At 38.1% G+C, this 71,590-nt stretch overlaps 5 protein-coding genes and 1 long non-coding RNA gene across 9 annotated transcripts in view; 1 reads left to right on the top strand and 5 right to left on the bottom strand.

Annotated features, from left to right (window-relative positions):
- celsr3 (cadherin, EGF LAG seven-pass G-type receptor 3) overlaps window positions 1–9,112 on the bottom strand; it is a 49,147-nt gene extending 40,035 nt beyond the window's left edge. For all 3 annotated transcript variants that reach the window (XM_082188598.1, XM_082188600.1, XM_082188599.1), the window contains exon 1: window positions 3,863–9,112. In XM_082188598.1, the coding sequence (XP_082044724.1) occupies window positions 3,863–8,789 (4,927 nt within the window). In that variant the 5' untranslated portion in view covers window positions 8,790–9,112. The remainder of the gene's footprint in view (window positions 1–3,862) is intronic.
- Window positions 9,113–18,676: 9,564 nt separating this feature from the next.
- Window positions 18,677–27,455, bottom strand: dalrd3 (DALR anticodon binding domain containing 3). Its single transcript, XM_082188625.1, has 13 exons — window positions 26,945–27,455; window positions 25,933–26,237; window positions 25,536–25,846; window positions 24,621–24,679; window positions 24,416–24,517; window positions 22,219–22,283; window positions 22,039–22,097; window positions 21,800–21,882; window positions 21,601–21,727; window positions 20,742–20,800; window positions 20,423–20,539; window positions 20,194–20,262; window positions 18,677–19,603 (listed from the first exon to the last, which is right to left on the bottom strand). Exons 1-13 carry the CDS (start codon window positions 27,143–27,145, stop codon window positions 19,484–19,486), a joined length of 1,677 nt encoding a protein of 558 aa, XP_082044751.1. The 5' UTR covers window positions 27,146–27,455; the 3' UTR covers window positions 18,677–19,483.
- A 2,986-nt stretch (window positions 27,456–30,441) lies between these two features.
- Window positions 30,442–43,654, bottom strand: impdh2 (IMP (inosine 5'-monophosphate) dehydrogenase 2). Of its 2 annotated transcripts, XM_082188626.1 has the most exons (14): window positions 43,321–43,653; window positions 42,061–42,109; window positions 41,875–41,976; window positions 41,229–41,303; window positions 40,749–40,955; window positions 40,583–40,670; window positions 37,916–38,115; window positions 37,722–37,812; window positions 37,547–37,642; window positions 33,558–33,701; window positions 32,489–32,633; window positions 32,050–32,193; window positions 31,661–31,744; window positions 30,442–31,115 (listed from the first exon to the last, which is right to left on the bottom strand). In XM_082188626.1, exons 1-14 carry the CDS (start codon window positions 43,416–43,418, stop codon window positions 31,094–31,096), a joined length of 1,545 nt encoding a protein of 514 aa, XP_082044752.1. In that variant the 5' UTR covers window positions 43,419–43,653; the 3' UTR covers window positions 30,442–31,093. The 2 variants fall into 2 exon arrangements, with proteins under 2 accessions (XP_082044752.1, XP_082044753.1); XM_082188627.1 differs by lacking the exon at window positions 32,050–32,193 and having other exon boundaries at window positions 43,321–43,654.
- Window positions 43,655–43,810: 156 nt separating this feature from the next.
- On the top strand, window positions 43,811–45,766 carry LOC309512918. Its single transcript, XR_014211216.1, has 2 exons — window positions 43,811–43,959; window positions 44,616–45,766. It is a non-coding gene; the product is annotated as an uncharacterized lncRNA (long non-coding RNA).
- arih2 (ariadne homolog 2) lies at window positions 45,363–56,373 on the bottom strand. Its single transcript, XM_082188628.1, has 15 exons — window positions 56,215–56,373; window positions 53,619–54,049; window positions 53,444–53,511; window positions 52,339–52,411; window positions 51,712–51,853; window positions 51,480–51,601; window positions 50,577–50,686; window positions 50,344–50,461; window positions 50,166–50,216; window positions 48,241–48,262; window positions 47,998–48,149; window positions 47,060–47,203; window positions 46,359–46,427; window positions 46,151–46,258; window positions 45,363–46,054 (listed from the first exon to the last, which is right to left on the bottom strand). Exons 2-15 carry the CDS (start codon window positions 53,841–53,843, stop codon window positions 45,983–45,985), a joined length of 1,476 nt encoding a protein of 491 aa, XP_082044754.1. The 5' UTR covers window positions 53,844–54,049; window positions 56,215–56,373; the 3' UTR covers window positions 45,363–45,982.
- Window positions 56,374–58,013: 1,640 nt separating this feature from the next.
- Window positions 58,014–71,227, bottom strand: xpc (xeroderma pigmentosum, complementation group C). The gene is made up of 14 exons (XM_082188613.1): window positions 70,935–71,227; window positions 69,858–70,088; window positions 69,599–69,707; window positions 69,346–69,430; window positions 66,076–66,233; window positions 64,932–65,052; window positions 64,306–64,398; window positions 63,426–64,208; window positions 62,649–62,809; window positions 60,949–61,030; window positions 60,727–60,858; window positions 60,452–60,621; window positions 58,743–58,836; window positions 58,014–58,580 (listed from the first exon to the last, which is right to left on the bottom strand). The coding sequence occupies exons 1-14, from the start codon at window positions 71,029–71,031 to the stop codon at window positions 58,266–58,268; spliced, it is 2,631 nt and encodes an 876-aa protein (XP_082044739.1). The 5' UTR covers window positions 71,032–71,227; the 3' UTR covers window positions 58,014–58,265.
- Between the last annotated feature and the right edge of the window lie 363 nt (window positions 71,228–71,590).

The raw sequence follows: 71,590 nt of genomic DNA, 5'->3' as shown, positions 1-71,590 counted from the left end.
AACATGTATGTTAGACCCTTTACCGACTAAGCTATTGAAAGAGATGCTTCCAGAGGTCATAGATCCTCTTCTTAATATCATTAATTCATCCTTGTCACTATATGTCCCGAAAACTTTTAAGCTGGCTATTATTAAACCTCTTATTAAAAAAATGCAACTTGATCCTACAGAATTAGTCAATTACAGGCCGATCTGGAATCTACCTCTTCTGTCAAAATTAATAGAAAAGGCAGTATCCTCACAACTATGTTCCTTTTTAGAAAGAAATGATATCTGTGAGGATTTCCAGTCAGGATTTAGACCATATCATAGTACGGAGACTGCTCTCATTAGAGTTACAAATGATTTGCTCTTATCATCCGATCATGGTTGTATCTCTCTATTAGTGTTACTGGATCTTAGTGCTGCATTTGATACCATCGACCACAACATTCTTTTGAATAGACTCGAAAATTATGTTGGCATTGGTGGAATTGCACTAGCATGGTTCAAATCATACTTATCTGACCGTTATCAGTTTGTAGCAGTAAATGAAGAGATGTCGTATCGATCAAAAGTTCAGTATGGAGTACCACAAGGCTCAGTACTAGGACCGTTGCTGTTCACCCTGTACATGCTACCCTTGGGAGATATCATTAGGAAGCATGGAATTCGTTTTTTTTACTGTTATGCTGTTATGTTATGCAGCTCTATATTTCTACGCGCCCTGACGAAACGCACCAATTCACAAAATTAACGTAATGCAAAGCTGATATAAAAATCTGGATGACTAGTAATTTCCTACAACTTAATTCTGAAAAACTGCACAAAACCTCTGCACTGCTTCGTCGTCGGTTAGGAACCTGGGTGTGCTCTTTGATACCAATCTTTCATTTGAAAGCCACGTTTCTAGCATCTCTAAAACCGCATTCTTCCATCTTAAAAATATATCTAAAATTACGACATATGCTTTCAATGAAAAATCCCGGAACAGTTAGTTCATGCGTTCATGACCTCAAGGCTAGAGGAATAAATCCCATCACATAGAGACTCTTTCACCTAGATATCATCACATAGAGACTGTGTCTGTTCCCCGAACTAGGAAATACAAAAAACTCCCAAACCCATTTAAGGGTAAAAATTTGATTGATGTTCAACAAATAAAAAACATTTCGATCCCTTTCTTCAAAAGCACTTATTGTTAATGATATAATTACAGACCATAACCTAGATGTGCTGTGTTTGACAGAAACTTGGGTAAAACCAGACAATTACATTACTTTAAATGAGTCCACCCCACAAGATTACTGCTATAACCACGAGGCTTGTTTAAAAGGAAAAGAGGGAGGTATTGCTGTAATTGATAGCAATATCTTCAGTATTACTCAGAAGTCTAGTTTCAAATATAATTCTTCTGAAGTGATAGTGCTTTCTGTAACATTATCCCGTTTGACATTTGTGCTGGCTACTGTATACAGGCCACCAGGGCACCATACAGATTTTATCAAAGAATTTGCTGATTTTCTATCAGAGTTAGTACTGATTATTATTGGCTAATAGATTTTTGTAGCTCTACTGGGTGGTTGCCCTGCATGCTTAATAAAAAAAGTCCAGTTGGTCCAAAACGCAGCAGCTAGAGTTCTCACTAGAACCAGAAAGTATGACCGTATTAGCCCCGTTCTGTCAACACTGCATTGGCTCCTTATTTAACAAAATGTATAAAACATCGTTCCTGAATCATAATCATACACTGTTCGCTCGTTGGTCAGAGGAGAACTGGCCACGACTGAGCCTGGTTTCACCCAAGGTTTTTCTCTCCATTCTGTCACCGGATGGAGTTTTGGTTCCTTGCCACTGTTGCCTTGGCTTTTGGCTTGCTTAGTTGGGGACATTTAATATTCCACAATATTATTGATCTGCCTTACTTAAGGTGGACGATGACGCAATTTTCTTCTAGAAACAAACTTTATTGTACTATTTTCATGTTATCACTGTGAAGCTGCTTTGATACAATCTGTATTGTAAAAAGTACTATATAAATGAAGGTGACTGACTTGACTTGACTTGAAATGCTGACAAATTCTCACAACAGCACCTCTCACATTTGACAAACTTCTGAACACTGAAATTACAAACCTAGCATGACCAAAACAGGCCCCAGGTGTGATGGGTCACTGTATGTGTGGTTTGCGCACAAAAATAAAGTGAAATGCTTAGATGTATTTGCCCTTCATAGTTGGAATTAGTCACATGGAAATATATTTCTGCCCCATCAGCCAAAAGGCACTCAACTACAAACACTTACACACTCAAAAACACATGTGTATAAACACACAAACTTAATATGCTCAAACAAACCCAGATGTAGGCATAAACAATATAGATGGCTGCATGAACGAATATTCAACCATCTGATTAAACAAACACACACAAAATCTTGGGCACTAGTTTGACAGCTGATTACTGTGCTCCGTTTGTTTCCAAAGCCAGGCTTCCCCTAAGGACGTCCTATTACACTCAAAGTAAAGTAGAACAGAGAGAGAGAGAGAGAGAGAGAGAGAGAGAGCATGCAAGATAAGAGGGCTGTATGTAATCCTCTATTAAACTACATTTACCAGTATGCACACACACACACACACATTTATTTTGAAATACATGCATTATCTCTGAGACCAATTTGATTTTGGCTACACCTCAAATGTGCATTTTGTATATCACATCATTAAAGGCATAGCAAAATAAACACTACAACTAATCACATCCATACAAGCCTTGCTAAGAGAATAACAAGATAAAAGCGACATTGAGCTTCAAACCATGTCATCTCATCTTACAGACAATGAGCTGTGCTCATTAGGAAACTGTAACTGCTGTTTCTCTGGGTGAATTGGAATACAAAGGAATTATTTCATAGGAAATACTATATTTCAAATTAACCTTCCGTTTCCCTTGGGACATCAAAACTCTGATAAAGTCAAACAATTCATAAGCTGCTCCGCTCATTTAGAAACACATATTTATACTATTTAACCCAACAGAAAAACAAAATGATGTGAGAAAAAAGGGATAGAAAGCAAGGAAGCAAAAAAAAATGAATGAGGAATGAAGAGCAAGAGGGGGATGGAAACGGAAGTGTGCTTTCCTCAGAGGAGAGAGTTAGAATTTTACCAGAGGGTAACTGAGCTGTCCAACACTGCAGTCTTACAAACTCCCCAACCTATATGCCTTACACACACACACACACGCACACAAACTGAAAGGTAAGGTAAATAAAAAAATCAGCAATATTTTTCAAGTCAAGTAGGACATTTTTTCTAAGTGATAAATAAACACAAAACAGCCACAAAAACCCACACATCTTGATAAATTTACCATTTAGTCACAATGTCTGTAAATAACAAATCACCATTTATAACCTTTCAAAAGCCATAATTATGTACACTTCCCAGCAATGCCATCAACAACATCAGCCGTTGCGGCCAAGCAATGCTCCTCTCAGCACTTACACTCTCTCATGTTACCACTGAGACTTCTGAAGGGTATTGTTACCTGCTAATATCAGTAAGAGATCGTGCCAGCATAAAGTAATTTACATTGATCGCTAAATGCCTTTAGAGGGAAAAATGCAAGTCAAGGGTCAGCTCTCTCCAAAGATATCTTCTATTCTTTCCATTTTGCCACTTACATAGACTCTGCACACTGACACATTGCCTTCAGCAATATTTCATAATAGAGCTCTGAAGAAAAGAGTTAGCAAAACCAATTTGACCTGATTTGATTTCATCCTCATGACCTTAATAGCCCTTGCTTCATTTCCCCATTTCTTCCTTTTCTTTCTCCCTCCCCCTCTCCCTCCCATCTTTCCCTCTTTCTTTGGTCTTACCAGTGACGGTGATGAGCATCGGGGCCACCAATGGTCGGTTGTTGTCCAGTTTCCGGCTGAGGCGGATCTCCCCACTTGTGTGGTTCAACAGCAGCAGGTGCAGCTCATTTCCACGATCTATAGTGTAGTAGAGACGATCTGAAACATCTGGGTCATGGGCAGGAACTCGTCCAATAACCCCACTTGGGAAGGTGTTGGATCGATTGGATACAAAGTTGTTAAAGATGATTTGAAAGTCTTGCATTTGAGGCCCATTATCGTTTTGGTCAACCAGTCGAATGCGCACAGTGGCACGACTGACTAGCGGTGCTGACGTGGCCTGGACAACGATTACATACTCGTTCCGTGTTTCATAGTCAAGGTCAATTAGAGAGGTGAGTTCTCCTGAAAAAATGTCCATCTGGAAGATTTCTGGAATATTGCCTTCCACAATCTGATACATAATCTGAGCGTTTTGGCCCTCATCTGGATCAGTCGCTGTTATTTGAGCTACGACGGACCCAACGGCGCTATTCTCCTTGACTAGAACCTCAAAATCGTCAGCAGGGAACACAGGAGCATTGTCGTTGACATCCATAACACTGACTTGAATGTGTACAGGTGTACGCTGAGGTGGAACACCGCGATCCACGGCAAATGCAGTCAGCTCGTAGAAGGGAACACTTTCACGGTCAAGCCTCCTGACAGTTCGGACTATCCCAGAGGTTGGTTCAATAGTGAAATCGCCATCACCATCCTCTCCATTTTGGAATGTATACTGGACACGGCCATTGGCATGAGCATCACGGTCAGTAGCAGAGATCTGTAGGACACTAGTGAAAGGTGGAGCATCCTCACTGACTCCACCCTGATACCTGGGGCTCTGGAACTGAGGTGCGTTGTCATTTACATCATTAACGTTGACCTCCACATATGTAGTGTCAGATTTCTGTGGGATTCCGTTGTCACGAGCAGTGATGGCAAGAGTGTAAGTCATCTGGTCTTCGTAGTCTAGTTCGGCTTGAAGTGTGATCGCTCCGGATGCAGGGTCGATACGAAACTGTGGAATATTGTCCTCCAGGTAGTAAGTGATACGTGCGTTTTCTCCAACATCATCATCTGTGGCACTTATGACCACCACGGTGCTGCCAGGAGGCCGGTCCTCATTCACACTTACTGAATAATGAGCGCTCTGGAACACGGGCCGGTGTGTATTGGCATCTGTAATGTTGACGTGCACCTGACAGGTGTCGTGGAGAGTTCTGTCAGAAGCAGTGACTGTTAGCACGTAGCGACGTTCCTGTTTGTAGTCCAAAGGCAGTGCTAGGGAGACAAGTCCTCCGCCACTGGCTGTGCTAATGGCAAAGCGATTACGTGTGTTTCCCCCGGTGATTTGATATGTGACGGCGCTATTCACATCACGGTCAACTGCGGTTACGCTGACCACACTTGTTCCAACAGTTGCGTCTTCATTTAGTCTAACGTAATACTCTTTTTGTAGAAATTCTGGTCGGTTATCATTAACATCCATTACTGTGATCGTAACACTAGCTGTGGCAGAAAGAGGTGGGGCGCCATAATCTCGAGCCTCAACACCGAAGAAGTAGTGCTCTACGGATTCACGGTCAAGCTCTGAGCTCACCGTCACCCAACCAGTGGCAGCGTTGATCACAAACGGTGTATCTGTGCCAGTCCCCGTCAAACGGTATTCCAGGCGTGCATTGTCACCATTATCTGTATCAATAGCTTGTATGTGGAGAATGGAGTGACCGATAGGAGCGCTCTCCAGCACTGAAGCCTGGAAAGGTGTGGATACAAAGATGGGTGGATTATCGTTGACATCGGTGACCTGCACACTCACAATTCCAGTGTTGTTGGAGAGAGGGGGGCGTCCGTTGTCCTGAGCCCGCAGTCGCAATGTGTACTCACGTTCTGTCTCAAAATCAAGCGGAGCGACCACCTGGATTTCTCCAGTAACACTGTCAATAGCAAACTGTCCTCGGCTGTTCCCACTGATTATGTTGTAGTGCACAGCAGCATTCCCATCTTTATCCTGGTCCGAAGCACTGACTTTGAGGATTTCGGAATGTGGTCGAACATCCTCTCTAACTGCAACCACGTACCGCTTTTGACTGAACTGTGGAACATTGTCATTCTCATCCAACACAGTGATATGGACGCTAACAGTGGCTGACCGTGGGCCCGGCTCTCTCCCCTGGTCGCTTGCTTCCACCAGCAATGTATAACGCTCATTTGCTTCTCTGTCAACAATACCTCGTGTTGTGATCAAGCCTGATCGTGGATCAATCTCAAAAGCAGAGCGTGCAACAGGTGCACTTTCTCCAATAAATCTGTAGCGTATATTGGCATTTGTCGGTGAGTCAAGATCTGTTGCTCGCAGCTGTAGAATAGGATATCCCTCTTCCACATTCTCTCGAATTGTTTCGCGGTACTCTGTTTGCTCAAACACAGGAGAGTGATCATTACGGTCAGCCACGGTGATGGTCACCATAGTTGTTCCAGAAAGGCGCGGTGAGCCGTGGTCTGTTACTGTAACTCTGAAGTAGTGCAAGTCCATGTGTTCACGATCCAGAATGTGTGTGGTGGCGAGAAGGCCAGTAATTGGGTCGATTTGGAAGTAATCCATGGACCTGCTGTTCATTAAAGGGGCCATGCTGTAACTGAGTCTGCCTGCCTCACCAGCATCAGGGTCCTCAGCTGTCATAGCTATGACTGAGGTACCAGGAGGCTGGTTCTCAGCAACCTGAACCTGGTAGTTATATTGGGGGAAATGGGGATGTCGATTAGCAGCTCTACGGGAGCGCCCAACAGGAGGGATACCTGTCTGCTCTTCATTGTACTCCTGCTCCTCTCCTCTCTGCACTTCATCCGCCTCGACAGCTTTTAGTTTCTCACTGTACTGCTTTTTTCGTGTGTTTCTCACCCCATCTACACTATATGAAAGCTCATTTTGTTCAGTATACATTTCCTCTTTGTTTTCATCACTCTCTCTTTCGGACTGAGAGGTGCCATTGCCATGACCTTTTTCTTTTTTTCTCAGTAAATTTGTCTCTTCTAGCACTGTCTCTTCCTTTGTGTCTTCTGCAATCACCCACTCTATGCTTTCCTCCCTTTCTCCCTCTACATGCTGTCTGTCACCCTCCCCCCTTCCCTCCCCTTTCACCCCGCCCTCTATCTGTGCCTCCCTCCTACCGCACTCAGCCGCGGCTTCCAGCTGCTCTTCTTGCTGGCTGACACCCTCAGCTTGTAATGACACCCGTTTACCGGACTTTAATTGCGGCCGCGTGGCTCCCCCATCGGCGCTTAAGCTGTCGTCGGCGCTGTAGTCACCACACTCTGCACGCGCACCGGAGCAAGGAGAAGGAGAGCGTGCGCTTTCCCCTTTTACAAAGTCGCGCTCTTCATTGCCAGGAACATTTTGAGTTTCAGTTGCATTTTGATCGCCAGGACTGCTGCTGTTGTTGTGGTTATTATTACGATTTTTGGCGCAGTTGTTGTTATTGTTACTGTTCCAATTCCTCAGCAACAAACTTTCAGTAAAGTCACTCGAGTAAGCGAGATCATGCACGGAGACTGGCGCTGTCCACTGAGCGGGTGCTGAATATTCTCTCGCGCGCTCTGTGTGATTGCCTCGCATGTGAATGTGTGAGTCACGAGAACGTTTAGGAAAGTTTAGCTCGATTAAGAGGTAGATATGTGATGCATTATGACCCCTGGGAGTGCCAGTAGCAGATGAGTCAGAGTTGTGTACATCACCGATATAAGACGGAGCAGCGCTGATCCCAGTTGATCTATTATAATGAGTCTTTCTGTCATCAAAGCAAGTCCCAGTTCTGACCCAGTCAGCCTGTGTCATTAAATCCCGAGCATCAGTTCGTTTGAGTGTACAAGAATACTTCAATGGACTATTTCGATCAGACTTTGCATGCACAAATTGTACTTTTGAGCTGTTATTTGAATATGTGGTGTTTGTATTTTCTCTTGCTTGCCTTTCACAAACAGCGTAGCGCCCCAGAGAAATGTTGAACCGGTGCCAGTTACTGCTGTGCCAGGCTGGATGCCTTTCAGAACAACCTGTGATCCGGTGTGACTCGAGACAGCTGCTTGCTTTGCTTCCAAGCCCTAGGGAGAGCTGCCGCGCGCACGGTTCCGAGCACCCGCGGGTATTTTCAAAGCCTGACCCGTTCCAGCCCTCTCTGGTGAGATCGATAACATTCAGGGTGCCTGAAAGGGGACGGTCCGCTGTCGCTTTGTGCAATTTATTGGCGTCCGAAACCACATTAGAATGAGAATGGGCTTTTAATAACGACCGAGCTGATGTCTTGGCAGCGGCAAACTCCCGTTTTGGGTGACATGGGCAGTGCTTAGGCCTGGATTTGCTATCTGCGGGTCTAGAGTTATCCAACAAGCTTTGTACAACAACCCTCCCCGTGTCGAGGCGCGTCTGTGGCCGCGAGCGCGTTCTAGTCCTTTGTATAGTCCTTTTTTTGCCATACTGAACCGGAGAGGCGAGAACACGAGAAACAACGCCCTTCTCTCCGCTGCCACCGTTACTCCAAAAATGCTGGGGATGACAGCGTCCGGTGTGCGCCGCCGGTTCTGATACCCATGTACTAGAATTCCGGTAATCCGTACTCAACGGACCTGAGGAGGTTCCCACTGCACTTGACCGTAAGCAATGCAATTCCCGTCTATGCGACCGTACCGTCCGTGCAGGGTGGATCTTCCAATCGCCCCCAGCCAAAGCCCCCGCTACCGTTCCATCGGGCAGGCTGGCGATTTGAGCGTCTCCGGGGGCTGGGTGGGTGCACAGAGAGCGGCAGCACGGCCCTGCTGCACTCCCCGGGATAACAGTGAACAAAGAGCTGAGGAAAAGGAGAAACAACAGCGGCGAAAGCGAGCCCAAGTCCAGTAGCAGTGCAGCCATTAGTCTGGTGAAATCCTTTCTCTCTCTCTCCCCTTTCTCCCCTCTCTCTGAACCGAAGTGTCTTTCTTTCTCTCTCCAAACGCCGGCTAAGTGGCCACCTCATTCACCACCGCCCGACTCCTTCCGCCGTGCTCCCCGGTCGCTCGGTGATCCCGGGAAGCTCGCATCTACTCTCGGTGTTTGGTAGAGCTCCGGCTAGCAGCGACACGAGCGCAGCATCTCTCATTCACATCCAACATGGCTCACAGCGAACCCGGTGCTACCCTCACTCCTCCCCCTCTCGCTTCTTTCTTTCTCTTGTCCCCTCTCTCCCTCTCTCTCTCTCTCTCTCTCTCTCTCTCTCATACGGGAATGGTTCGTTCCAGTGTGGGCAAGGCTGTTTCCTCTCAGATGACGCCATGTCCACCGCTGGAGAGGTAGCCTACTACAGGCGTGACAATATCAAAATGAAAAACGATATAATTAATTAGACGCGTGAAAACGGAAGAATGTATATCCATAAAAACTCAATAAATCTATAGATTATTTAAATTAAATAGGCCTACTGTTAATACCAACCTTTTATATCCACAAATATAAGCGACATCTTCCATATTAACACCTGTAACAGAAAGCAACACGATGATGTCTGTGGATAACGAGTGACTTTTTCCCTGATCAATGGCTAAGACAAAAATATATAAAACACAATGTAATGCAAAAAAAGAACTAAAAAACTTTAGCACAATACAATTTTACCATATACCAATTTAATCATCATACATATTTCTAAATATAGCCTATATGATGAATAGCCTATAGGCCTACATAAAAAATAAAAAAAATTCAGCAAAATGCCAAACATAGCCTATTCTATATTTTTAGGTTGCGAAAAAAACTGTAGCCAATATCAACGTATGGGGGGTTGTGCTGTAGCCATAAACTGCATAAAACAAGGTTGTAGCTGTAACAATCAATTGTTGTCCACCTGTGACGTCATGCCTTATTCAGTTTTCGATTTCCCAAGGCGTATTTTTTACATTCAATGCATTATATCACATTTTATTTTTATTTTCTGCCAGCTCTACCTCCTATTCAGACACGGTCTCGTTTTAAATGTATTGTTTGACATGGAGAAATTTTTTTAACTATGATTTTTGTTTTCCTGCTTTAAATCACACTGCATGTGGGTGAATTTCAGAGGCGCGTGTCACAGCCCTGTATGGCGGATGTGAAATGCACGCTTAGTCAGAAATAGACTTGCGCGTTACAAAAACCAATCTGTGTCTCGCAGTCTGCCTGCCACTGACACGGTTGGAACAAATCCACGAATGTTGAAAAATTCATACGGCTCAATTATACTGTGCGCGCGCACGCCCTCTCTCTCTCTCTCCATAAGCTGCCCTCGCGCCCCACTGTTTTCTCGTGCTGTTGTAGTCTGAGCTGAGCAGAGATGACTGTGGTAAAGGACTTGTGCTTTCTTTGTGCATTCACCAGTGATGTCTAAGCAGGAAAAAAATGATTTGCGAATTTTCCTCGTTGACTGTGGAGGATGAGATTCATGTCTCTTTCTGACTGCAGGCATGCCTTGTGTGTAGGCCTATGTCTAGACGCTTGATGGTATTATATCATACAGTCACGGCAGACCTAAATCACATTAAGTGATGAGGAGAGGGATTCCCATAACTGAGAGCTTCCTCTGTGAAACCTGAGTGATAGACTGATGGGTAACACGCCTGCAATTCAGCACTCGCCAAACACCCTCTGGGAAGTGCAATCATATTTAGAGTTACTCATCATTCCCAAAATAAAGCAGAGCCAATTCAAATCCTTGCATGTCATGAAAATGCATATTACCTGAATTTCAGCATTTCTCAATGCCCACACTGTTGAATGATAATTTTATAAGGATTTATATGAGCAATCCTGTAGCTCAAACAGTAACAAGGCCATGGGATTCGCATGGAATGCATGAAAGTCACTAGTAAAGAATGGAAAGCAAGACACTTTTAAGCATCTGCCAAATGCATAAATGCAAATGGGTCAAATGTGAGTGCAACAAAGATACTTCAAATTACTCCAGGAAAAACATTTAATAACAATAATCCCTAAACCAGTAATATGTTGGATCAAATGTGATCAATATTCATAAAATTACCCCAAGGTAAAAAAACATTTTTTAATAATTATTTTTTTTTTAAATCTAAGCCAGTTACAAATTGGTGATCTCATGAATATGCTGGATCTAATGTGAATGCAAAAATTACCCGGGGTAAAAAATCTTTGGAACCAGTGAACTTGGACTATATCTTGGAGTAAATGTGAACACACACATACACAAATGAAATTATCTCTACAATAATGTATTAAATCTTATCTGATGAATATCTTGGATCAAATGTGAATGCAACAATGTAAAGACTAAAAAAAAAAAAAAAATCACTGAACCATTTAAAAATGAGTGTACAGCACCTGATCTTTTCACAGACAGCGCTCATGTCCTGCTCAGTTGGTGTCCTGCTGACTGCTGAGATCCAGCTCAAGTCTCACAGGCGTTGATATCTGTAGATTTTGAAGTTGGAATTCAAAGTGAGTAAAAAAAAGAAAAAAAAAAAGAAGACAGTCTCACGTATTTCTGTGGGTCCAAAACTACAAGAACCAATATTACAGCGCTTTAATATCAAGCACAATCTTGTTATATTCATGCCTGCATCTACTTTGCACTAAACAGCGTTGCACAAAATTATTAATAAGACGCCTATCTGCATGAGACTAAAAAAAGACAGTCTATTCTATACAGCCTTTGTGTGTGCGGGTTTTGAGATGAGAAGAGTTCTAGCTCTAATGGGCTGATTTGTAATCCCCAAAAATCCAGCCTGCGGATTACAGGGGCGCACACTTCACAGAGCACACCTGGGGTCCTTTAACTCACATACACTCACACACATTCAGGTAAGCTGTCAGCTGCACGACCGCAGCTATTCTATGAGTTACCATGGGAACGGCAAGAGTAGGGGGTACGTTCCATCAAGAAGAGGGGTTTGTGTTCGTGTCTCACCAGCACTGTTGATCTGTAATTGTTTGCATCCGGCAGACCCCCTCCCTACACATAACCCTGTCCTCTCTGCTCACCCCACTAACCCCTCCCCTGTGGCCAGAGCAGCAGGTTTCCTCGGCCCAGTGAGCATCTGTCACGGCTGGGCCTGAACGGGCAGACGGCTATAATACATATTCACAAGAGAGAGTGACTGGCAGATAATCGCACACATACTGTGATGGCCATTTTTTATTCACTAGCCTATATAGATCTATATAAGCGTGGGTGCATGTAGAAAGTGAGGTTTAAATAATGCAGTCTCTTTGTATACAAATCTCAAGCATTATTTTTTTCTGACACCTACACACACTAATCTGTGTCTCAAAATGCAACCACCTCTTCAAGACACACAGAGCACTTGAGATACGGGTGAAGGCATATGGTGTCAATTGGGCGGAGTGTGCTGTGCTGAGCATGGCGAGACTGTTACCACACCAAGTCTGTGCATGGTGAGCGCGAATTAATTAAAATGATGCGCACGTGAGCTGGACCTGAATATTCAATATGGCTCCACCACACCCAGAATCCATAACAGCAAAGTAAACCACCTCACCACATGACCCGTCCACGGCTCGTGCCACTGTTGCATGGGGGCATATAGTGATGTCATTAGCAATTTTAGAGGATTATGGGATTAATACGAACACTGTATGTTCGTTATCTGCCGCCTGGTTATTGGATTTCGACATGGAGCTCTGGTAATTTAACTTCGAATGACTCTTGGAGCAGACCGTGCGCTCTCTCACTCGCTGTTTGCATGAAAAGTTGGAATTAGCCCATCCGTGCCCGCGCGCGCACCCTTCAAAAAGTGTTATCATCGCATTACTGACGCATCACTCCCATTTCATAAACAAACACAGCAATCTGCTGTTCGTGGTCTATTCCGACAAAATGGTGATTCATGGCAAAGAAATATAAGTGCAGAGGGCTGGAAAATGAACACACAAACACAGCTGGATGATAGAGTTAATAGGCCTAATGATAACATCACGATTGAATTACCGCATAATGATCAAGTAAAACAGGCCTATATTCCCACTTTTATGGGAAAAGGAAGGGTCATAACGGAATGTAAAATCAACTGAAAAATAAGGATAAAACAATTATTTATATTTATCAAATAGGCCTTATCTAAAGCACTTCTGACTCAAATGTTTTAATTATTTTATTTTAAACTGATTATTGATATTTACTGAATTATAGCCTACTGAGCTTCAAATACAGCAAATCATTCAAATTTAAATTGATTCAAGTGTCTGTGGCAGAGGGTTTGTGATTCTTTCAGGTTCTTGCTAATACCATCTTCATTTCTCTACATAAATCTTTATACTGCACTGCACTTCTAAGTCAAAACAGCACAGAAAATGTCTTGATATGAAAATACAAAAGATAAGAGAGTGGTCTCATTTTAAAAGACCCAGTAAACAAATAATGCCAAGTGAGAATGTGTGAGAGATTTGTGCCGCTGAGTGCTGGAGTGAGAGGAGATTGTGTGTGTGTGTGTGTGTGTGTGTGTGCGTGTGTGTGTGCGTGTGTGTGTGTGTGTGTGTGTGTGTGTGTGCGTGCGTGAGCTAATGCTGCTGAAAGGGGAAGGTTGTTTATAGGCCAGCTGTGAGTTGTGTCTTAGTCAGCCAGTGACCCAAATCAGCAAATAAAAAAATAGAGGGAATGAGAAAAAAATAGATGGAATGATAGAGGGAAAGAGAAAAGGCAGGGGAATGAGCAAGCAAGTTACAGTGTGAAAGTAAGAGGAAAATCGAAAGAGAGAGCGAGAGAGAGAGAGAGAGAGAGAGAGAGAGAGAGAGAGAGAGAGAGAGAGAGAGAGAGAGAGAGGGGTGACATTTAAAAAAAAAAAGCCAGAAAAGAAAGAGTTATTATAATGCAGCTATAAATATTTTCTTGCTTACCACCTTCCCAGACACAACTGTCACAGCGCCAACACTGTGATTCTGATTCTATAGATACATATACCAATATATATGAAACTACACTACCCATGCTAAACTAACACATAAAACCAAAATGGGACAATCCAGATGATTTAAAGCGATAAAACATAAAAGAGAAGCATAAATCTGTGCCTAAATCTAAGAAAAATGGCAAAACATTCATACATAAATATATAATTAAATTTTTAAATATTCATATCAATAACACCAGTAACATATAAAAACATCAATAAGAGTATACATGTATTAAAAAATCCGAACACTGAAAAAGAGCCTCATTCATGCCAAAAAGGGGAGTAAATTTAATGAAAAAGAATTGGCTATGCGCCTTTAATAGGACCCTAAAGATTATGCCATATTATATTAATGAGAACAAATCTTACTGGATCCTATTACATCTAAAGAGTAGGAGCACATTAATTTGCTCCAGCATGGGATATAATTAACTTTATTATGTTTTATCATGCAGCTATGTTTTAAACACACTTCAGTCATGGGCATCTGTCAGCGACTGAGTCTTCCTTCATATGAATCTGAACTAATCCTGTTTGAGTGTGAATAGAATGTTTGGACTGAAATCAGATCGACTGGAAACCGCTCTAGTTGTGCTCAGAGTGAAAGTGAACTGGGATTAAAGTGGATTAGCAACAGATGAGAGGGGTATCTAGCTGTCTTACTCAGGATTTAGACCTGCTTAAATTCAATCCAGCTAGTTTCTCACCCAGCTGCTGGATCTGAAGCCTGACAGACTCAGAACTAGATAAGACACACACACAGACACAGAGAGAGAGAGAGAGAGAGAGAGAGAGAGAGAGAGAGAGAGAGAGAGAGAGAGAGAGAGAGAGAGAGAGAGAGAGAGAGAGAGAATAAATGTATATAGCATTATTGATATGATATTACAATGGAGCTAAATTAAAATAAATAAAAATATGAAAATAAAATAGTTTCACAGTATTATGGAATTACTGTATTTTTTATCAAATAAATGCCTTGTTGAGAATTAAAGACTTCTTTCAAAAAAAGTTTTATAAAACTTAATACATTTAAAAATTAAAATAAATTCCTCTGTGACAGTGAACCATGAATGCCCAAGTCCACAAACAAACCAAGAAAAAGCATATCACAATAGTCAGAAGAACACCTGTTGCTCATTATCTTTTCACATAGCGAGCAATCTCTTTTACATTTATTTGAGTCTTGTGGGGACACCACTCACATTTTAAGACTTGTTATCTTCAGAAGACCAGGGAGATCATCCTCTCTGATGGAAGATCTGTGAACTTGACATGTTTAACTAGGAAATGGTTAGTAGGGAATTCAAACCCCTTTTTATCAGCAGAGGAGCAGAAAATGTTAGAGAGGAGAAACAGAAGGAGAGAGAAGAAGCTGCACAAGGTCCTTATCTGTTAACACACACATACCTGGATGAGTGCGAAATACACTACCGACTCTGCATCTGTATTTCCTCGGCAGAACTTGCTCTCAATCTAAAACTAATTTTAAGCAACTCTGTTTGAAATACTATGCCAAAGTAATACATTCAAAGTATGACACAGATTCACAAAGCAGACAATTTTTCAATAAACAACCTACTACTCTTTCAAAAACAAAAAAATGTTTTTTTTTTTTTTTGGTGGTTAAGGAAAGATCACATGAGGTTGTTCTGACACAGTTTTAAATGACAGATTTGTGCAGTCTCAAAGATCTCAACACATCAAGAATGATTTCAGCTAGTCTAAATTTGTCAAACTATCAAAAGTTTCAGCTGAGAGATCTACATCAAATACGCTGCCGCAATCTCTAAGCTTCAGTGTTTGATAGAGGGAACCCAAAGGCTTTGAGAAAGAATTCTTTTCAGCATGTTGTCAACACACACACACACACACACACACACACACACACACACACACACACACACACACACACACACACACACACACACACACACACACACACACGACTTTACTTGGAACCACTAGAAGCTTGACACACTCCAGTTTTGTTTTAATTAGATGCTGCGGTGAGGCACACTGTTCTGGCACTGCAGTCTCGGCTGATATTTGAGGGGATTAAACAAGAGAAATAATAAAAAAAAAAAAATGTGTGTGAAATTGGTGGTGTAATTCATCACCTTTAGATTGAATTGTGTGCCAAGGCAATAATGTCAGAAACCATATGCGGAGAATAAAATACAAAAAAATAATACAATACCTGCCAATATTAAGTGAAAATTGAATCTGCCATAACATGTAATTTGGCCATATATAAGAATATTCAGCATCATTACAATGTCACATGATCTTTCAGAAAGCACTCTAATATGCTGATTTGGTGCTCAAAAAATATTTCTAAATATTAAGTTTTGCTTTTTTTGTGGAAATTGTGGTACTTTTCCCCCCAGGATACTTTGATGAAAAAAAAGTTAAAAAGGAGAGCATTTATTTGAAATGGAATTAATTTTATTATTGACTCCAATCAGTTGACTGGTAGTGTATATTGGACTGTGTTACAGTGGAATTATTTAGTGCAGGTCATTGTGTCACTTCATGCATTGGTCATTATCTCTCAGTTACATTTTCCATTTGAGGTAAAAGTCATTTGAAGACGTGCGAGTCTTCGATTTGAAATTCCATCAGCAAGGTTCAGAGTAGAATTAGTAGAATTCAATGTAAGCCATGTTTTGAACAAGCTTCAGTCAACAGCTGAAGGGCATGAGTCGACTCGACCTTGATATGAATCAGACCTAATCCTGTTCGAGTGTGAACAGAATGTTTGAAGTGAATTCAGATTTCCTGGAAGCCTGTTAGTTGTGCTCAGACTGAAAGTGAACGCAGATTAAAATGGATTAGCAGCTCCTAATAAAATTACTGGCCAACTGGCGAGATCCTCCATTTTTAGATGCTCACAAAAGCCAATTTTTATTTCTGGTGCTTGTTGAGGGTTCATTTTGGACTCCGCATGTGCTCCAAATCAAAAACAAAACCCGGTCTACCTAAAACTGCAAATAAGAGGCCATTTTTACAAAGGACATTATCTCTGCTAGAGCGACACTTACAGGTATAGTAACAATTTATCTCCATGTGTCATTTCCCAGCACTCCACAAACCACACCCACTTCACACTGTTATTTCCTGTCTAGGGCTCCGCACCAGTCAACAAGAACAACATACATCAATATCACTCTCCTCAATCATCTCCACCCCTCCTCCACCCACCTTTTCTCCCTCTCTCTCTCTTCCTATCCCTGACAACTACAAAAATCATTCAATTCCCATGGGCACTTCTGACCTCATTCATTCATCTCGCTCACACACACACCTCTTTAAAAGACAGCGGGGTTTGCTTGTAGCGATTACACAGCGTACTCTCCTTCATTCTTTGAACTCCTTTCACGCACTAGTCTCCTTTCTTCTCTCTCAGGCCTTTTTCATCTCTCCTCCCTGTTTTGTCTTGAAGGAAGAGATGCCCAGCAGTGATGACTGACAGCTTAACAAGCCCTAAACCACATAAGAGGGAGACAGCGAACAAGATTTAGCTAGAATCGAGATTGCTCTCTAGTGGTTGAACTGTGGTATTACACCTTCTTGTAACTGATGATATATGTATCGGTGGTTACTTCAGATGGCCAGCATGGCTGACACTGACAGTATGTCATTTACTCACTGCACTGAAGTCACTGCATTTTCTAGCCGTGTGGCTGTTATTAATGTTCAGTCCTGCAGTTGAGCACTCTATTACAAACTCGAGCTGCATATTTAACACATACTCCATTACAAAGATGAGATGCTGTCACCCCACTCAAAGTTATTATGGGATGTTTAGTCATGCCGGTCATGGTCATAATTCTGGCTCCACTTCATATTTCATTAATATTCAAATCATACAATGCACTGATGAGTTTGGATTCAGTATTAGTCAGTATCAGAAATCAACCAGATATTAACCTGTGGTGCAAAAAAAGCACCGTTTTAATGTTTTTTAAATGTCTTATTTGATTTATTTGATAAAAAAATACAGCAGAAACCATAATGTTGTGAAAGATTATTACAACTTAAATTAAAATATATTAAAATCAAAACATTATTTTATTACTGTGATGGCAAAGCTGAAACAGAAATCATTCTAAAAGGCTAATTTAGTGATCAAGAAACATTTCCTATTATTATCAATGATGAAAACAGTGAAAACAAAGATTTTTCTTTTCAGAATTCTGTGAAAAGTTGAAAACAGGTAATAAGAATCTTTTGTAAGATTATAAAAACTATAAATCAATTTAATGCGTCCCTACTGAATAAAAGTATTGATTTATTTTAAACAGTTATTGGTTTAATTAAAGTATTTGAAGTAAATAGCTGTGCAGTGTTTTTATAAAGATTAATAAACAAATTTAAAAAAGAAGCATAATATGTCAAATAAAATGCATAATCATATTTTTACATAAATGTAAAAAATTATTTTAAATAAATGTAATGGGGAAAATATCTGTTAACAAAAAAAAAAATTTCTGGCATTGGTATGAACATGACTATGAAATGGAAACACGTTACAATAAGGTCCTATACATTAATAATATTTCATGCAATTGTGTGAAATAACATTGAACAATACCTTTACAGCATTTACTAATCAAGGATTATTTTAATTTCTACATACACCTAAAAAACACAACAAATTTGAATTATATATATTAACATTAGTTGATGTATTATATGAACTATATGAATAAATTATGTAAAAAAAATATTGTTCATTGTTAGATCCCTAATTAAACCTCATTGTAAAGTCACACCATGCACAGGTAAAAGACTTGTGTACAGGTATAGTCACACATTTGCACACTTGAAAAACAATCAGTTCAAAGGTTAAGGCAGACACTCTTTTAATTCTTAAGTCTCTGTGGGTTTGTCTTTTTAAAATACATTGAGTGAGATCACCACTATCAAAAACTTTGAAGTGTGAGAAAAACGTGTTTAGTACTCTCAGGGTTCTGAATACTGTGACATATGGCACAGATCTGTGAAACACTCTGTATGGCACACAAGGATTCTCAGTAGTACACCTGTACACTTACAGTGGCACAAACAGTGATGGACACTGGGGGGAAACTCTAGAATTAAGACTTTATATTTGGTACAGATAAGACTATATTTATAAATCAAGGAAGTAGCATCCCAGATCATGACATTTCAAGAATACCAAATGATTGCGTGAAAGAGCCAACCCTGTTGATAGATACCTTATTGTGTGTGCATCTATCAGACTGTTAGAACAACTGTGCTACACTGTCAATATGTGTTCAGAGTTGAACAAATAGAGCTAGGCTCTTACACTCATTAAATACTATTACACAGAATACATTGTCATGCAGGAGGGCAGAATCTATGAATATGGTACAGGAGAATTCAAATTCACTGTGAATGAAAGCATCTTCCTTGTTGACATTTGTAGGGGCGATTTTTTCCACAAAAAATGGGTAAAATAATTTTTTGGATGAAAGGATGAAGAGTAACAGACTTTAGGGTCTATCCTGTCTTTTTGGAGGGTGGATAGGTGGTCAGGCAATTATGGGTATGAGGAAGGATAAGTGTAATAACCAAGTAAAATGGAAGGGTTCTGGCTGTTAAGGGACAGTTTGTGACTATTCGAGTATGATGTGTGCAGTGGAGATGCTATAGTTGGGGGATTGGGGGCAAGTTAAGGGAGTCCAGGGCGCTGTGGTAAAGTTCTCTTAATGCTCTCAGCAACAATAAACGACAAAACATCTGATTAAAAAGATGAGGCAGGGGCTCCTAAAGAGAGAGGGAGAAAGAGAAAGAGAAAGAGGAGGAGCAGAAAGTTAATGGCCCTGAACTTTATGTGAACTTGTTTAATTACATTAATCATTGTAAATGCTGATACACACACGAATATACAAAATACAGACGTAAAGGCCCATTCACACCAAGAACGAAAGCTATAAAGATAACTATATTAGCGTCTACATCAATGCACGATATCATTCGATTTATTAGAAGCATGCGGTGCAGTTTTGTCATTTGCTGCTTTAAAGCAGAATGGATTCTGATTGGCTGTTCTTTTTATCGTTCATTACCTGAAAAGAAAATCATCCTGAAAGTGATTTCAGTTATATAGAAACAATGTTCTGTGTCATTATCATTATAGGAACAATAGGACTCTGCTATTCTTTTACATTTAGAACGTTTTTTACAATTATATCTTTATTGTTAGTTATTGTCCTTGGTGTGAACAGGACTTACATCATCTAATCACCTGGGCCATAAAAAGAGTGTAACGGCATCTGAATTATCCTTATATAAAGAGATACTGATTGAAATTAAACTGATTCACAAACAACCAAACAGACTCAATAATGTCTTACCCCAAGGACGTGAACTCTGTTGTAGTAAGAACTAAAATCTTTACTGAGAGACACCAAGAATCTGCACACCTGATGGACAAACAAAACAATTATGGAAGGCTGTATTAATGAAGCCAGGACAGCAGATAGAATACGACATATGACTGGTTGAGATTGGACTAAATTATACTAATAAATTAAATAAATTAACATTACAAAACGATCCGAGCAATGAAACATTTATAAGTACCTGTTCTGTTCTTAAATTAACTCTAGCTCCGCCCCCTTCATGCTCCAGGACCTGTCCTGATTGGTCCAGCAGCTCAGAGAATGGAATGAGGTAATTGAAGAGAAGAAGCCACTCCCCCTAATAATGAAATGGCAACATTACCATCATATCAACAATTTTCTATGCCACCAGATCATAGAAACACAAAAACTGAGCTTGTTTGAATACATTTGGTATATGTCTTTATACATAGCAACTTGAATACTTAAAAAGGATGTGGAAAAAGGAAAAAATATGACCTTGTGCTTGTACAGAATATGTTAGTTACATATTGCTTTACCTCCTCTTTCAGGGCAGAAAAGTCCAGCTCAGTGCCTCCAGGGATTTCTGGATAAAGACCTACATATTTCAAAATAGACATGGATATTATTCACAAATAGACACAATATTTTTCGTTATATTACTACTTAACGTGCAATTAATCAAAAGGCGCAATGGAGAAAGATGGGAATGGATTTCTCTACTTCAGCCAAATCACAAAATTGTGCACTGCCCCAAACATCACAACCAATCAGAATTCGGTCACACTTTAAATTAGGGTCCAATTCTCACTATTAACAAACTATTAACTACAACTTTTGCTTCAAGAAACAAATTAATAGTTAGTAAGGTAGTTGATAAATGTAGGTATTGGGTAAGATTAAGGATGTAGAATATGGTCATGTAGAATAAGGCATTAATATGTGCTTTATAAGTACTAATAAACAGCCAATATCCTAGTAATAAGCATGCTAATTAGAAACTAGTTAATAGGGAGAATTGGACCCTAAACTAAAATGTTACCTAGAATCCTGCACCTCTGTTGCCAGACTATATTATTGCCTATTGTTGTTATATTCTGAACATTTCATCTACATTTTGTCTATAGTTATAGACCACATGTATCATCTTTCACTGCTTTTCTCTTACCTTAGTTTTAGAACAGTAACTAGCAGTAAAAAAAAAACATTTGCCTAATAAAGTTTGGACTTTAAACATGTAACAGCAGATTTGGGTGTAGTCATACTGTATACGCTTTAAAAAAACAACCTCTCCAAGTTTACTATCTTGACATTATTACTTTGATCATAAATCACAAGTCAAAACACTACAGTGTGTGTGTGTGTGTGTGTGTGTGTGTGTGTGTGTGTGTGTGTTACCTTGCTCCACCCCTTTCTCGTAGCTGCTGAAGAGTGTATGAAGACGAGCGCAGTTATACATGACAAAGACTCCACCCCTAGGGCCCTTTGTGGACACACCACTGTCCCGCTGCACATCTAAGGTCACCTGAAGAAGAGATGTCAATCATCTCTGATGCAGGACAATACATTCCACACATGCACATGCAAACATACTCACCGGACTTGTGTGTACTGTGGATAGCAGTTCAAACCTCACGGTGGCCGAGGTCATGACTCTAATGATGTCATCCCATGTCTGACCTAAAATAGTTTAAGGAAGAAGTAAATCTATATCAAGCACACATACAAGGTTTAAATCTGGTGTTAACATGCATCACAAACGTTTCTGGGCTATTTAGCTAATACATGCAGTTTAGTAGCTCTTTAAGATAAAAAGATAAGCACAGATAAACACACCTTCAACTTGGTCTCCATACTTCATTTCTGAGGCCTCTTTCATCTGAGCTTTTCTTAACCTACAGCAGTACACAAACAAACACTGTAATTATCAGACTTAGACAGTAGTCTTTTTAATATAGAATTACAAAGAGCTGTTGTAACAGTTAATAGAGTTGCTGTTCTAAAGTGTTTCCTTACTGAAGATACTGAGCTGCATTCATCTGAACACCGGGAGTTTTAACTGGACCACAAATCACTAATCTCTAATAGAGAGGGAGAGAGCAATCATTCATTAAATAATTTTCCAACAGAGATGGTCTAAAATGTAGTCACATCCAACTGTGAATCGTTTGAGCTAATCAATTTGGAAGCATTTCATTGACTTTTATGGGCTTTATTATTCTCTTAGCTTTGATATCATCAATATGCTAGTGTACACCTAAAAACTGACAAAGAATTCACTTTAAACAATTATACACACTTCAAATGAATAGTCTTATGCTGCGTTCCAGTCCAAAACTGTCATGCCCTTCACTCGCTAACTTCCCTCCGTGTCGTTCACTCGGATGTACGTCATTGCGAGTGCCCACTACTGGCGGAAACTGCAAAGGGCTGAATTGGAACGTCCTAAGCCCTTGATCACTTGGAATCAGCTGTGGAGTTTATTTATTATTTACATTTTTTTTCCCTTAAAGAATTTGTTTAATGCAGCATCCAAATGTTTATAGGTGTGTTTGGGTTGTTTTAAATCAAAAAAATTATAACTAATATATCATAAAGTTGTCTGTTGTGGTGGTGATTAGATGAGATATGTGGTGACGTCACAATCGTACTGCATTGTGGGACATATAGGTGCCTGAAGTGTACATTTGAAGCAGACTCGCTCCCTCTGTCAAAATCGAGGGAACGAGGGTCTGTCCATCTAAACTTCCCTCGTCCACTTCAAGAAGTGGAACGCACTTCAAAATGGCGGCAGGGATTCCCCCAAGGGGAAGTGCTTAGGGAAGTTCGCAAGTGCGTGTCTAAAAGTGGACTGGAACGCAGCATTACTCTTCCAGGAAGGGGAGCATAAATATTGATCAGACTTTTATCCAATCAAATGCTCTTTTATTAACATGATCCTCACCAAAATTCCAACTGCTACCAATTAGGTAGTAGCAAATCATGGTTTTTAGCTGTGGTGTAACGAATACAGAGCCCTACACATGACATGTGGAGAAAAATATATATACCGTGGCCACAAACTAAGAATTCATTCCCATGAATTAAGTATGAATTAATTTAGTAACTAATTCATTCCCTCGTTTTGATTAAACTAAAACAAGGGAACAATAGCCATGATTTGGTAAAATAAGGGGGAACAAATTCTTCTAGGGCCACAATTTACTAATTCATTCCCTCATTTGTGTAATTCGTTCCTTCATTTTAGTAAATCGTCTAACAGACGGAGCGTGTAGAATAGGAGCGCAATAATTCTGACTAAAATACACATTTTGGCAACATATTTTTTGTTAGAAATTAAGTGCATGTATAAATTCTACAAGTAACACAATTACAACAATTTAGTGTTTTGGTTTATTATAGTTTTTTATTTAGTCATTTTAATTTCTGCTTTAAAAATAGTAAGCAATCAGCTGTTTTTTGGTTTACACTGCAATGTTTTTATTTTAACAATTTTTCTTATAATGTACAAGATAGCCTACAAAGGCAAGATGTGCAATAACATTGGTTAAAATAATGGATTAAAATTAACTTTTAATTAGGGCTGTCAAAAGATTAATCGCGATTAATCGCATCCAAAATAAAAGTATGTGTTTACATAATATATGTGTGTGTACTGTGTATAATTATTTTGTATATATAAATACACACACATGCATGTATATATTTAAGAAATATTTGCATACATATACTGTATATATTTATATATAATTTATATTATATATAAATATAATTTTTTTATATATAAATTACACATTTTTCTTAAATATATACAAGCATGTGTGTGTATTTATATATACAAATTTAATTATACACAGTACACACACATATATTATTTAAACACAAACATTTATTTTGGATGCGATTAATCGCGATTAATCTTTTGACAGCCCTACTTTTAATGTATAATAATTTCTAGATATTTTATTTGATTTAACAAAAAAATAATGGACAGATTAATCGATTATCAAAATAACCGTTAGTTGCAGCCCTAGTGGCCACTATATATTTTTTTTTCCCGGATGTCATGTGCGGGGCTCTGCACTAAAACTTATTGGGGGGGAAATTAAACGAGTCAACAGGACAGAATATACAGAAAACAATTGTTTAGCGTGTAAAGCATGCTGATACAGCTGATGGGCAAATGTGTCTGTGTGGGCAGAGGGTGTGAAACCTGCACTGCCGTTTCACCCGTTGCTCTCCATAGCATGGCTGTTTGCTGCTGACGAAACTCATCTTGACAGGAAGTGACATGCAGGGCTGTTGCCGTAGAGACCTGAAGTACAGAAATCCATTACAAGCGTCCATCTAAAACATGGTAACTCACTATAATTTAAAGCAGACGGAGATGAGCCAGACAGAGGGTTCTTTTAACTCACAGGGAAATCTGCAGTAGCGCTGTCCAGCTGGGCCAGATGACACAATGCTTCTCTCTGCACTGAAAAGAGAGAAATCACTGACTGAGGAAAACTGAGGCTATCCAACAGATCATTCACTTAAACTGAGGCTATCATTCACTTAAACACTAGCAATGACTCCGTTCATCTCATCTTGATGCCTCTGGTGCAACTAGTTTGAAAAGATAACTGAAAATTGTAAAATGTTAAAAAGAAAAGCAGACAAATGTCACATTTTTTCTTTTTCACAACGCTAGTATGTGACAAATCAAATTTAAAAGCCAGTAACTATTCTTATGCATTTTCCATATTGATATTTTGCATGTCATTTATTTTCATCAAATGTAGGGATTCACATTATTACTAATAATCTGGTCATCATTGTTTTTCATGTTATGGCCGATAAATGACTGGTATTCTATACCATTTCGTCTATTAAATTAAAAATAAAACACTATAAGCTAAAATCATCATATTTTAAATGCCAAACGTGAATTGAGGCATCACAACATATATATTTTTTTTTTTTTTTTTAATCAATACTTATTTTGAGATTTGCTAACCAATATCGACTAATGGTGATAAAATAAAAAAGCTTCAATATCACATGATAACCAAATAATATTGCTTAATGCTTGTAAAAGAAAATATCTCTTAGAAAAAATCAATTTTAGCAATTGGAACTGTATTGGCCGATGACAGGGCTAAAATAACAGTAAAAAAATTAATAAAAATACAATACAATTAAAATCTCAACATCAAATATCCTCATGCAACCCTAATAAAGACATTTACTGACAAAACAGACACAGATCTTGTATCTAAGCCAAATCGTGAGAAATGTAACCCATTATATCCTTAATAAACACACACACATGCTCAGGTTCTACAGCTCACCTGTGCAAGTGCCAAGACTGGGATCATAACCCTGAAGATTCTCGTCCTGTACCACTTGTTTAAGGTTTATCCTAACTTCCTCTTTTATCCCTCTCTTCTCTCCCTCTATTTCCTCTCCCCTGCTTCTCCTCTTTCCCCTCTCCATTTCTCTGTCTCTGTAGGTCGAGTTCTCTAAAGCTTTTTTCATCTTCTCCTCCCTGTCCTCATTGGTCCAGCTGACAGGGACTGTCGGCCAATCAATGCCTAGTGTTTTCAGGAAGTTGACAATGTCACTCTCCTGTGGCAAGGCTGGACAAAAGGACACAGTGTACCTAAATGGAATAAAGAAAGAGTTGATTCCTCTCCCCCTTTTGGTCACAAAATGTATGCCAAGATAATGAAAGTCAAAGCACATTACCCTTGTCTTCTGAGCTGTGCCCCGAGGTGGTCGGCAATGAGAACGGTTCGTAGCTGCCCCAGAGCAAGCGTATCGGGAGATGGCACAGCTTGTTTGGTGTGGAGGGCAGGGCAGTTGATGAGGACACAGCCCTGTCTCTGAGCAGCAGGTCTCAGATATGGCATTATTCCACATAAAACCCGTTTGAATGCTGTGCAGCGATCCACACACACTCGCAGCCCTTCTGCCGTCACCTCAGTGGCTCCAATCGGCAATACACCGCTGCCACGAAGAGAGCGAATACCACTGAGAACATCACAGGGAACCTGGACAATAAATCAAAACTTTAGTTGAAAATGGTTAGGTGATTTGTAAAATGCACAAAACCAACATGAATGCAAAGATTATAACATCACCATGAAACGAAATTGACAACTCTTTTTTTTTTTTTTTTTTTTTTATGGTTTATTATAAATTATTTATCTGCACACATCTTTTTTTTTAATATATATATATAATATATTTAATCTTGTAATCTTCAGTCAAAAACATTTACGACCAGAAATTTCTTACATTTTGACCGGCTTAAACTCATTGAATTATTCACACTCCATAAACCAAACAATGTTTCTTGAGACCTAATGACCTAAAGAATCAGGAAGTCATTAAAACTTTGCGGTTCTCCAAATGCGTGTTATTTATTATTATTGGCAGACCCTGACCCAGATGTCACGGGCAGAGAAGAGTTAATCAGTTCTGCCGCAGGGTTCAAATGTTTTGTCGATGCGACCAATGTCAACAGTCTAGCTGGCGCCCTGCGTGTCTGTGCAGAGCTCGGCCTTACATTCTGTCAGTGACCCTCTCTGATGCATAACTACACGTCCAAGCGAAAGCTTGATACATCTAACACGGTGCCTCAAGCCATGCGTAAAGTCCCCATGCGGAGAAGCGCATCTGTCACTGATGCAGGCCAGAAGAGCTCATAACGTAGAAAATAAATAAACGCACACATAAGCACATATTTCAGACTGACCTCTCCACCCGCGTACAATGTCGTCAGAACCGTGTTGGGTGACAAGAAGTCGCGATTTCTCAGGTTTTTGGCGCTGCTCTCCTTGAACCAGAGCTTCTCTCGCTCGCGGATGATTTCGGCTTCATTTTCAGCGTCTCCCCGTAACGCGCCGCTCAGCGCTTTGACGGTGGACACGATGCTAAAAGGCACTGCTTCCTCCATGATTAAGCTCAATATGTTGACATTGTTATTAGTGCCTGAACTCGAGGATTGTTACTGAGACTGACTGTAGCAGCACTGCGGTGCTCTGCTCACATTGATCACCAATAAAAACAGATGTATGTATGGGGACCGGAACATTAAGAAATGTCACTGGTAAGAGGGGGACACATTTTCATGCAACACTAGTTCCTGGTTGCGACCGTTTGAAAGGCGCCATTTTGGGTGTGGCAAAATCAGATCTGTCAGTGACTGAAAAGAAAGTAAAACTGCTCTTCTGATCAAATGCGTTTTGTTCATAAGTTGTAGTTATTTTCAATAATATAAACTACACCTTTAGATATTGCAGGGATATTTTCCTTCTTATCACAGATTTTTTTTTAAAACATATTAATGTAGGCTATATGGCCTACTTCACCCAAAAATATTCAAAAATTCTTTTTTTCCCCTTCTTTTTTCTTTTTTTTAAAAACCATATGAGACATTTGATAGTTTTCGGTGAAGAAAAAAGCATTTATGTCGTTAATGTATTCACTACAAATCTTGCTTTATGCTGATATATGGTCATCATTTATTCATTTTATGGAAAACAGCAGCTTGGACATTGGACATTCTCTTTTCCTGAACTGAGTAAATGACAGTGAGTAAATGATAAGAGAATATTCTAGTTAAGGCGGTGAAATATTCCTTTAAGACTTTTTCTCTAACAATATAAGCAAAGCTTTTACTCTATTTAATGTTTCAATAGACTGCATCCGGAATATTGTTTCCAGTATAAACAGTTTTAGCATCAACACATTTTTAACAGTTGACTTCTGATGGAATACTCAAATATTTCCTTAATGTAACAGTGATAAAACAATATTTGTAAAGGGTTTATCTTTAGACAAATATATCGAAATGAGATCTGTTCACACTTCATACCAAGGCATATTTTAATGCTGGTTGTTTGGATGTTTATTTGAGTACTTCCGCTTTGTTTGAGGCAGGTAACAATTACCTGTATAAGAGCTGTACTTGGGCCAAATTACATATCACTTGTTGTTTTACAGTAAGATCTGGATTTGGTCCCAGATCAACTAAAACAGCAACACTGACTCAAATATTTTACTTTGTATCCTCTGGCCAGAGAACAATCTACAAACCAGATCAGTCAGCTTTTGAAAATACAAACCTAAAGAATTATTCAGGCCTAAAAGTGAAAAAGTAATCAAGTGATGTTTTGACAAAGGTTCTTAATTTATTGAAGAATTACAAAGACACAATTGATTTACTGAACACTGAAGAGTGGTAAATTCTGAAGATTTTTGATTGAAAACTCTGAAGGAATTGATGTTAATCTTGGCTGACACGAAGTTCCCGGTGGCGAAACATATTGATGGCGATCCGGGAGAAAACGTGTCATTCCAGAGCAACATCAGTACTTTGTCATATACACACGGTTTGCACAGACACAAATTTCTAAATAAACTACCTTTAAGCAAAATATTAACTTAATATTGAATATAGGCATAGTTATATTCAAAGACATTTCAAGAGTAATACAGAACTACAATATCATATCTGAATGAAGCCAAAACTCAATTTTCAACTTTAAGCTCCTGCAAGAAAGGAGGGCCACAGAATCCATAGCCAGCTGTCAATCAACCAAACAGCTGCATTATGGGTTCCGTTACCATCCAGACTGCTGTGGCCATTTTCAATGACAAACCAGGAATAAACACATCCAGCAATACTTGGTCATTCAACATTATTCCATATGGAAATTTCAACCTAATTACATTCATGTGTTCCTTTTTGTAAGTGAAAATGAAATAACATTGAAACAGCTTTTACCACAAACAAGTTTGATGTTTCCGCAAGAGAATTAAACTTGTTTATTTATCTTGCTTCATCTGTAGACTTCTATCTTGAAAAACCTGTTCCATATCAGAGAAAGAGTGGGCAGAGAGAGGGAGGGAGAGAGAAGGAGAAGGGGAGTTATGCAAGTTAAATGAAGACAAAATGAAAAGAGAGGATATAAAATGAACTAAATTAAGTCTCATGAAGTCAAACATAAAGAGGAACTAGCTTGAAATATGAAGCTTCATTTTAGAAATAACAACCTTGATGGCACCTAATAAATATTTGAGTGAATTCTAGTTGAAGTGATCTCTTCTCTTACTGTCCTTCCTTCTTTTACGTGAAGATTTCCTTATATTTCCCAAACACAGTGAAATGAGTGAGGGAAAAAAAAAATTTGACAAATGAATAAGAGATAGTTTGTATCAATGCACATTTACATTCTTATTTTTCCATTTCAGTGGGATCAACTTAGCAAAAGAGAAGATAAGTTAGCAAATGAAAGAAACAAGTGGAGGAAAGGTGAAGGGAAATGAAAGAAAACAACTTGTCACTATAATGAATAGCAAGCGAGGAAGACACATTGAAGATAAGATAAAAAATAGACAGGTATGAAAGAGATGAGATGAATAGGCCTAATTCTATGTTACCTGTTTCTGTCATTCCTGCTCTTTCTTGTGCGCACTCCCTCTCTCTCTCTCTGCTCCCTGGCTTGTGCGAGTTTGTCAAAGAGCGTTTGCGTATTTATGCCTCCTGACTTCCTCCTCAGAAATCTGAGGAACATTTTCACTTTCACTTCTTCACTAGGCTACCCACAACCTCCCCCCTCCAAACATCTATGTCTTTCCCTTCTCTTTTCTCTTCTTATAATTCCTGTCATCTCTCTCTTTTGATTTATATATATTTCTCTGTTAATCTTTAAACTTTATAAAAATATATTATGGCTGATTAACTAACTTCATTGTACGTGTAATGTATTTATGTAGACACACATATATATAGACACATATATATATATAGACACACACATATATATATATATATATATATATATATAGACTTCTAAATATAAATCTATATGAGAATTAGACGTGATTTTTTCTAATATTTAAAAATTTTTTTAGTTTTCTCAGAAAACAAGAAAGACAATACTACTGCACACATTAATATACAACTGTCAGTCATTTTTTGCTTTGTAGAAAAGCGTTAAGAGATCTGGGCCCAGCTGGGATGATCTTACTAACGGGCCAATATCAAATTTCATTTATGAGGAGCCACCTGGGGCTCTCAATCCAACCTGTCCAGGTGCGGGTCCATTAGTGAGCATGTGTGAACGCCTGTTTGGAAAGTCCGGTAGTTTTGGAGGTGAAGGCTGGTTCCCTTGAGACACGCTTGCAAAATGAGGAATAGTGTACCAATGTCAATGTCTAGCAGCCATTTACCCACACACCCACAGATTCAGGATTTGAAAATCAATTTATTATAAAAAAAAACAAAAAAAACACATGCAAGTCAAAACTATGTTAGAATTTACATGTCACAGGCAGATTTTTATGAAGGTATTCACATGCACACACCTAACTTGAAGTGTCAGTTCTCTTTTTAATAAACTTAACATAAATCGCATTAAAATAAAACACTTCCTGTTTCACACAGATTTAACTGCACTCGGTTTTCTTCACAGGACTGAAAACGTTGACAGTTTTTTGCTTATAATGATGCATAATATGCAGGTATGTTTGTATTTAACGAAACAAAACAAGAGTCAAGACAAATATGGTAAAATGTGGCAAAAAATGTATATTTTTAAACAAAACTTGTCAAATGATTACAATCAAAAACCATTTTTGACATGTAAGGCATCTGATACATACAGCACACGGCATGTTCTTCCCACAACCACACGTTCACGCACACTGGCATACGCTCACAGACATTTACACACGGGTTCTCTCCTCACTAAGAGGAAAGGCGGCTGGGAAGACGAGAAAGAGGAAGCTGAGGTTCTCGGTGTGTTCGGGTGCCTGAATGTGCAAAAGCACGTGTGGAAGTCCATTAATGGGGGTTTATGTGCATTTGGCTGTGCATGTACTGGCATCTGTAGTGTCTTTAAAACAGGCGCTTCTCATAGCTGAAAGAACAAAACAAAAGTGTCAATTCATTTTATGTATTTTGTTTAAATAAAAATGTACACTATATCATTCAAAAGTTCGGTTTCAGAAAGATTTTTTTAATGTTTTTTTGAAAGAAGTCTGTTATTCTCACCAAAAATGCATGTAAAGACAATATTGTGAAATGTTACTGCAATTTAAAATAACGTTCTATTTTAATATATTGTAATTTATTCCAGTGACGGCAAAGCTACATTTTCAGCATAATTTCTCCAGTCTTCAGTGTCCACATGATCCTTCAGAAATCATTCTAATATGCTGATTTGGTCCACAAGAAACAGTTATTATTTTTATTCTTGTTGAAAACAGTTTTTCTGCTTAATATTTGTGTATACCTTGATACACCTTCTTTCAGAATTCTTTGATGAATAGAAAATTCAAAAGAGCAGCATTTATATCAAATATAAATCTTTTGTAACATTATAGATGTATTTTCACTTTTGAATAAAAACTTTGAACGGTAGTGTACAGTATCTTCAGACTAAGAGTATGAATGTTCAACTACCTGTGTAGGCTGTGCACTCCACCCTCCATTTGAGCTGACATTGTCCTCTTTTCAAACCTCAGTTCACCAGAATACATCATTGCCCTGAGATAGATGTAGAAAGAAAGAGAGAAAAGGCGCAAAAAGAGACAATGAAAAATAATCTGTAATTGAACTCAAACATGCGAGTGTCTGTTTTAGCACTGCATTATTGTGTTAAAAGTGGCGTGTATAATATCTGTGCCACTAGTGCCATCAAACAGAATTGCAAAAATAAGAAATGATTGGTTGGAAACAATCAACACTTTTTACAATTTTGTTTGGCATCACTAGTGGCAGAGAAATGATACACTGCGCCTATAAGTGCATATAATTGCAGGTATGTGAGTAATTAGTGCGTTTGCATGTACCTCAGCTGTGTGAGGCTCTTAGCACCGATGTCTTGGCAGGAATGCTGTATGCCAACGAGGAGATATGGAACAAACTTATGGATGGAGCCTTTATCCTGAACTGCCCCTGAAACTCCCTGAGCTACTTTAATCTTATCACTCTCACTGAAAGAGAGAGAGAGAGAAAGAGATGAGAGAGTGAATTTGGTATATTTACATACTATAGGGTTTTCTGTCTTCTACATAATTGTTGTTTTACTTGGCTTTTATAAGCGTTAAATATTATGTTTTATCAAAACCTCAAGATCAGGCTAATTATCATCATGCATTAGTCTGTACAAGCAGATGTGAAACTGTAGTCAGCGTGAGGCGAAGCAGTTTAAAAAAAACATGGGGTAAACTGTAATTAGTGGGTACACACAGTATTGTGTTTGGGAGAGAATATATTTCTATGTGCTACCTGAAGTATCTGCTCTGTGAGCCCAGGTTCTTGTCCATGGCATCCAGTGAGCCCATCCCTCTGTACTTCTTCAGACGGATCCCATCCGAGAAGAAATATTCACCAGGAGCTTCAGAGGTGGCAGCGAGCAATGACCCCATCATTACTGAGAGAGAAAACAAAAGCAGAAGAGAATTTAGTTTCAATTATGATATTAGGCTAATACTTAAGATATAATTATCCTTTTATAAAAATTTTTAAAAACTATCAATAATAATAATAATGGTGATGATGACTATAATTAGGTGGTGTTATCGTTGACAAACTATTTTTTTTTAAATTGGTAATTCAAATAAAGATGAAATAAAATAAAACGGGTATTAAATAAAAGTTAGAAATCTTGCTTTAAAGGGATGGTTCGGAGTAATTTCAACCTAGGGTCCTTTGCACCATGACCTCGAGCCAAACACCCTCCCAGAAGCTTTTTTTCCCTTGTTTGAACATTATTAAAGTTAGAGCTTATTTAGAGATATCAGCCGAATGGCTTAGTGTAGGCGCTAATGGATCCAAATTTGTATCTCATAAATTACCCCACTAATAATGCCCGGAATGGTACCAAACTTCTACAGTAGTACAAATAGGTTCTGTACTCATAAAACCTTGGATCCATTAGCGCCTGCACTAAGCCATTCGGCTGATATCTCTAAATAAGCTCTAACTTTAATAATGTTCGACCAAGGGATCGGGGTCATGGTGCAAAAAGGTTGAAATTACTCCGAACCATCCCTTTAACTAACTGAAATTAGTTAAAGTACTGAAATTACTAAAACATAAAATAAATCTCAATGTCTTATCAAAATAAAAATGACAAGCGCTTAAACAAAACAACTAAAAGTTAAATTAAAATGAACTGAAAATAAATAAAACCTAAAAACAAAATATTAATAAATACTATGATAGTACATAAATAAAACAAAAATACCACCATCATTATTTTTTATTATAATAATTATACTAAACAACAGGCCACATTTTAAAGAATAAACAGTCTTATAATCTACTGCAGTGATTGCAAGTGAATCTCTCTCACCTGTAGATGCTCCTAATGCAAGTGCTTTAGCAATGTGACCGACTGTCTGAATCCCCCCATCAGCAATGACGGGCACGCCAAACCGCCGAGCATATTCTGATACCTTATACACGGCTGTTGCCTGTGGCCTCCCGCATGCCAGCACTGTGAGGACAATGAGAAATAGAGACCTGATTATACTTGACCCTTATTTACAAATTACCATTACTATCAACTTACTTTACACTAGCATATTCTACAAATACTAAGTGTGCAGATTAGGACAATAATATGCATTAAAACTGCTGTTCTGTCACAGACATCCATACTCTCTCTCACACACGCACAGACAAACAGACAGACTGTCACAATCAGTGTATTCTTTACTCGTGCAGTGATGTGACTTCAGTCAGTGACAATCAACGTTACAAAGACAGTATTACATGTGAATTTACAATTAGGCCAAAGCAAAAATTTATGAAAAAAAGAAAAATTCACAGAGTTCAAAGACAAGGTTATCGTTATATGAAATATGTGGATTTATAAAAGTGGAATTTTAGATGTGAGATTTTCTATCAATTGTGAGATGATAGGAGAGGAGAAAAAGGGATGCACATTAGCAAACCCTCAGCAAGTCTTGACAAACAAGAACGTCCGAGAGCCTGAATGGGAAGGACAAACCAAAGGGAAATGATTTGAGTTTTTCTCTTACAATCAACTAAATGTTTTGCTCCACTACCATATCTGTATGTGTGATCTTACGCAGGAATCCAACAAAACCGATAAAACAGCAGCGGTGAGCATGTTAAATGCACACAAACCTGTCAAACCCACATAATTATCACTGTTGACAGAGTGAAATCCAAAAGTCTGAGACCACTAGTGCAAACACTACTATTTTGATTAATGCAACTTTACTCATTAGCATAACAATTAGTGAAAAGTTGCATGCGAGATGCATGGAGACCCATGCTCTCCTCCTCCCATCCTATTCAATATAACTGATGCCCGGTTGCCGAGGGAGTTTTTGGCAATTTTGCGGTTTAATTTTAAACACAGTATGAGAGGAGAGGAGACAAGACATGAAGGGAGGAGCACAGAGAAATGAGCAATCCATTTCTATAGTCACACCATCTACACTGCATATAAAAAAAAAAAAAGTGTGACTGAAATTAGCAAAAACTATACTGAACTATAAAACAAAGACCATTTACCCATAACACCCTTTCTATAGTCACACCATCTACACTGCATATTGAAAAAAAAAAAAGAAAAGAAAAAAAAAGTGTGACTGAAATTAGCAAAAACTATACTGAACTATAAAACAAAGACCTTTACTGCAGTGATACTTATGACTGCAAAACACTCAGCTTTGTTAACAAGTGCACTTTATACGCTCCAGTGCTCTTTCAGAAGCTCTAAAAAAAGGTATTTGGACACTTTAGCCATACTTCCAGCATTTTATTATACAGATAAAACATTGAAGCAAGTGACAGACACAAACACTGCTATGGCCTTTCTCAGAACTAATTTTACTTTTTGTGCCAAACTGATAATGGCTTTTAATCAGCGGGTCCAAAATTGATTTTTTAGCAGATGTATAAAGTCAGTTCCCATCACATTAACTATGAAGATGATACACTGATGTTTGAAGAAAATGACCAAATATTTTTATTTATTTATTTATTTTTTTTACCACTACAATAGTTCAATATTTTATTATACAATGACACTCATACATGTTTAAGTTTGCCTTACATGTCCAATTACTTTTTTCCGGGCCACTGCACAAGCTAGTTCAAGTATGTTATTCTGAGGTATTCTGGGTAACAGACTTAGATCAGAGGAAGTGCCAAACACCATTACTGACAGGTTAAGGCTGATTTATACTTCTGCGTCGGACCTACACCAGAAGCTCTATGCTGTAGGCTATGCGTTGGTGTTCATTTATACTTCTGCGTCGTTGTGCGCGTTGACACGCAATTACACATCGAGGGAGCATGTGAAACCCAAGGGAGGGGTTCTAGCAGACCAATTACAGCTCTTGCGGTCCGCGTAGAATTAACGCATTGTTGCATTTTTGGAGAGGTGCACTTCAGGGTAAGCCGAAGGGTACGCATGCTACACACAGCCTACGACGTAGCTACGGTGTTAGTTTGACGCAGAAGTATAAATTGGGCTTTAGTCAGACAATGACAAGCATCCAAAACCCCAAAAACCAGCAACTACTTCTAATGATGCAGAGGATTTAACCAATCAATGCAGCAGGCTGTGGGAGAGGGCAGGCAGAGTGAGATAGTGAGCCAATGGGATCTCTGTATGGGGATCAGGGGGAGGGACTTACTGGAGTATCCCGTAACAGTAGTTGGGGTTTTGGGGCTGTGGAGCTTTAAACCAGGAGGAATACTGAGAGGAGCTAGAGAGAGATAATTATAGAAAGGGAGATAGAGACTGAGAAAGAGAGCACACTGTAGCTCTGTTTTAAAACCTAGTGAGCTGCCTCACTGCCTACATAGGCAGCTTCCTTCTAAGGAAGCATTCTTACTAATTGTTATGGAACCTCGTAAGGGATTGATTTGGAATGCATTACAAAGGCTGCAACTCTGCATGCCACACAGCTAGCGCTTCACAGGAGACTCGACTAGCAATTGATTTCAAAAGAGTTTTATATTAGCATGTTGCTAAGATAACAGCACGATTCAATCAAATATATTTAAAAAATAATGTATAAAAATGTTACACTCACAAATGTTTGGTAAGATAATACATTTGAATTACCCTGAATCAGTTTTACAGTATTAAGCAATAATGAATAAAATAAGTTTATTTTGAATTAACTTGTCTCTTGCTTTGTCAGCCATCTTAGATTTGTTTTCAATGCATTATGGAGCTGCAATATCTACACAATACACTACTGTTCAAAAGTTTGGGGTTGGTAAGATTTTTTTTTTTTTTTTTTAATTAAGTCACCTATTCTCACCAAGACTACATTTATTTGATTTCAATAAAATAGTGAAATTCTATATTATAATTTTCTATTTTAAAATGTAATCTATTCCTGTGATGGCAAATCTGAATTTTCAGCATCTTTACTCCAGTCTTCAGTGTCACATGATCCTTAAGAAATCATTCTAATATGCTGATTTGCTGCTCAAGAAACATTTCTTATTTTTTATTCATATTGAAAACAATTGTGCTTCTTAATATTATTTGTGGAAACCATGGTACTCTTTTCAAGGATTCTTTGATAAACAAAGTTCAAAAGAACAGCCTTTATTTAAAATATAAAACTTTTGTAAACGGGATAATAACGGGAAATACTGTCCGGTAATATTATCTTTACCGTCACTTTTGATAATGCACCATTGCTGAGTAAAAGTATTTATTTATTAAAAAAACTAAACAAAAAAGACTTTTAAACAGTAGTGTACCTCAGAAGGCAGCATAATTATACACCCTATCTTCTGGAACAGTCTTTGCTAAGTTTTGGAACAGAGCTGATAAAAAAAAGGGGACTGATGCAACTAACAGACAAACATCAGAACAAAAAAAGCTAAATTATGCCATAGACAGTGGAAAAACTGAGAAAAGCAAAGAAGAGCCTTCACTACCTCCATCATTCAAAGCGACAGAGAATATTCAAACAGTAAATGGACAGATGGACACTTATATAGACATACATATACTCTCTTAGAAAAAAAAAACAGGATATGCAGTAAAAAAAAAAAAAAAAAAAACTTTTCTCCACAGATTCTAAAACCCCAGAAAAAAAGTTGGGAAAAGAGAGGAAATGGGGGCAGTGCAGATCGTCTGCCAATAAATCTGCACAATTACCTCACAGGCCAAGCCAACTGCAGGGATATTTGGGAACTGGACTACTCTAACTATGTTAAAAGAGGACCAGAGGAGGCACTGGACATTAGGTGCTCCCTCTGGAGAAACAGTATGTGGGGAAACAGCCTGTGATTGGCTGAGGGGCAGGCAGCCAGGTGTGCGATTGGTGGACTGACCTTCTTGTGTGATGCAGATGGAGCCGCTGCCCATTCCCACTCTCAGAGCATCCGCTCCAGCGTCAATCAAATTCTTCGCCTGAGCCGCAGTCACCACTGCAACAGAGACAACTCAGTATGCATGTTAACTGTGTGTTTCTAGATGTTATGTTCAAAAAGTGTGTTTAAAACTAACCATTGCCACCAATGACTTGTAGGCTGGGATATTTCTCTTTTATATACTTAATCATATTAATCTGAAAGATGGAATTTCCTTGGGAAGAGTCCTAAATCAAAGAGAAAGGAAAAAAATGTAACCAAATAGGACAAAAATAAACTATCTTTATCCATTGATACACGGAGAAGGATTATGCCCAAAACAGGCCTCACCAGGACGACCACATCTACGCCAGCCTGCACTAGCAGGTCGAGTCTGTATTTGTCATCATTGTGTGTTCCGATAGCAGCGCCACAAAGCAGCTGTTTACGGGAATCCTTTGAGGCCAGCGGGAAATCTCTGTTCTTCTTCAGATCTGTCCGAGCGATGATGGCCACCAAACAGCCCTCCTCATTTACTATAGGAAGCTTGCCTATAGAAAACAAACACTGAGTGTAAGAATTTCACATCGGAAAATTATCTTGCAGCGTTCCGACTTCATTTGAAAAATGTATTTTTATGGCTAAAATCATTTTAAAAACGGGTAAATAAACAAATTAATTAACCTTTAAAAGTAGATAATAGATAGATAAAACAAATTACACGGGTACAATTTTATTATTTTTAAAAGATATTATAAATGCACTTGAGAATAAAAATACTAGAAGTTTTCCTATTGACACATAAATGCATTCTTTTTCTGATTGAAAAAAAAAAGCATTAAATTCATTAAATTGACAGTAAAGACATTTATAATGTTACAAAAGATGTTTCTTTTACGGTAAATAAATGTTGTTTTTGGACTTTCTTCCACAAAAGAATCCTGAAAAAAATCATAGTTTACAGAAACATTTTAATCATTTCAACTATTTTCAATAAGTAATAAAAAAATTGTAATAAAAAAAATGTTTCTTGAGCACCAAATCAGCATATTAAAATAAATCCTGAAGGATCATGTGACACTGAAGACTGATGTAATGATGCTGAAAATTCAGCTTTGCCATCACAGGAATAAATTACATTTTAAAAAGTAAATAAAAAATATTAAACAGTTATTTTAAATTGTAATCATTTTTCACAATATTATCTCTTGAAATACTACCCATTTGTAAATTTTTTATTTATTAAATAAACGCAGACATTTAAATGCAGGTTAATTGACTTATTAAAAAAATTTAAAAAAGAAAATCTTACCAATCCTAACCTTTTGAACAGTAGTATATGTTGCATGCAGCCAGAAAAAAAAAATAATGCAAAGTGATTGTCTTGAAGTTATTTTGTGGCACGCCACTACTAAGATAGATAGATTGTTTTATTTAATGACATGTCAGCATCTAAGGCTATTTTCATGGCAAAAATGTAATTACAAAAATACAAATATCATTTAAATACAATAAAACCAAGCAAACAAACACAATAAGTCATATTATAATTTTTTTATTTTTTTTATGATTAAGTAATTAACATGATAAAAAATCCAAAACCTTTTCAGGCATAATCTTACTAAATAAGTCCTTAAGTAAAATAACTTCATAAAAAGCCGCGTTTCCACCGAAATTACCCGGAACAATTTGTACCTGGAACTTTTTTCCCAGGAACTTTTTTTGCCCCAGACCGGTTGCTTTCTGCGTTTACACCGCGGTCTAAAGTACCGGGAAGGTAAACTGCGCGCAACTGCTCCTCCCAGTCTGCGACGGACAGTAATCAGCAGTTGCGCCACATTTATAATAAGTATGGAGGAGATTCAAACTGTGCTGCAGTTATGTATTGGTTTACTAACGAGGTAATTAACAAAACAAAATAGACGAGCACTGATACTAAAGCGTGTTCAGAAAGCTCGTATGCGTATAAAATTAGACAACGTATGTTATCAGTTATTGTGAGATGCCTGGGACGAACGCGCAAAAAAAAAATCCTCTTTCGCAAATACGCTTAAAAAAAGCCTGAACCCCGTCTATCAATCATAAATAGTGACAGTCTTGTAAATTGTTTGTTACTAACCTAACCTTGCAATAGATGACAATGTGTAAGCATAATGACTTGATAATAAAAGCTGTGGCAGAAAAGAGACGTGCACTGATAAAGCGTGTTCAGTAGCTCGTAATGCTAACGTTAGATATAAAATTTGTATGTTATCAGCTATTGCGGACATTGACCGTGAGATGGCTGGACGAACGCGCAGACCAGTTTTTTAAAAATTAAATTCCATATTTGCAGACAGACAACTCTTACTGCATGAAGCAACGACACGAACCGCAATAGATTTTTTAAAAAGGAAGGTTAAAAATAAATAAATGCTGCGTGGAATCATCCAACCAAAATGCGGCGTGAACACAACCAATCAGCTTGTGCAGCGCACAAGTCCCACCCCTGAAAGTTCCTGAACTTTGAAAAAGTACTACCTCATGAGCAGGGACTATCGGAGGGGGAAATATTTACCCGGAACTTCATTTAGACCCTGGTTCCTGCGGTGGAAACACATCGAGTACCAGCCCAAAGTTCCTAGTTCCTGGGGAAAGTTCCTGCGGTGGAAACGCGGCTATAGAGCAGCATTTTACTTGTATTAAACCCAGGACAGTTCAATAAAATGTGTTTAACAGAGAGGGGAATCTTACAAAACATGCATAGAGTTGGGTCTTCACCTTTAAGCAAAAAAGCATGAGTCAAACTTGTATGACCTATACGACATCTTGCGAATACCACTTGATCAGATCTAGTTTTAAGAGTCCACTGCCAAGACGTGGTGCATGAAACACTGCTATATAGGTTAATGAACAGTTAAAATTCATGTGAATGTTTTATTTGGTTCAAGGATTACTCCAAAACGGTCCTCAGCAATAAGAGGGTGAAGAAAGAAAAAAGGGTAAGGCGCTCTCATAAAAGCTTAAAGTCTACCCCACCTTTCTTGCTCCTCTGGAGGATTTCATTGGCCTCTTTCAGTGTCACTCCTGCTGGAGCTACAACCAGATCCTCCCTCTTAGTCATCACCTAAGTGACAGAAAGATAAGGTGAGTTGAGTTCAGTAAAACTGCTTAGCCCTCACCCTCTGTGTTAAGTCCCACCCACCTCACTGAGGGGCAGGTCGTGCTCCGACTCTTTGAGGAAGTCGATATCTCGTGATGAAATGATGCCGACCAGACATCCACCCATCTGTCCATTGTCGGTGATTGGAATCCCACAGAATCCGTGCCGAGCCTTAGCCTGAAAGACGTCTCTTACCCGCTCATTAGGACTCATCACCACTGGATCTGTAATGAAACCCTGTTCGTACCTCTAAGCGGGGGCAAATTTCCAAGTGGAGGGAAAGGGAGGGAGAAAAGTCGAGTGGAGGAGTAAAAAAGGATGTTCTATTATTAGGCATTTCTACTTGGGTGTCACATCAATACATATCACATAAAACAGAATGAGGTGTGGATTTCTTATTCAGAAGGACAAGGCAACTGTGAGGTAGGGGTCAGAAGAAACACATATATTACAAATGAGTAGAGAAGAGGAAAATGGTACACAAACATAAAAAGACAAAGACATAGAGATGTAAAGACTCACCTTGACCTTGCGGACTTCGTTAGCCTGGAACTCTGGAGTGCAGTTATGATGAATGAAGCCAATCCCACCAGTCAGCTGTGACAACACAACATTACATTAGGCCTTAGAACATAATCCTACATGCATAAAAGATCAATCTTTGTAAATTTAAGTTTGAAGACTTTTTTGATGAATTCCCTATTGAGGGATGAGATGTACCAAAGGGTCTTATTTTTACTTATAAAAAAAAAAAAAGCCATTAATTTATTCATGCCCAGCAAAAAACATAAATTTGCTATTGCTAATCAGTGGCATGTGGTTTTTGGGGAAACTGGACATAAGTCTTTTTTTTTTTTATCATTTTGCTCCCCTTTCCTTGAAGAGAAAGAATGTAAAATGTTTATGTCTGGTAAAGTGATTTTTTTAATCATCTTTTAGGACTAAATTTGGTCTAAAAGCTAACAGACATAGATTTACAAGGCACAAAACTCATGTCTTAATTCATGGGCCTTTAATTGATTTTATGGATATCAAAACATGAGGCCGCATTCTTGCAAATGAACTGTTCAGGTTCTTTTGTAACGGTATCTACACACATTAGTGCTTATTCAAATGTCCATGCAGTAAGACCACTTTATGTGATGAATTCTGTCAATCATCCTCTTACCGCCATAGCAATGGCCATGTCAGACTCCGTGACAGTGTCCATTGGCGACGAGACCAGTGGGGTTTTCATTGTGATCTGTTTGGTCAGCGCTGATGTCAGATCCTACAAGGACAGCCAAACAAAATTAAACCACATCATCCATCCAGAAGAGAAAAAATATTATACAGAGGAGATTGTTTAACTTACCACCTGGTCAGCTGTGAAGTCAATGTACCCTGGCAGAATCAGGAAATCACTAAAAAGAGAACAGAGAAAAGGGGCGTAAGAGTGTGAAAATGTGAGTGATGGTGATTCATTCATTTGAAGCTTTGTGATTTTTAACACATAATGTATCACTATTAATTGACAGATATAATAGAAAAAAAAAGTATCATGAGATTTAACACCGCATATATAGACAATCAGAAAACTTTGACAAACTAAGTGCAGGGTTGTTTGGAAAATCTATTTGGAAACAGTGCATTCATTATTCAAGAAACGTTAACATTATATATTTGCAAGTTTATTCTTGCAATTCGGCAGAAATCGCTGTTTGGAGTTTAATAATGATTCAGGGAATTATTGTTGACTCTAACCGATTTGCCAAAATTCAACTCTTTCAGCACTCTTCTCTTATCTCGTATACACTGATACATTCACTCGTTGATTATGTTCCAAAGAGTCTTTTTATCCATGTCACACACCATGCTGTTTACTAGTGTGTCAAGTAACGCCCCGTTTAATGATAAAACGGAGTTACGTCAATGCTGTAATCTTCTGTGGTAAACGTAAACACAGTTATTGGCGTCCAATTCCTATGTTAGATGATAAACAGAAATGCGATTCTGAAGACAAAAAACAGCTTTAACTCGGAGACGTTAAATGCTTTACATGGCACCAGAGAATTTGTAGAGAAAACAACCACAACATACTTCACAAAGTTCAAGCTATTTATAGCACATTTGGGAAGACCTAGCAGTAACATAGACAGCAATTGGTTTTGGGCAAAGGACAAGCTACTTGGGTTGTCAGTGGTTTAAGAATAGAATGAGTCTGCTTGTTTGAACTTGGTATATGGAATGACAGCAGAGGGACTCAGTGCTGAATCACCCACAGTTCATCATTACTTCCGAGTTCCGACATGTGAATCCACATGGCAGAGGTGGCACCGCACTGCACTGACATGTGCCTTTCACGGTTATATGTTTGTGTACTGACCTACGTGAAATTGAATTGCATAATAGATTAATGACACTGTGCTGTCACAATATAACATGCTGGATACTAAACCAGATAACTCGGACCGACAACGACACCTACAGCAACTCATTTTAGCTCTGTTTTAAACGAAGCTGCATACTGAGAGAGCACATCTGCAGTGCTGACTGGCAAGCCTGTTTAATGTTTAATAGCAAGCATATGGAGAATGCACAAGTGGGTATGAGGCACAACTCGAGGGGTATTTACTTGTAGGTAAGTCCGTCTCCGCAGTTGAAGAGCTGCTGTCCAGTTAGACCATCGTCAGGCACGTAGCCCGTCTGTCCGCTGATTAAATAGTCCGCCATAGTGCGTGAAAAGCGTCAAAGTCCAAATTCTCACTAGAGTTTTTCAAGACAGTAAGTTCTGTTCTTCTCTTTGCTTTATTCCGACACGGTCTTCAAAGCCCTTAATGACATTAAATATCGCAAAAAGCACAGGTTTTTTTAATGAAGTGACCGGTCTGAATAAAAAAGACCCAAGTGTCCTCTTATTTTGGGGACTGAAGCTGCCCCGTAGTGCCCACGAGCATCACACGTGTCTGTGTGGAGGACGTCCTCGTCTTCCGCAGACATAAATAAGGTGTCTTTGAACGTCACTTCCGGGCTGTAGCAGGGCGGCGTTTATTCACTAAAACGCGTTTAATTTTCCTGTTTATACGAGGGTCGGAGGGTGGGCTCTCGTTATGTCGCGCGCATGTGTGCACAGAAGATTTAATTTTATCTTGCACACTGTGCTCTTCTTCTGACTTTATTTGGCATGAGTGAACTGACCTGAATATGCAGGCCCGAGAGCGCGCGAGGACACCTAATGCCCCTCGAGTCTAGAGCACGCAAACAACATTTAAAGGTTATTTTTACTGTGAAATATGTTTTTCAACATTTACTTATATTTAACTCATTAGAACATTTAAGTAATGAACAGTCAATCTTCACTGGTTGTTAGTAAAATTAAACATTTTGTATACATTTCTGACCATGTCCTTTTATTCTCCTTGTATTTTAATATGAATATTTTTGTAATGATTTTTTTTCTCTAACAGAAATTTTGACCTTGCATCTGTTCCTTGTTGTGTATGTTTGGCTTTTGATAAAAAAAAAAAAAGATGAAGTAATGTGCTCAGAGATTAGCTAAATCATGAAGTGGTTCATAAAACACTATTGTTCTATACACTTCTATAAAAAACAAATGTTTTATTTCATGGTCATGGTTTGCCTATAGTAATAATTATATGTAAGAACAGTGCAATTATTCAGTTTGTGCCAATGTGCAATTATTCAGTTTGTGCCAATGTGCCACCTCCAATCATGTCTAAAAAATATAGCATAAAATAAAAAAAAGATGTTCTCAAATATGGCAGCTCTGACATTCTGGTATCAGGCAACTCTGGTTGAAAAAGTCTGTGGTTACATGCATATGCCATTTCAAATGCACATACTACATTTACTCAATATACTACTATTACTATACTGATAGGCTTCATCACTCTGTCTCCTCTCCACCAGTAAGCTGGCGTGTGGAGGGTGTTCTGGTGCACCTTCGCATCGTTCAGGAGGATGATGCTCATTGGTGGTGGTTGAGGAGATTCCCCACTTCCATATGTAAAGCACTTTGAGTACCCAGAAAAGCTCTGTATAAATGTAACAAATTATTATTACCGTTGAAAAGTCTGGGATCAATGATAAAAAAAACATGAAGCAAGGATTCATTAAATTAATCAGAAATGCCAGTAAAGACATTTGATGTTATAAAAGATTTCTATTTCAAATAAATGTTTAACTTTATATTAAAAAAATCCTGGAAAAGATTTATTAATCAGTTTCCACAACACATTTAGCAGCACAACCATTTCAATTGTGGTATAATTTATTAAATTAATATTATTAATAACAAAATAATAAATTAAATCATTTAATAATAAAAAAATCTTCAGTGAGCTGATTCTACCAAATCAGCATATTGGAAAGATTTCTGAAAGATCATGTGACACTGAAGACTGGAGTAATGACGCTGAAAATTCAGCTTTGCCATGACAGGAATTAATTACATTTTAAAATATATTAAAATAAATTATTTTAAAATATATTAAAATAGAAAAGTTATTTTAAATTGTAATACTATCACAATCTTACACTTTAAAAAAATAAAATAAATGTACCCTTGGTAGAATTTTTTTGTTCTTCCCAAAACTGCAGTGTTGCGCAAATACATTTTTAAAAGTGTGTGTACACAAGAAAACACAAGAGTCACTGTCTGGTTTAAAAACTTTCTCTCAGTAACTCTATTTCTGTATTAATGTACAACCGTTGAAAATTACAGCATCATTTGTTTTTCAGATTTTTTTACATTTTCAGATTTTTTTTAAATGATCTAACTATCAACAGCCATTTTCAAAGAAAAGAAAAAAAACACGAGAAGAAAGCAAGGGAGAGAAGAATAGAGGGCAGAAGTTATGGCAGGAGCAATGTAGGAGGAAGAGAAGAGTTAGAACGTTTCGGTGGAGTGTTTTGAGTGTGTGTGGGTGCGCATGTGTCGTGTGTGTAATGTCAGCTGACGTGGGGATGTGAGAATGCAATGTTTGTGAATGTGAATGCTAGGATACAATCGTGCTATTCTCAAACCCTGCAGCCAAGTAAAGATTACAAAGCAAAAAAAACCAAAAAACAGGGGAAGTGATGAAGGAAAAAGTTAACAAAAAGGGTAAAAATACAGCTTTGAAAAGAGATGCTATAAATGAGAAAAACAGAGATGGACAAAATATTTTGAGATGCAGTGTAGTTTTGACAAAAAAAGTGGAGGGGTATCTTTGGAGAGAAGGGGGCAAGACAGTCGAGAGAAGAGCGAACTTGACGTGGACTCGATGGACGGATGTTCAGGTGTCGTGGAAATCCTTCAGCAGCGTCCGTCTCTTCTGCTCAGCAATGTGCATCTGATTCTCCAGATCCTGCAGAGAGAGAGAGAGAAAAAGAAGAGATGAACTTGTGCTTTTATTTTTCAGTTCCTGTTCACAGCTTCCTTCAGTCTTTGTTCCATCTCTCACCCCTCTATCATTAGCACTTGGCTCTCCTCTCTCATAACTGTCTGCTCTCTCCACTTTCCATGACAGGTTCTCGATCTCCGCCTCCAGCTGAGCCTGCTGATACTCAAACTACAGGAAATAAAAATGAGATTTCCAATTACCAAGGACAGATCTTAAAGAGATCTTTGATCTTCAATGAGAGATTCACACATTTCACGCAGTTGCTTACCAGTTTTTTGAGGGGTCCAGACTCCATGTAGTAGGCATAAGGATAGGTGTACTGCAGTGTATAACGACACTAAGAGAAAACAAAGACAGTGTGAGTGTGTGGAAACACGGTCGCTTGTGCACGAACACTTGTGTCTGCAGAACAGGACTGCAAGATTAATCCAAATAAAACCAAAATCACAATATGGCTTAGTGCGATTATCAAAATCGTGAAGGTTAAGATTTAATTAAATGAATATATGCGCAGAGAGTGTTAGAGTGAAAAGCGGCACTGTGTTCTTTAACATGTGAGCAGCTCATGATCTGTGTTTTCCGTTCAGTTCACAGTAAGTTTAGGTCACTTATAACGTGCATTTGGGAACATGTGCCAACCAAACTTGTTATAAATCCAATTTAGAACTCAATAACTCAATTTATATTAAATAGTGAAATATAAAAATAATAAGGTCTATTATTTTGTTTAATATTTTTATTTAGTAATAATAATAACCAAATATGTTTTATAGTTATATACTGTAGATATATAAAAATCACAAAATGCTAGGCCAAATTGTGCAGCCTTAAAAACAAGCACAGCAAACCTGAAGCTTTATTTTATGTAATTTTTTTTAAATGGCACTTTAAATCACAATTTTACTCAGAAAATAAATTAAATTGATGCATGCAGCCCTGGTGTGGAATACAGCTGGATTCAGCCTGTACCTTGGCCAGTAGCTTGGCAGCGTTCTGCAGGTACTGCCAGTCGATCCAGGTACCCAGATTATTCATGACTCGCTCCTGAATCTTCTCCTGGATCCGCTGGTATGTCTGTGCCTCCAGCTGCATGCTCTTATTGTGGTTCTCCCACTGAACACAAACAGACAATGCAAGGATTAATGCTTGCATATAAACATTTAAAGTAATTAACTGTCAATACAGTTAAGATGAAAAATTGCTTTCTGCAACAAATTAGTGCGGTCAAATCAATTAATCACGATTACTTGCATGTAACAAAAGTTTTGTTTATATAATATATGTGTGTGCGCGTGTATGTATGTGTGTATACAATCCATATGCTTGTATATGTATATGTACACACACACACACACATATATATTATATAAACAAAAACTAACTTTTGTTAGATGAGATTAATCGAGTTGACAGCACTAATATAAATACTATGATATAATAGCTCAGTTCCAAAATCTAGTGAGCTCTCTTGTTTCCCTAACAGGCAGCTTTCTTTTTTAAACAGAACACTATATAGGCAGCAACTATGTGTGAACCACAGAAATGGACTTGACTCGTAATTCCTTTCAACAGAGTTTGCTGTTAGCATGTTGCTAAGCTAACAGCATGCTACTCTTTAGAATAACAAAACAGATAGCACACATCTTGGGTAAACAAGTCCATTTCAAAATAGATTTAGAATTAGAACATTTTATTGATACCTCTCTGTAACAAGTAAACTATAATGTTGCTGCCTACTTTTTGGAACAACCTTTTGTGTCAGGATCACTCCTGAAGAGCTCGCTAGGTTTTGGAACAAAGAAAATGTTTAGCATGCCTGTCTTCACTATATGAGAGTGGCCTTTGGTCTATCTTTTTTTCTTCTTCCCCCAAAGAGATTTATTTTTGATTTATCATTTTTGTCTTACCCTCTCAAAGTAGAACAGGTATTTCTTGAGGGCCTCTCTGGCCTGGGCCTGTTGGCTCTGATTCACTATGTCTGGGTTCTCTTTGTAGCGACTGCACTCGTAGTACTCACTCCCATGAGTCTTCCAATCACCCAGACACATCCAGCAGAAATCTACACAGCCAAAACAATACAATTCAAATCAAGACCACTTTACTACTCAAAAGAGATTTCAAGTAACTAAAAATCACTGGGAAAAACATACCATGTTTACACTTTGAGCATTGCTGGAAAGAGAAAGAGAGAGAAAAAGATATGTTAAGTAAAAACATGCCCATTTTATCAACATTCTCAGTCTAAACATACACTGATGTTCAAAAAGTGTCAGTACGATTTTTTTGAAGAAATAATACTTTTGTTCAGCAAGGATGCATTCAATTAAATAAGCGATGGCAAAGACTTTTACATTGTTCCTAAAAAATGATATAAAATATATTTCTTGAACCTTCTATTTATCAAAGAAGCCCAAAAATAGATTGCGGTTTCTACAAAAATATTGAGCAGCATAACTGTTTTCAACATTGATAATACTTAGAAATGTTTCTTGGGCATCAAATCAGAATGATTTCCAAAGGATCATGTGACACTGAACACTGGAATAATGAGAGATGAAAATTTAGATTTGCCATCACAGGAATTTTTACATTTTAAAATATATTAAAATAGAAAACAGTCATTTGAAATTAAGAGATTAAATGGTGAGAAAACTTCATCATATGATTATAGTGACCAAAATCACGGTTATCAATATCATGATATTGTTAAAAAGTGCAAGAAATGTTCACAAAAACAATGGGCGGATTATAAATGGAAAAAATAATAAAAAAAATTGATTGGGTGACTTGCAAAAAAACATGTTATCTACTATCTCTACATGGTAAATAAAGTTTTATAAAATGATAAACTACACATTCCAGCATTTAAACCATTTTTACGAAAAGGGATCAAATGATAAATTATTTGATATAGGTTATATTGATTACATGATTAAAGGCATTTTATCTGCTCCATGAATAATTTAAATACCTCATCCGAATTGGTCCGATTTTTGGAATGCACTTTAGCTTTCCATCAAGAAGTTTAAATTTACACAACTGCATATAAATTAGGTCAGATTTTCGCATTGGTCTACTCTAAACAAAAAGGGCAGACAGGCTGAATCAAAATGTAAATCCACTCTCTGCCAGTAGGTGGACCTACTGGAACAGCATTAATTGAGATGTTTCCCTGGTAACCGCTGTAAATGGAGGTAAGAGTAAGCCATCAAAACTTTTCTGAAGAAAGTCAGTTCCCTTCAGAGATACATTCATAATCATTCAGTCATAAATTTCAGTAATTGTTGTCATATTAAGGCTGTAAAACCTCTCACTGCCTTCCGCCGTTTGTTTTCACACAAAACAAAACCTATGCTGCACCAGGAAATCCAAATGGACAATTCTTACTTTTCATGGAATATTGCAGTATTTATTATAAATAATTCATCCATGCACATAATTTTTTTTACGAATCTGCCCTCGTAATCTTTAATCAAAATAACTTCCCCTCCCTCTTGTAACAACATCTCTTCTCTGAAAAAGTGTTTACTGGTGCGAGGACGGGACAACCTGTCACTCACATGACATCACATCACAGCAATAGCGAACCACAACGATCCAACCAATTCTTGATGGCAAAAATCAAGTACCGCCCTACATTTTTTGTTCTTGTTCGAGAAGCTGTTTCACTGGGATATAAATCACAGTAGGGAAGAAAAGACTATCACGATTCTATTTCATGCTGACTTTAATGCTGGACAGTATTTACTGTTTTTTTTTATTTTATCACGGTAATCAAATACGGTTTTAAATGATAATAAAAAATATATAACAGTAATACTAACAATCAGGAATTGTATTGTGGTTAGAGACAGTTTCATCACAATTTAAACTAATAATATTTCACAATATTACCGTTTTTACTGTATTTTATCAAATATATGCAGCCTTGGTGAGCATAAGAGACCTCTTTCAAAAACAAAAAAAATCTAATGAAGTTGACAAACTAATAAAGTAGTACTCTGACATGCTGGGTGTTTTATTAAGTGCACTACAAAGTGTGCAGGTAATGGAAAAGAATGAATATACTATTCACCATGTGGTTGCAGCCTCCATTCTTCTCAATGCAGATATTGCACTTAGGGCACTGTGGACAAAATCCAAACATTAGGATAAAATTATATTAATTATATCGTAACTATCAAACTTAACTAACTATCTACAGTATATACTTCATTTGACCATCCTAAATGTATCTGTGTGTGCTTTCTTACGTCTTTAGTGTGTGCACTGATGTAGTTGGCCGTCTCAGAGTCATCTGCACATTTCGTCAGCCATTTGCGGATGATAGCACAGTCTGTGGGGGCGTGATACATCTGTCTGCACTTAAAACTGAAGCCAGACGGACAGTCAATCCAAACGCACATGCAATCACGAGCACTCTTTCACATCACATGTATTACGCTAGGAATTGAGGAGTGTGTGCAAGTGTAATGGTGTGTAATACCAGAAGACTTCTTGGCAGCGGCTGCATTGGACTCTACGAGCTCGAGGTTCCTCCACCTGTATAACTATCGGACAGTCGGCGCCAGGACACAACTGCAGCTGGAAATGACTCTGCAGACACAAACATGAGCAGGTTAAGAGTGATCAGTGACTTTCTAGAATGTGTTAAAACTCAAAATGTCATAAAAATTCTGTCAGATAGTACTAATTTTCAAGTACTAATAACCACTGAATGGCCAATATAAAAAATAAAAATAAAACTCCAAAAACTAAAATCAATCGTTTTAAATTAAATGTTTTTCATAAAAATTTAATACACACTACCGTTCAAAAGTTTGGGATCTGTAATATGTTTTAATGTTTTTTATTCTAACCGAAGGCTAAATTTATTTGATCAAAAATGAAGTAAAAAAAAAAACATATACATTATGTATATATATATATATAAATATTATTCCTGTGATGGTAAAGCTGAATTTTCAGCATCATTACGCCAGTCTTCATTGACATGATCCTTCAGAAATCACTCTAATATGTGGATTTGGTGCTCAAGAAATATTTATTATTATTATAAATGTTGAAAACAGTTGTGCTTTGATGAAAAGTTCAAAAGACCAGCATTTATTTGAAATAGAACAATATAAAAAAATTATTTTCAGTCTTTGATCAATTTAATTTATCCTTGCTGAATAAAAGTATTAATTTCCTTTTCTTTTCTTTTCTTAAACCTATTGACTGGTAGTGTCTAATAATTATATAATATAATAATATAATGTACTTAAAGATGACTGTAAGATGTAAGCAAAGTAATCTAGATATAAAAATAGGCAAAAATAATCTCTAAATTTGGCAGATAACAGATATGGTACGGACACATTCAGTGCATCCCTAGACTGACACACACCTCCACGTAGTCCCTGAAGAGGTAGCGTCTGTATTTATCTTTCAGTTCCTCGCTGGGCAACAGAGGAAGAACAAAATCCTCTGGTATGCGAAGAGAGCATTCCTGCGCCATGCAGGAGATCTCTATAGACAAACACAATCCATAGAGGAGATCAGATAACCAGGTCGCTCTAATCAGCAATACATACTGCACACACTGTGCTCAATGTGTGTATGTGCACGTGCATACTCACCTACGCCCACACCATCTTTGACAAGTACAGTGCAATGCTGCTCCCAGCATGCCTTGCAGAAGGAGTGCTGACAGGGTAGAGAGAGGAGAGAGTCTCTCCGGACCAGCTGCAGACACACCCCACACTGCAGTGACGTCCCAGCCTGAACACACAGACATGTCAAGAGAAGGAAGTACTTCTAAGATACAGTAATGATTGAAAACAGTATAATCAACTTTTGTCCCAGACAACCATTTTTTTCATAGTTGTGTTGGTTTCTTGTATTTCAAATCTCAGTCTCATATAATAAAATAAATTCAACTTGAAGCGATGTTTCATGTCCGTTTTTGATTTGGCAAGCCGTGTAAGAAGCGGGATAAAGTACAGACAGCTGGTCATTATCACAAAAAAAAAAAAAAAACTTTATGACTGTACACTGCACACACACCATACTCAATTCAATCTGCAATTTGACAAAGAACAGGTTTCAAGTTGCACATTTTTAATCGCCCCAACATTGCATTTTAAAGTTAAGAGTGTCTTGGAACTGAAGTTTAAAGGGGTTTTGAAAGAAACCAAATGTTAACAATGTAAAACAGAGCTTTAAATGGCAGTTGTCATGAGTAAAGACACATTATGGGAACTCACAGTGAGAGATCTGCAGGTGCTTGTGGGCTGGGTGTGGGCTTCACAGAGCAACTGCGAAGAGTTGGACTTATACCTTCAAACACAAGAAAAATATTGAGACAGACTTTATTTTCACGTCAAGATTTTAGTTTAGTTTTTTTTTTTTGAATGTAGCGATTATTTTAGCAGTATTAAGCTGCATTTTCACCATTTTAAATGACCTGAAAGTATTTTTCCTGTTCACCTAGTCATGCGGTGACATTACATATACAATACCATTCAAAAGTTTGGAGATGGTAAGATTTTTTTAAATGCTTTTAAGTCCCATATGCTCACCAAGGCAGCATTTATTTAATAAAAAATACTGTAAAAACAGTAATATAGTAAAATATTACAGTTTGAAATAATTGTTTTCTCTTTTAATATTTTAAAAGGCAATGTATTCCGGTGATGGTAAAGCTGAATTTTCAGAAACATTACTCCAGTCTTCAGTGTCACATGACTATTAAGAAATCATTTTAATATGCTGATACATTTTTACAGGATCCTTTGATAAACAGAAAGTATTTATTTAAGATAGAAATAATTTGTAACATATAAATGCCTTTATTGTCATTTTCAATTTCAATGCGTCCTTGCTGATTAAAAGTATTAATTTCTTCGGCTACACTTTATTTTAAGGTGTGATTGTTACAGTGTAATTATATATTTAAGTACGGAGTAATATTAATTAACAACATGTATTTACTATAGGGTTAGGGTACAATTAGGTTTAGGGTTAGTTGCATTTAATTTTCCATAATTTACTGTTATTACTATGGTAAGTACTGTACATGTAACATATGTAACAAGGACACTGTAAAATAAAGTGTTACATTTCTTTGAAAAAAATTTTGAACGGTAGTGTAGTCTCTCAGATGTCATAAAATAGCATTAGTAATTATACAAAGATTAGAAAAACATTTGTTTAAATAATTTAGAGAAAAAAAAACATTTTTAGATAAAAAAAAGAAGAAATTTTTATTTTTAGATGAAGTATAGAATATCACACCACTATCATCAACTTTTCATGTCAACTACCCAAGTGTGCATATTTGTGTGTGCATGCTTTGTTGCACTTAATTACCTTTCGAGTATTTGAGTCACTTGCCAGTGAAAATGTACAAGGACCAGTTTGGCTACAGCTGGTGACACCTAAAGGGAGAGAAAGGATTAGTCTTCATTTATAGTTTGGGAAGATATAAATAAACAGCTAAATATTGTCAGTCACAACACTAATCCTACTAAACATTGTCACTCACCTTCAGGGCAGTGGCTACATTGTTGACTTCCTCACTTAGTACCTTCTGACTATCTCTGTATGTCAAGCAATTGAACTGGTACTTTTCCGGGTCAAATGGTTCTTCTACCGCCACGTCGCCATCAAGGTCTTCATAATAATCAGGGATGTCGCCCTCTACGATGTCTTCATCATCTTCGAATTCCTCGTTACTGTCTGAGGCTTGGCTACTCATATCCACAGACATAGCCCTCTGGGCCTGACCTTTCCCTGACTGACAGCTGCTCTCCACTAATCAGCAGCTACTGAGCTGCTCCTCTCTGCCCCAGACTGCACCACCAATCCCAGGGGGGCCTGTGGCTTTTAGCAGCACCGAAAAAAGCAAAAGAAATCACACTCCCCGTCACTCATGAGGAACTGGAGAGAGGGATGAGCTCAGACAGAGAAAAAATACTGAAAGAGAAAACAAAAACACATTATTTGGTAACTATCATTTATATCAAATTTCTCACAATCTTATAGTGTCTAAAAGCTTATGGTTAAATGGTCAATGGTTCTATGATTTTCTATACAAACCTATCTTTTTTTATTTATTCAGACAGTCTGCCGTTGTCCTAAAGGTATTTATTTTGTGAAAATTACTGGTTGACTGTACCTTTCCCCATTATCCCAAATAAATGAATGGACATGACATGAAATATTTATTTGAGTTTAAATGATTTCATAAAGTGAGAAGAAAGCATCCAGGAACACTGAACTCAATCTCCGATCCGAATCCTGGTATTTTTGGTATTTGTTTTGTGATAATGACCATCTGACTGTACATTATCAGAGCGATAATAACAGATAATAATATAATTATACAACTGCGTAAATACAGGGACATGAAATACTGATTAGAGTTATTTTAAAAGCTTGTTTAGTTACTTGTTAAATATTTATAAGAATAATTGATATTCAATCCAGCAATCGACTAATCAGAATCAAGTATTCCACTGAGCCGCCGCCTTGGAACAAGAAGTATTTTTCCAATAGGGATATTTAAAGTCTTCATTAGATTAATAAGCCATGAACCAAACCAACCAGTTACAAGGTGATTAACATTTTTTTAACTTTTTTCTTAAGCAATAAATTGGACAAAAAGACAAATGTGAGACTGTGTAATGCTTTAATGAGGAAAAGAACTGCAATCCCATGAAGCATTGCAAAAGTCAATCAAATAAAACTTAATATTCATACATTTACAAATCCTGATTTAATGACATACATATTTTGTTATTTTGGTGCTTGTCGTGAATCTCTGATTGCTGGATATTTCTCGGCAGAATCATGGGTAATGTCGTTTTTCAGCCGGAATTCCAAGGTTTAACAATTTTTTTTTTAAATACGTTGAAATAATGCACACTAACAGCTTCAACAAAATCATGTAGCCTACTATCGATTAAAAAGCTCGTAGTACGTCTGTCTTTAAAGATTTAAGTTATCATTCTAAATGAATGGGATGGGGTTTTTTTTTTTGCACTCTATAATAATGAGTGGGTAGTTGTGTCCAAACTTGGATTGGTAGTTACTTCCAAGAGAGAATTTAAATGGTAAAAGTGGCCTTGCAAGTGTACTCAATTTCAATGACACATACTAAGCTTGAACCACTGGTCAAGGAGCTGTTCCATTATTTACAATCAACACACCGTGGAAACTATCTGAAGGTTGTACTTGTATATGTAGGTCTCCGAATTAACCTTCACCAAGAATCTCTTTGAGCGTAAGACAATCATAAACTCGCATGCAGAGCGGCTTAGTGCTTCGTTTTAACGGATTACACGGTGTACTGACACAGTCCAACCGGACAGCAGGAGCAGGGCAGGCCGCGTGCCCGCGCGTCAGATGATCATAGAGATCAGAGCTCTGCGTGTGCGCGCGCGCCTGCTGATGTGATGACTGTCACCGATTCCAACTGAATAAACAATCACTGCACATTCGACTCAACGTGAGCACGGGGTCGGTGAGCGGCCGCAGCTGTCCGGTCCGGTACCGGATTGGTTGGAACCCCACAGTCATGGGACGACCTGGCCCGGTCCCACACGCTCGGGCACCGTCTATCCCCCACATTCCACCCGGGACTATAAATAGCGTGCGGCGCTGAGTGGCACGCATAATATCACACTCAGCTGGGTTAGGGATCATGGTTTAAGTGCGTAGGTGTCGGGTGGGGGTGAGCAAATACTGCAAACTCACGGTACGGACAGAACGGTTTCTGCTTTGTTTACTCCATATGAATCGGGCCGCACCAGCTGTTGCTACTCTAGATCAGCACTGCACATAAATACAGCAAACCGATCGATGCGCAGAGTCCTTTCTCCCGCTTTCTCCTTCTTAATATTTACTGTTTCAATACACATATCCCGCAGTTTGAAGCGCATATAGTCAAATTAAACTTGTTTAAGCGAATGCACAGATCGTTTAATATCGTTTTAAAGGCATTATTAACAATCATCCGCTAGCGCGCACTCCAGCTCGGGGATTCGTATGTAAACAAGGCCATTTTTGTTCGCTCGATAAAGCCGCTGCTCTGATCGTTTAAAGCCCCTCGTCGTACCCAACATACTGACTTTACTCACCTGCCGGACCGTGTCGGGTCGCCACTCGACGCTGGCTGAAGAGAGATATTGGGACAGAGAGCCGATCCGTTCGCTTAGATGAGTCTCAGCAGAGCTGAAGATCGGAAGTACGGGGGGATTCTAGAGCGGCGTCACTTCCGTGTTCGAGTGAGGCTGTTTTCCACAGTGAGCAGACTCCTGTTACTGGGGAGGGGCCACGAGCTCACATACTCAAAACTGACATACATACTTGCAGTCAAACACACACACGCGTGCGCTAATGCAAATGTAGGTCATCAAAACAAGAAACCTGATTTATAATGTGCAACGTGCTTGTAAGTGCAAAGGCAAACATCATTAAAAGCACATGCTTTAAGACCTAGCTGCTTTTTTAACATTAAAGATACAATAAAAAAAATCTATAGAAATATGTAGATAACGCGTGTTATCTATTGTACGTATGTAGTTCACAACATTAACTTATATGCATTTAAAGTCAACATCATTTCCTGCCAGTACTGAGAATCGTAATTTAATCTAATTAAGTGATTAAAAGCAGTTGCAAACATTCACAAAATACACATACTCATCTCAGCACAGAGAACAAAAAGGCAACACTTTACATTTACTACCAAATAATATGTAATATCTAATGGATTTAACGTACATTGGAGTTCTTGAAAATGATGGGATATGCTTGGTACTCTTGTCCTAGTACCCACACTTGCAATCTTTGTGCAACTTTTCAGTATTTTCCACTTTAAAATGAAGTTTAAAATGTCTGTTTAGTAGTCCCTATATGTAGCAGACAGCACAATTTAATTTTGAAGTGAAGTGACATGAAGTGAAGGCCAAGTATGGTAATCCATACTCGGAATTTGTCCTCTGCATTTAACCCATCCAAGTTAGTGCACACACATTAGGAGCAGTGAGTAGTGAAGACACACACACATACACACACACACACACACACACACACACACACACACACACACACACACACACACACACACAACCGGAGCAGTGGGCAGCCATCCACTGCTGCTCCCGGGGAGCGATTTGAGGTTAGGTGGCTTGCTCAAGGGCACCTCAGTCATTTCCTGCCAGTACTGAGAATCGTAATTTAATCTAATTAAGTGATTAAAAGCAGTTGCAAACATTCACAAAATACACATACTCATCTTAGCACAGAGAACAAAAAGGCAACACTTTACATTTACTACCAATCAACATGTAATATCTTATGAATTTAACGTACATTGGAGTTCTTGAAAATGATGGGATATACTCGGTACTCTTGTGTGGCATTAGAGATAGTTGGGCATGGTTCATTATTAAAGACGTTATGAAATCGCAGGACTTTCTTTCCTGTGTTGCTGTATTTCCTATTAAAACAGGAACTTTGACTGAATTCAAATAGCATACTACCATTATACTCATACTACGTCTGCCATATAAAGATATTGCAGAAATCAAGTTATATTATGGTATAGTGCCATTCTGAATTCAGTCAAACGTCCTGTTTCAATTGAAAATACAGCAACACAGGAAAGAAAAGTCCTGCGATTTCAGGACGTCTTTAATACTAATTCAATAGTATTCACTAAATTAGTCTGAAAGATTCATTTAAAAATGGTAAACAATGTGCTGCTAAAATATTAATTATATAAATAACTGTAACCATTTGGAAAGAGACTTCCAAATTAAATGTTTTCCCAATTATCAGCCAAAAGTCCTATTCTGTGCACAACCAGATCAGTAGGTGGGCACCTACAAAGAGTGACAGACCTGTTCGGAACTCACTCACAGACACAAAAAGCTGCAACCAACTATTTGTTTATTTGCATGGTTTTGTTTTTGAACAGAATGTTCTATAAAAATATGTATTCTGATAGAAAAAGAAATGAGTCTGAAATGATGACAAATGCTTGACATCTTCAAAATCCCCTGCATATGCACCTTAAAGTGATTATAAAAAGATTGTGGAGAGTAATAGAGTGGCTCACAGTTAGAGATAATATATGCTTATAAATGCAAAAAACATTTAAAAGGAAGACAAAGGGCCGATTTAATCACACTTTTTCAAAAGGGAAGAGATTTTTCTGCTCTCCGCGTTTCTCTCGTTTAGTTACACGCCTAACAATCTTTTCCTCTTGTTCCTCTAGCCTGTTCTGCGGCCATGAACTAGCCAGAGAGGGTGGAGCTTTCTGATCCCTGCCCTCTTCCTCCTCATCGGAGGACAGTCCTTCAGCCAAGCCTTCTTTCCCTTGCATAAGCTCCGTCCTCGATACGAGCCCCTGTTGCCCATAGCGACGCTTCAGCCTCTCTTTTATCAACAGGCCTTTGACCAGCAGGGTCCAGTTAGCCACTACACGCTTCTCACGTTTCTGTTAAAAGATTCGAACAGTCATGTCAACATAATATTTACAGAACACAAATTTTTCACATTAAAATCAAAATAACTATTTCTGAATCCTAGCTAAAATGTTTTTTTTAGATGTTGGGTACATTTTTTGTAACACTAGAAAAAGACCAAGAAATCAACACACCTCTTCATCTTTCTTCTGCTGGATATCTTGCTCATTTTCCCAGGCTGCTTTCAGGATTTCTTGGTGTTCTTCACAGACAATATAGCCATCGTTACTGAAACACATTGATCCGGTCAAATTACAGATTGTACAGAAAACATGCATACATTTATATTTATTACATGTTTCATACAGACAGAAATGTATACACATTATATTCTTATACCATGTATGAAATGAATGCAACAAGAACTGCCCATTTCTTACAGGTGTGTCCTAACCAGGTGTGAAACATTTCCACACTGAATGTGAAACAGCTGTGAAACATACAGTACACAGTCACAGCTAACCAGTGCTGCGTTCCAATTCGCCTACTTTGTGTCCCAAATTGTAGTATGTTAAAATGAGTATCGCAAAGGTAACCAGATACCCATGCACACTCTAATATTGCCCATAATCATTGCAAACAGTACATGTGCGAGTCTGAAGGTTTTAGATAATATGGTTTGAGTGATTAATAATCAATCTCACCTGATGAAAAATAATTATTATAACTTTTATAAAGATGTGTTTGGCAGATCAACATGCTACTTCTTTTCTCTCCAATATGGTAGGAAGAATAGAGGGGTGCAGGTATGAGTTAGCATTTTAGCACTTCCTGTTCCATCATCCCGAAGGTTTTTTGAATGGGTTTTTGGTTAAATGGCTGAAATAAGGTCTAGTGTACACAAGCTCAAGATACTTTCACGTTTTATTCTACGACATAAAATACATCAATATTACCCCACTCGCGATTTTTTTAAGCTGTTATTCGTCTTGAAAAAGGCGGTTGCAAACAAGTGGCTAAATGGGACTACAGAGGCTGTCGAGGAGATTAAATGCCATCACGCTGAACAGGTAAACTCCCGTAACGCATACAATTGTGCTCTTACAAACTATTCTAACTCAAACTTTCTTGGAAAATGTTTTTATTTAAAAACTGAAAGAGTTATCGGAAGCTTAGTGATGGCGAAGTTGAAGTCGTGGGACCGTCGTGCAGTTCGTTTATAGCCTTTAGCTTTTTACTTCTGGCGACTGCATTTAGGCTTCAAAATTCATAGAAGTTAATTATCTTGATGGACAGTATCATAAACTTATGTTGATCACAGATCTTGTTTTTTGCGATAATCCAAAAGCCTATTGAAAAATCCTATTGGGTTTTTGTTGAGGGAACCAGTGTGATGCTAACTGCCGGTTGGCCTACAGTTACATTATACCTGCACCACTTGTAGTGTAAATCAGATAAACTGAAATGTGACATGTATTTATGAAGACCTTAACTGTGACAAGACGATTGATGGGCCATTTTACGATGACAGGATGGTCAGTAACTATGCGACAGCAAGGTCTGTGAAAGATGCAATAATGATGTGGTAGTATGTCCCAAAACTTGCCTACTCTTCTGCTACACATTCAAAAAGTATGTACTGTTTCTTCACAAAAAGAGTACATATTTTTAGGGTATAGCTTAAGTAGGCGAATTGTAATGTGATGCATGAGTTTGGACCTATCACATTTCACAGTGGGTGGGGCTACACAGTATGAATCTGCATAAAATGAAACCAAGCGAGTGACAAAATGTCCACATGTCCTGTCACTCAGTTGTGGCTGGATAGGACAAAACATTTATCGCTTTTATCGCATTGCACCTGGTTAGGACAAGTTCAATACACAAAAACACACAAACTTACACTGCATGTGCAAATCCACAATGGTAATCAAAACCCGTCACTGCTGTAGCACAGTCTATGTTCAGTTTTCGAGCCACTCTGTGCAGATTTGGCAAATGCAGGTGAACACATCCTACTGGTAACATGCACGACTTAAACATGTACACATTCCCGAACTCATTACGTGGTACCTGAAACACACAAATTCAGATTAGAACTCCAGCAAAGAACAAATCAGTACATCATGCAATTATGTTCTTAAATTTTATTAAAAAAATTAAATAATTCAAACCCACTTTGCCATCAACGGCGATCGGAGGCTGGTACTCTTCAGTTTGCCAGACTCCAAAAAGAGCCAGATCTTTGACACCTTTCTGCTCTGACATCATCCTGGCCTTACGTGAACGATTGGAAAAACCAACCACCATCTGACAGACAGCACTTAATATTAAAAACAAGTCATGGCATATTTATTGTACAAAGGTTAAATACGTATGAAAAAACATGTTAAATCAGACCTTGTATGGCTCTTCTCCTAGTCGAACTGTTCGTGCTTCCTTCAACCAGGTATCTCTAGAATGGAGCGTCTGCACACAGTCTCTGAAAATAAATAAACACCATTAACAAATGGCCTGCATTTCTATTTGTTCTAGTGTCTCAGATGTAGGAAACCATCTAAATATGTCCACTAAAATGGAAAAGAATGTATCCATAGATTTAGATCACCTTCGCCATCATCTGATGCTCACTTAAAGTGTTGTTGTTGTTGTTAACTAAAACTATTAAACATAGTTTTTGGTCATTAAAATAAAGCTGAAAGAAAATGGAAAATAAAAATCAGATGAAAAACAAACTACAATGATAAAATACTAAAACTTAAACTAAAATTTAAATGAAAACTGAAAAAAATGTAAATGTAAAATAAAAATAAGACAATTCAAAATATGAATAAATCTGTAATATTGTATAAATACTAAAATAACACTGACTTAATCTTTAAAAAAAAACTATAATAACTCTTAAATGTAATCTTTAGCAAATATCAAAATGAAAACCATTATTTTACATTCATTATAGTGTTGTGATGCCCCAATTCACGTGTAGCATTTAAAATGTTTGATTTTAGGTTTTTGTTTAATTTATTTAGAAAACAGTATAGAGTTTCGGTATCGAATCAAAGTCCCTTTCAATGAAAGTCATTTCAATCTGCGGCCATATTTGAAACGCCTGTGAGCAACTATTTTGGGCATCCAAGACCAAGGCTACTTCTGAAATCGTATACTTCCCTACTATACACTAGGCAAAAAACAGTATGTGACAAAAGAAGTATGCCTGAATTCACAGTACTCACTAAAGAGTAGGCAAAAAGTCCCCGGATGACCTACTATTCCCAGTGTCCATACGATGGACACTTTACTATCCCATGAGGCCAAGGGTGAGGATTTGTGAATGGCAAGTGAAGCAAAGTAACTGATGTTGGTAGGTCACATGATAATGACAACATGGTGAATGTAGTACGTCCGGATTACATTCATACTACACACATTCATACTATACAGAACCTAATTTTTTTTAGTGGTCGTTAAGTAATTACTTATTCAAAATAAGTACCTATTCAAGAGAGTATGCGATTTCAGACGCAGCCCAAGTCCTATCAACTTGAATGAGGAAATCCTGATATCTCAAAAACTGCTTGTCGAACTCGCATTAAAATAACATATTTCAAATCAGCAACAAAGTCTGACATAGATGTTGTTTCTTATGCTCAAATATTGTTAAGAAGAGCTTTTTTTCAGGCTTGACCAGCCAACCAGAGCTTCGAACGGCTGCTGCAGTGATGCAATGACTTTACCAATTGAAATCATTTGTTTAGAGGACTGGATTATTCAGCCATATTGCGCATTGCATTTTCCCCCATTCACAAGCAATATGAGTGCACCGTCTTTGTATATCTAAAGTCTTTGGTTTAATATCAGGTTAATATCTTTGGTTTAAAAAGATATTTGGTTTAATATCTTTGGTTAATACTGGTTATTTGTCATAACATCAAAAAAAAAAAAAGTGTGGTTTATCTGTATTAATATATTTTATAATTCAAACAGTATGCCTTGTTCTAAAGCAGATTTACAAAAGGAATATTCATCCATCTTTCATATTGTACATCACAATGTTGTGATACCTACATTCACTTGTAGTACACAAAATATATGGGGTTTACCGTGAATAAACTGGTTCTCCTCTGCAGTACCCCAGGACAGCGGCTGTAGAGGGGTAGAGGGCCTCGTATTTAAGCAGGTGCCTCTTAAGCGCGTACAGTGGATGGTTCTTAAATTCTGCGATGGATGTCGGCAACGGCTTGTTCAGTAACTTAGCTTGCATCTGATGATGAGGAGCACAGGTGAATCTTAATGCACGTCACATGTGATGTAGGCAAGTTAGTGTGTGAACACTACCGTACAAAAGTTTGGGGTTGGTAAGATTTTGAAGAAGTCTCTTATGCTCACCAAGGCTGCATTTATTTGATAAAAAATTCAGTAAAACAGTAATATTATGAAATATTATTACAATTTAAAATAACAGTTTTCTATTTGAGTATACAGTATTTTAAAATATAATTTATTGATGGCAAAGCTGAATTTTTAGCATCATCACTCCAGTCTTCAGTCTCAAATAATCCTTCAGAAATCATTCTAATATGCTGATTTGCTGCTCAAGAAACATCTCTAATTATTATCCGTTGAAAACAGTTGTGCTGCTTAATTTTTGTATTTTTTGGAAACTGTGATACATTTTTCTGGATTTTTTGATAATTAGAAAGTTCAAAAGAACAGCATTTATTTGCAATAGACATCTTTTGTAACATTATAATTGTCTTTACTTTAACTTTTGATCAATTGAATGAGCCCTTACTGAATAAAACTATTAATAATAAATAAATAAAAACTTACTGACCCCAAGCTTTTGATCACAAGTGTAAGTGAGAGTGCAAACGTACCTCCTGATCCTCCTTCTGTCCTCGTTCGGTATCTGGAGACTTGTAGAGCTCCATAGTCTCTTCCCACCATTCGGAGTCGACGCGCCGTCGCCGTGATGATGTCAGCCACGTGGGGTCATACCTGCTGCTAAGATCTTTCAGGTAGCCCTCGTCATCCACGCCCACCACATAAGTGATCGGGTGAGTCGCCTGATCGGAGCAGAGCTGCGATTGGCCGACTCCTTGATCCACATCAACACACACCCACCTCCCGGTGCTTTCCAAATAAACCTCCAACCACTCATCCGCCCCTTTCCCCTCTTTTCTTTTACGTCTTTGTTTCTTTCTCTCTTTCTCCTCCTCCTCCTCTTCCTCCTCTTCCTCCTCCTCCTCCTCTTCACTTCTCTCCTCCTGTTTGACCTTGTTCGAACTCCGAGGAGCCCCACCTTTGCCTTTCAACTTTGACTTTCTGCATACTTTAATGGGCCCGTCAGAGTCTTCACTGTCATCCTCATTGGTTGGCTTAAACTCCTCTTCACTCTGTTCCTCCTCCTCACTGCTGGCTTCTTTGTATGACACTTTTGAAGCTACACTTCTTCTTCTGCTGTTTTTGGGTTTCAGGCCCCCTGTTGCCTCTTTCTCTCCTCCATCCTCTTTCTTTTTCTTTCTCTTTCCACCTCTTTCCTCTTTTACTGATGATGATGATGATGATGGGCGTTTGGATCCAGGGGATATCTTAGGCTTTGGGGAGGGTTTCTCTGATTGATCTTTCTCTGGAGGGCTCTTGGTAGGTGTGGTCTTGTTCTAAAAGCAAGAAAAAAAATGCTCAGTCCATTAAAAAACAAAGAAAGATTTTTCACAAGCAAAAGAAACACAGTGAGAATCCCCCCCAAAAAATCACCTTGGTAGCAGGTGGTGGCTTCAGAGGAAGAGGTTGTAAAGACAGCACCAAGCGACAGAAGAGTCGCAATGACCGCAGAACCAATAAGAACAGCTGCAGAAAGTGACATCACAGGTCAGAACCAAACTCAGCTAAACATCAATACACTACCACTCAAAGTTTGGGGGCAGCAAGATTCTTTTAAAGGATTTTAAACTTTTATTCAGCAAAAATATAGAGCAGCACAACTGTTTTCAACATTGATAAATGATAATAATAAAAAATATTTCTTTAGCTTAAAATCAGCATATTAGAATGATTTCTGAAAGATCATGTGCCTGAAGAACGGAGTAAACATTCAGAGGATTAAATGAAATCTTAAAATAAATAAAAAGAGACAACTGTTATTTTAAATTGTAATAATATTTCACAATTTTATTGTTTTTACTCTATTTTTGATCAATTAAATGCAGCCTTGCTGAGCATAACAGACTTCTTTCAAAAACATAAAAATATTCTGACCAACCCCAAACTTTTGAACAGTAATGTAGCTTGTATCTTATTAAGATACCAGTTACATTACTTATATACATGATTTATGCATAATTCATCCACTATGAGGTCAAGGAAAGTAAGATCTCTCTCACATAGGTCATCTCCTCATGGTCCCTTGCTGATAAACAGCCCATTCGTTTTTCCAGCACCGTCCTCAACTCCACTCCCTTCTCCTCAGGTAAGGCAGGGTTTAGTGTAAACGTCACTTGAAACCTGGGGGGGGGGGGGGGGGGGGGGTAATAAAATGATTAATTTACATAAAACACAATCAGAGATTATCAATCCAATATTTGCATACAGCATAGGAATTTGTGTCTTTTGCAGAGGCACATTTTCCTGGCTAAATGTAAATTGTCTATATCAAATCAGAGAACAATCTGATTATTTAAGGGCCTGTTTACACCTAGTTACTTCAAATGTTTTTACTGACTGGATAGCTATCTGATTTGTTAAAAGGGTTCCATTTACCCTTGGCCACATAGGCCAACAGATATGAGCAGCGTTTTATATATCATCAGCTAATTTCAAGATCAAAGACCACAACAGGAGAGCGGCATCAGCACTGGTAAGATCCTTTAGTCTCACTACTTTTAATGAAGATGATTATGTGTTAAGCATCTGCAACTTATTTTTGGTTTCATTTGCAGCAGTTTGCACGTTGGCTTGCTGAAGAGATACTCAGCTACTCGTCTGCGGCGATGCGTGTTGCAGTAGTGCTGTCATTTCTGGCTATAACGCTCTCACGTGTTTATTTATTAACATTTTGAGTCAAATTTACATATGTGGCTTCAACAACCAGATGCATTTACACTTGTCCAGTTTCGCCTGGAATGCATCTCAAACCACCTCTAACGGTTTGAGTGATCAGATTTATATCAGTCTCAAAAGCATTTTGGAGACCATTTACATAATCATCTTTTCATGATTGGATAGCTATCCGATCAGAGAAAACACATTAAGTGCCCAGGTGTAAACAGGCACTAAGACTCATTAAAGGGGTTGTCCAACCCAAAAAGGAAAATTCTGTCATCTTTTACTCACACTCATATAGCTCTAAACCTGTATGACTTTTTCTACTTTGGAGACATTTCTCAAATATGTTCAACAAAAGAAAGAAAGTCATACAAGTTTGGAGTTAAATGAGGGCGAGTAAATGATGATATTTTAATTTTGGGGTGGAATATGCCTTTAAGTGACCAAGTGTAATACTCCCCCAAGAAGGCAAATCAGGCTTACCATTTGAGAAGCCCCTCCAGAAAGCCAGTGTTTATGCGTTTTATAGCAACTGTGGTAAAGTGGGCAGGCAGTAGAGACATGGCAATAGCCAACAGGTCAGGCTCACAGACGAGTCTGTTTCGAAACAAACCACCAGCCAATAGGCAAAGCAAATGAACCTGTTAGACAGTAAATAAGAAATCAAATCATATACCAGTACAATACAAGTAAGTAAAAAAGCCAAATAAAGTGAGTTCATATTGTACATTACTACTGCATTTTATTGCTATAAACATATCATATTATATCGTATATAGGGATGACGATTTAACACGTTAATTAAATTAATTACTAATGGAAAAATAATCATTAATTTAACGCATTTAATGCACCCGCCCCCTCCTCAGACCTATGTCGTTCATCTTACAGTTCACACAGTTGATTGGTGATAAACATGATGCAAGGCAACAACTCACTGTGTGATGTAGCCTATAGAATGCAGAATGCCCCTAAAATTCTAAATATCAGGGCAAAAATGCCCCTGTATGAGTTTTTGTCTCATCTATAGGCCTATATATGATATAGTATTAGTTAAGCAACATCAATATCACTTGAGAAATGAGCGCAATATCACACAAGTGCTGTTTTTATCACGTACATATATATATTGATTTTACACAAAAGTTCAGTAAATAATAATGTTGTGATATCTTTTATATGCAATATAGTCTGTTTTACTCACTTAAAAAAAAAAAACTGCACCTGTTTCTGAATATTGATCAATCACAAGCACGAAACTAGTAAATAAAATAATTTTATATACAATTTAATAACATATAGTTTTACATATGAATGGGTTGTTTGTCAACTGAAGGCATGCCGTGGGAGTTTCCAGTGTTGACAGTTCCATAAAACAGCCTACTGGCAGCACTGTAGTTTTGCTTTGCTATGCTAAAAATATGAAAAATACAATACACAAATAAATCATATTATAAATACACAAGCCTGATTTTTGTTTTAATTGTCAGAAAATGATGATTTAAAGTGCTCCCAAATGCTATTCTGCCATACATTATAGTTATCCTTTTTACCCGCTTAGAAAAGCGGCACGTTTTATTTTGTGTCACCATACTTGGTCGTGTAACTACTCGTGTAACTGTATTTAAATAGGGAAAACGTGGAGGTGTTTGGTCGCTTCTAACTTCATCTCTGTTTGGTCCCTAATGAATGAACTGGGCTAAGCTAAGTGCTATCAAAGTGTCGCCGCGCGCCAGAGCGATTGAGTGCACGCACTGAGACGAGAGAGGTATGTATCAACTCGTCTTAGTTAAGGGAATAACATAGTTTAATATGAAAAAACGGTGGAGTGTTCCTTTAATACTGTAAAGATGCTTCCTTTTGAACAATCTATTGTATAAAGGGGTATATAAATAAACGTGGCTTGACTTTACTGGAGTGCCGAATTGGAGAGCTTGTGCAAACATCAACATCACCTATGATCAGATGCTTTCAGAACTACTGTTTTCTCATCGCTGACATTTTTGTGGTGTTTATTTTGTTATCGAAGGGAAACGTGCTGCACATATTAAGAAATTCATTTAAAGATGCTCTAAGCGATGTTGGGTGACGTCACTTCTTGTTGACGTTCAAAGTACTGTCAAACAAAACAGAGGCTAGCTCGACCCTCCCTCCTCCTCATCCCGTCCCCTCCCCCCCCCCCTCCCTTCCGTGCTTCCTTTTCCCTCTTCTTTGCTATTTGTTCATCAGAACGTCGTCTCTTTGGTCATGTGTCGGCCTAGGGCTGCACAATTAATCGAATTTCTAATCGCGATTACGATTATGGATGCCACGATTACGTAATCGTTCAAAGCCGCGATAAAATAAAATAAAAAAAAATCCACTCTGCGTGCATTTAGAGCATGTTATGAGAGGCGAATCACAACTACTTCAGAAAACCCAGCACAATAGGAACTACCAGGCAGTGACGTATGTGTACGCTGAAATAAAAAGTTTTTCACCACAGAAAAACGGACGTTCCTGTCATGTCAGCCGTTATAGGGTAGCGCACATTCTTCAATTGCACGCGCAAATGCGGAGGCACGCGCTGTGTATAAAGTGCAAAGGAAACTACGAGCATGCAACGTTGTTACGTTGTAAATTAGTAAGTCACGAATTAAAAGTAAAATACCAATAAATCACGTTACTGGTACGTCGTGTGTTAGCTGAGAAGGATTTGCATGCAGGTATGATTTTCATTCTATTCACCAGGAGCATTTTTCATGTTTCATTAACAGTTCTTGTTAATATTGTGTATTCACCATGGTAACTGTCGTTTCAATATTAACCCCAAAATGCCACTTTATTTTCACTTTGTGTTATTTTTTATATTTTTAAATGACTGTGGTGGCTCATACCAACATTGTATTAACAAAAGCTAGTTTGGGACTGCTATTTAATAGCTTTCGCATAGGCCTAATGTTTATTTTTTAGTAGTCTTTACTATTAGTCATATTCTTACAATTTATTTGTATGTTAAGTAAAGGGGGACAGTGTGTGTGTTCACAATTTTTAAGTAAACATGTATAATAATATGCCTATATATATATATATATATATATATATATATATTCAATGTAAATTGTGATAATCGTAATTAATAATTTCAAGGGAATAATCGGCAATTATGATTTTTGTCATAATCGTGCAGCCCTATGTCAGCCATATCAAAATTCAAGAGAATATAATTCTAACGTCAGTCGTTGTCGTTGTCTAGGACATCTCTCCTCTAGCTAACTTCCCTCTTCATGCTTCTCTCTCCTCCACTCCCCCCTTCATGTGCACGCGCACTAACCCCCCAACCTCCACCCCCAAATCATTCTTGTCGGTTATTGGCTGGAACACTGTCTGTTATGTTTTGCGGTCCAGGTTGGCCCAGTTTGTTTTTGTTGCCGTTTGTGGAGCCTGGGCTGTCTACAGAGACCGCGTTTTTTTACAGTGTGTTCAGGGGACAGGCAGCTAGCGGATAGTGAGGAGATGTTTGCTGTATGTGACTAAAAAACGTGTGACATTGCTTAGAGCACCTTTAAAGGGTGGCGTTGGATGTTCGCTAACAGTATACGACTGCTCCCGTATTTTGAACTTCTTTTTACCCCAAAACGAAGAATGAAAATGAACTTCGCTGTGAGTATATCAGGGCCTCAAGGCTTTCAAACATGTTAGTACGTATATGTTTAGTAAAAAAAAAAAAAAAAAAAAAAAAAAAAAAAAAAAAACAGACATAAACACACATACCTTGTGGGTATCCACCAGCAGCTCCTTGTTAAATCGCTTTATCGTTCGACGCAGATAAGTTTCAAACTCTGCTTTCCTTTTCTCCCTGGAAACAGTTGTCATGGTGTTACAATTTTCCTTTTAATCTTTCTAACCCTCACAGCTCCTTTTGAATGCAACTATCTTGTGGACATTTACCACACTAAAGAATTTCATCACTTAGCAATCTGACACTTATTAAATCTCTCTCTCTCTCTCACACACACATACTCACTTCCTCTGCCTCTTGCGAGCCATGTCTGGAGTCTCGATCTCAATCTCCACAGGTTTTGACAGTTCTGCTAGTTCTGTCGAGTCCACAGGACCCAGCGGTTCTGCCATCTCTGTGAAAGCACAGTTAAAAACAGGGTAACATCAGTGTGTATGAGTGCTGAAAAACACACCAGCTTAGAACACTTACTTAATGATATTGAAATGCATAAACATATACAGTCTAAACAAATATCATTAATTCACAAAATGAGACTATGTACCTTCCACTTCCTCCCAGTCCTCCTCATCTTCACTCTCTTCTTCTTCTTTCACTTGTTTTGATGGGCTCATCTCCTCACTGTTGTCACTCATGTCCTCTGGCTCTTCAGTTTTAACTTCGCTGTCCCGGAAGTACTTGCTTGTCCTCTCGTCAGAGGCATCTTTGACCTTTTTGGACACACGGGACGTCACCCTGGAGTTTTTGCGGTTGTTTTTGTCCACAATACCATTTTCTGAAACAGACAAGCAGAACATGGAAGACAGCAGAACAAAGATGTACCAGAGAGCAGAAAACATGTATTACCTCATCAGTCAATGCTGGACATCCTTGATTGACATTTCAGTCTCCATTTTATTACTGAAATGTGTATTTTAGTCTAAAATGTTGTTGTTGTTTTATACAGAATTCTATACACTGTCTAAATAAAATGTCTGAAGATCCCTGGGTCAGAGTATTAAAGGGATAGTCCATCCAAAAATGAAAATTCAGTCATCACTTACTCAACCTCAAGTTGTTCCAACCCTGTATGAGTTTCTTTGTTCTGTTGAACACAAACAAAGATATTGTAAAGAATGTTAGTAATCAAACAGTTGTTGGTAGCCACTGACTTCCATTGTAGGGAAAAAATACTATGGAAGTCAACTGTCTGGTTACAAACATTCTTTAAAATATCTTCTTTTGGGTTAAACAGAAGAAAGAAACTCATACATGTTTGGAAAAACATAAGGGTGAGTAAATTATGACAGAATTTTCATTTTTGGGTGAACTATCCCTTTAAAATCGACCCTAAAGCACCCAAAACACACATGATGCTAAATATGTACGCTGGACACGCCCACACTCATTTATTGATGACATTCATTCAATGAACTGACAAGAAGAAGGGCTTAATTTGAAATGCATCCGTTAAAAACAAGCACCGCAAGAGAAGTCGAGCGAGAGTGACTGCACACCTGCATACTGCAGCTGTCGGCATCAACCGTGCACTAAATTCAAACTATTACTGTTCATTCATATTCATATTATTCAAAGTCTGAGCATCAGAGAGACAAAGTACATTTTTATGGAGCGTAGATACCTTTGTTTTTTGGGGTTTTGGATGCCGGTTTTTTCTTTGCAATCTGCTTCGGTTTCTTTGTGTCCGTTTTCAGCTGTGTCTCTTTTCTCTTTGCCATTTTCTGTTTCTGTGAGATCGCGGACTGTTTCAGGACAAATTAACTCTGATGCATTCAGAGAAAGAGTGATAGACTTGCATTACACGTCAACGTCTTGTGTAATGTAACCTGAAGACCACTGTTACCCAACACAATCCCTTCCCCACCTTTCATAACACCGAAAGCATGCACTTTGCCTGCAGGAGATCCGAACAAGCGTCACATCCGCCTCTACTAACGTTGTATAATTGCAATGTGGTGATTTAAACGCTAGGTGGGGATGTTGCACAGACTTCTTTTATTGTTGTCAAGGTGTTAAAAGGTTAGTTCACCCAAAAATGAAGGTTCTGTCATCATTTACTCGCCCTCAAGTTGTTCCAAACCTGTATGATTTTCATTTCTTTCTTTTCATTTCTTTTTTTTTATTTCTGCTGAACACAAAATAAGATATTTTGAAGAATGTTGGTAACCAAACAGTTGATGGACCCCATTGACTTGCACAGTATTTTTTCCATACAATGGAAGACAATATTCAAAATATCTTCTTTTGTGTTCAGCAGAAGAAAGAAATTCATACAGG

The sequence above is a fragment of the Leuciscus leuciscus genome, assembly GCF_965113295.1.
Source record: "Leuciscus leuciscus genome assembly, chromosome: 13".
Classification (NCBI taxonomy): Eukaryota; Metazoa; Chordata; class Actinopteri; order Cypriniformes; family Leuciscidae; genus Leuciscus; species Leuciscus leuciscus.
Note: the sequence above shows the minus strand (reverse complement) of the source record. Positions and strands in the feature narration are given on the sequence as shown.

What these genes read in the sequence shown, in the direction of transcription:
- arih2 (XM_082188628.1), bottom strand. Translation starts at nt 53,843, where the DNA reads ATGTCTGTGGATATGAGTAGCCAAGCCTCAGACAGTAACGAGGAATTC. An exon ending in CAAAGATGGTGTGGGCGTAG is followed by an intron (nt 51,602 to 51,711) that starts GTGAGTATGCAC and finishes GTTTGTCTATAG; the next exon opens with AGATCTCCTGCATGGCGCAG. An exon ending in TCTTCAGGGACTACGTGGAG is followed by an intron (nt 50,687 to 51,479) that starts GTGTGTGTCAGT and finishes TTGTGTCTGCAG; the next exon opens with AGTCATTTCCAGCTGCAGTT.
- dalrd3 (XM_082188625.1), bottom strand. Translation starts at nt 27,145, where the DNA reads ATGGAGGAAGCAGTGCCTTTTAGCATCGTGTCCACCGTCAAAGCGCTG. An exon ending in CCACAGTACACACAAGTCCG is followed by an intron (nt 21,728 to 21,799) that starts GTGAGTATGTTT and finishes TCTCTTCTTCAG; the next exon opens with GTGACCTTAGATGTGCAGCG. An exon ending in TTTCTGCCCTGAAAGAGGAG is followed by an intron (nt 20,540 to 20,741) that starts GTAAAGCAATAT and finishes TTTCATTATTAG; the next exon opens with GGGGAGTGGCTTCTTCTCTT.
- xpc (XM_082188613.1), bottom strand. Translation starts at nt 71,031, where the DNA reads ATGGCAAAGAGAAAAGAGACACAGCTGAAAACGGACACAAAGAAACCG. An exon ending in GGACTGGGAGGAAGTGGAAG is followed by an intron (nt 69,708 to 69,857) that starts GTACATAGTCTC and finishes GTGCTTTCACAG; the next exon opens with AGATGGCAGAACCGCTGGGT. An exon ending in CTGGAGGGGCTTCTCAAATG is followed by an intron (nt 65,053 to 66,075) that starts GTAAGCCTGATT and finishes CCCCCCCCCCAG; the next exon opens with GTTTCAAGTGACGTTTACAC.
- impdh2 (XM_082188626.1), bottom strand. Translation starts at nt 43,418, where the DNA reads ATGGCGGACTATTTAATCAGCGGACAGACGGGCTACGTGCCTGACGAT. An exon ending in ACGAAGTCCGCAAGGTCAAG is followed by an intron (nt 40,956 to 41,228) that starts GTGAGTCTTTAC and finishes GCCCCCGCTTAG; the next exon opens with AGGTACGAACAGGGTTTCAT. An exon ending in ACGACCTGCCCCTCAGTGAG is followed by an intron (nt 40,671 to 40,748) that starts GTGGGTGGGACT and finishes TCTGTCACTTAG; the next exon opens with GTGATGACTAAGAGGGAGGA.